This window comes from Eptatretus burgeri, chromosome 12 (assembly GCF_056783735.1).
Source record: "Eptatretus burgeri isolate ZD-2024b chromosome 12, Ebu_testis_v1, whole genome shotgun sequence".
NCBI classification, from domain to species: Eukaryota; Metazoa; Chordata; class Myxini; order Myxiniformes; family Myxinidae; genus Eptatretus; species Eptatretus burgeri.
The window spans coordinates 84,629,163-84,701,251 of record NC_140972.1 but is presented as its reverse complement, the minus strand read 5'-3'; the positions used below and the strand labels follow the sequence as shown (position 1 = coordinate 84,701,251).

General features: G+C 43.0%; 1 protein-coding gene and 1 long non-coding RNA gene across 3 annotated transcripts in view; one reads left to right on the top strand and one right to left on the bottom strand.

The window, feature by feature from the left end:
* LOC147016026 (small conductance calcium-activated potassium channel protein 2-like) overlaps positions 1–1,130 on the bottom strand; it is a 420,626-nt gene extending 419,496 nt beyond the window's left edge. For both annotated transcript variants that reach the window (XM_085848716.1, XM_085848717.1), the window contains exons 1-2: positions 471–1,130; positions 240–335 (exon numbers count right to left, since the gene is read on the bottom strand). In XM_085848716.1, the coding sequence (XP_085704842.1) occupies positions 240–335; positions 471–1,052 (678 nt within the window). In that variant the 5' untranslated portion in view covers positions 1,053–1,130. The remainder of the gene's footprint in view (positions 1–239; positions 336–470) is intronic.
* A 15,866-nt stretch (positions 1,131–16,996) lies between these two features.
* Positions 16,997–56,133, top strand: LOC147016025 (uncharacterized). The gene is made up of 3 exons (XR_015049978.1): positions 16,997–17,297; positions 50,505–50,603; positions 56,018–56,133. It is a non-coding gene; the product is annotated as an uncharacterized LOC147016025 (long non-coding RNA).
* The last annotated feature ends 15,956 nt before the right edge of the window (positions 56,134–72,089 follow it).

Below are 72,089 nucleotides of genomic sequence, written 5' to 3'. Positions count from 1 at the left end.
ATGTACCTCTCCTGCCATGTTGGCTCATATATCGAGAGTGCATCAGGGAATGCCAAGATACCTCCAGGATTGGACCACACATGGTGGTAGGGCGAGGGGATCGTTAGGTATCCGATACAGTTATAAGTAGTGTGCCATGTAGCACAGCCGAGTAAAGTATAACGGTGTTGTACAGTGTGGCAGAGTTTACAGTGCTGTGAAGCACAGTGTACACTACTGTGCAGTCAGTGGCATCGTACCTGGATTTCCCGTGTGTGGTACGCGATCACCAAGCCGATCAGGAGGATGGTGGAGAGGCTAATAAGGCATTTGAGCGCGAAAGAGTAGGGGGAATCCTGCAGGGCATAACATGGGAAGGGAAGGGGGGGGTTATATCCGTGACGGGGGGGGGTTATATCCGTGACGGAGGGGATAACCAGACGCACATGCTCCGAGGCAGGTGTTGTGGAGTCTCCGGGGCGTTTCCTCACCTTCCCGTAAATGGCCCACGACAGCTCGGTCTCGATGACCATGACCAGGATGCCGAACATGCCGAAGATGAGTGCGTAGTCACTGAGTCGCTTCCGCTTCTCGAAGAGTGCCCGCCGGTGTCCGAGCTTGTACCCGATGTTCTGGTGCTTCTTCTTGGGCAGCTTGTGCTCGACCTCAGGCGGTGCCGCCTCGGGCCGCGACACCACGATCTCGGGCACCGTTCCGTGCAGGGGCTGCAGGGGCTGCGCCTCGGCTTCTGCGTCCTGAAGGTTCCGCCGCGACGTGCTCAGGTGGGTCAGGGGCTTCATGACCCCGCCGTTGTAGCGGCAGCTGCTCATGGCGATTTCCGTGAACGGGTTGCTGTCGCGACGCGCTTGCTGCTGTTGCGACGGCTTCCCACCGGCGCATGGCGTGGCGGACACTTCACCCAGGTCCAGCTGGATGCTGTGCCGGGAGGTGCACGGCGACGGCACGGCGGGCTTGTGCAGAGCGCCGCAGCTGTCTCCGCGTGTCGAGTTCGCTTTGAGCTGCACTTCCTGCCCGGACTCACTGGAATCGTAGGAGAGGAGCGGTTCGTTCATGTCTCGCTCTCTCGAGCTTACCCAGCCCGAGCAGCACCGGCGTCGCACCACCTCCCGGAGCTCGGCGGGGGAGGCGGAGCCGAGTGTGCGAGAGTCCGTTAAAAGGCGTGGTTTATGCTTTGCGCTTCGCCGATTGGACGATCCGCGAAAGTTGGGCAGCGAACGGACTTGTGAGCCCGCCTTCGATACGAAGCGCCGTTTCTCATTGGCCGCTCTATCAAAACACGATGCATGACGCGCGGCGGGGGAAGCCGTTTGGAGCGGGGTCCCGCGTTCGCTCCTTGTATCATTTGGGGGTTTCTCCCTCAATCCCCCCCCCCGCCCCACCAACCCCACATATAATATGCAATCAAATTTCCCCCTTTCCCTTCGGATATCTTCCAGTTAAATCATGATCCTTTGCACTTAATCATTGTTATAAGGATATTTGCTGCAAGCAGGTAAAACATGTTTCTGTTGCAATGCGTTTCTCAAAAAGAAAGGATGCGCATGCCGTACACACACACACACACACACACACACACACACACACACACACACACACACACACAACGATCGTCTTGCAGATCCGCCTTTACCAGAATGCGCCATTGCAGCTGACGGTGAACACAATCCCGTGTGCTCCGAGCACTGTTTGCCTCCTCTGGTTTTCCCACGCATCGAGAGCCTGCCCGGGAATTGACCGCGAACTTGTTCACGAGCGTGCTCCTTGACCTTTTGTCGACCCAAAACTGGAGCACCGAACGTATTGGTTGTGCTGGTGACTTGTTCATCATTTAATATATGGTATTTCTGTGTGTATATACAATGGAATATTAATTTCATCACATTCGCATCTGAGCTGTCTTGCCTGGCCTGAGGATTTAAACCCTAACCCAGCGATATTTAAACTGTCGTTCACGTGCTTCACAGGTTGGGTGATTCATCTTGAATGTGTGCGCCGTCGTCCCTTGGATGGACCGTTCAAATGGGCGTCCCGTCTGCCGGCATCACTTGGTGGACGTTATAAAATATCCTTCGCGAAGAGGAGGCGAGCTATCACCGGCACCCTGAACAAATTACAAATTCCTGCCACAACCTCTAATAGTTGAGCGTCAGGCCTGGTGAGCCGGTTCGTGAAAGAGTTTGGCCAAAAACTCGCCCCCAACTCCACAAGAACGTGGCAATAATTGAGGCCGTTTATTAAAGAAGAAGAATATTAATTTTCAGATATTATAAGATTATTTAATAAATCCACAATTTACTGAATGCCTGCAAGGATGGTGCATACACCAGACAGTCAGTCGTACAGTGTGGTACAGATCACATCAAAGGTGCACCATGCTCATCAGAGCGGTACTATGGTAAACCACATGTATGGTATTGTGACACACCACATGTATGACAATGTGACACCACATGCATGATATTGTGATACACTACATGTATGATAATGTGACACACCGCATGTATGATAATGTGACACACCACAAGTATGACATTGTAACACACATGCATGATATTGTGACACACCACATGTATATTGTGACACATCACATGTATGATATTGTGGAACACGACATGTATATTGTGACACACCACATGTATGATATGACACCACATGTATATTGTGACACACCATATGAATGATTTTGTGACACACTACATGTATGATATTGTGACACACCACATGCATGATATTGTAACACATCACAAGTATGATATTGTGGAACACCACATGTATGATATTGTGACATCACAAGTATGATATTGTGGAACACCACATGTATGATATTGTGACACATCACAAGTATGATATTGTGGAACACCACATGTATGACATTGTGACACCACATGTATGATATTGTGACACACGGCATGTATGATAGTGTGACACAAGTATGATAATGACACCGCTTATATGATATGACACACTACATGTATGATATTGTGACACCACATGTATGATAGTGTGACACACCTGAATGATATTGTGACACATCACATGTGATATTGTGATACATGACATCTATGATATTGTGACATGTGTTATATTGTGACACACCACATGCATGATATTGTGACACATGCCATGTATGATATGACACCGCATGTATGATATTGTGGAACACCACATGTATGATATTGTAACACACTACATGCATGAGATTACACACCACATATATGATATTGTGACAACACATGCATGATATTTTAACACACCACATGTATGATATTGTGGAACACCACATGTATGATATTGTGACACATCACAAGTATGATATTGTGGAACACCACATGTATGACATTGTGACACCACATGTATGATATTGTGACACGGCATGTATGATAGTGTGACACACAAGTATGATAATGACACACCGCTTATATGATATGACACACTACATGTATGATATTGTGACACCGCATGTATGATAGTGTGACACACCTGAATGATATTGTGACACATCACATGTGATATTGTGATACATGACATCTATGATATTGTGACATGTGTTATATTGTGACACAAGACATATATTGTGGCACACCACATGCATGATATTGTGACACATGACATGTATCATATGACACCACATGTATGATATGACACTTTTATGATATGACACCACCTGTATGATATTGTGACACATGCCATGTATGATATGACACACCGCATGTATGATATTGTGGAACACCACATGTATGATATTGTAACACACCACATGCATGAGATTACACACCACATATATGATATTGTGACAACACATGCATGATATTTTAACACACCACATGTATGATATTGTAGCACACCACATGTATAATGTTATGACACATGACATGTATGATATGACACCACATGTATGATATTGTGGAATACATGTATGATATTGACACACATTTATGATATGACACCTCATGTATGATATTGTGACACACCACATGTATGATATTGTGACACATGACATGTATGATATTGTGATGCACTACATGTATGATATTGTAATAAACCACATGTATGATAATGTGACACACAGCATGTATGATATTGTGGCACACCACATGTATGATATTGTGACACACCACATGTATAATATTGTGACACATGACATGTATGATATTGTGATGCACTACATGTATGATATTGTAATAAACCACAGGTATGATAATGTGACACACAGCATGCATGATATTGTGAAACACCGCATGTATGATATTGTGACACTCCACGTGCATGATATGACACACCGCATGTATGATATTGTAACACTGCATGTATGATATTGTGACAGACCGCATGCATATGACACACCACATGCATGATATTGTGAAACACCGCATGTATGATATTGAGGCACACCCCCTGTATGATATTGTGACACACATATGATATTGTGACACACCACATGTATGATATGGTGGCACACCACAAGTATGATATCACACACCACATGTATATTGTGACAGCATGTATGATATCACACACCACATGTATATTGTGACACAGCATGTATGATATTGTGATACACTACATGTATGATAATGTGACACACCACATGTATGATATTGTGACAACACCACATGTATGATAATGACACACAGCATGTATTTATATTGTGGCCGACCGCATGTATGATATTGTGACACTCCACGTGCATGATATGACACCGCATGTATGATATTGTAACACCAAATGTATGATATTGTGAAACACTGCATGTATGATATTTTGGCACACCGCCTGTATGATATTGTGGCACACCGCCTGTATGATATTGTGGCACACCGCCTGTATGATATTGTAACACATCACAAGTATGATATTGTGGAACACCACATGTATGATATTGTGACACTCCACGTGCATGATATGACACACCGCATGTATGATATTGTAACACACCACATGTAAGATATTGTAACACACCACATGCATGATATTGTAGCACACCACATGCATGAGATTACACACCACATATATGATATTGTGACAACACATGCATGATATTTTAACACACCACATGTATGATATTGTAGCACACCACATGTATAATGTTATGACACATGACATGTATGATATGACACACCACATGTATGATATTGTGGAATACATGTATGATATTGACACACATTTATGATATGACACCTCATGTATGATATTGTGACACCACATGTATGATATTGTGACACATGACATGTATGATATTGTGATGCACTACATGTATGATATTGTAATAAACCACATGTATGATAATGTGACACACAGCATGTATGATATTGTGAAACACCGCATGTATGATATTGTGGCACACCACATGTATGATATTGTGACACACCACATGTATAATATTGTGACACATGACATGTATGATATTGTGATGCACTACATGTATGATATTGTAATAAACCACAGGTATGATAATGTGACACACCGCATGTATGATATTGTGACACTCCACGTGCATGATATGACACACCGCATGTATGATATTGTAACACTGCATGTATGATATTGACACACCGCATGCATATGACACACCACATGCATGATATTGTGAAACACCGCATGTATGATATTGAGGCACACCCCCTGTATGATATTGTGACACACATATGATATTGTGACACACCACATGTATGATATGGTGGCACACCACAAGTATGATATCACACACCACATGTATATTGTGACAGCATGTATGATATCACACACCACATGTATATTGTGACACAGCATGTATGATATTGTGATACACTACATGTATGATAATGTGACACCACATGTATGATATTGTGACAACACCACATGTATGATGACACACAGCATGTATTTATATTGTGGCCGACCGCATGTATGATATTGTGACACTCCACGTGCATGATATGACACCGCATGTATGATATTGTAACACCAAATGTATGATATTGTGAAACACTGCATGTATGATATTTTGGCACACCGCCTGTATGATATTGTGGCACACTGCCTGTATGATATTGTAACACACCACATGTATGATATTGTGGAACACCACATGTATGATATTGTGACACTCCAGGTGCATGATATGACACACCGCATGTATGATATTGTAACACACCACATGTAAGATATTGTAACACACCACATGCATGATATTGTAGCACACCACATGCATGAGATTACACACCACATATATGATATTGTGACAACACATGCATGATATTTTAACACACCACATGTATGATATTGTAGCACACCACATGTATAATGTTATGACACATGACATGTATGATATGACACACCACATGTATGATATTGTGGAATACATGTATGATATTGACACACATTTATGATATGACACCTCATGTATGATATTGTGACACCACATGTATGATATTGTGACACATGACATGTATGATATTGTGATGCACTACATGTATGATATTGTAATAAACCACAGGTATGATAATGTGACACACAGCATGTATGATATTGTGAAACACCACATGTATGATATTGTGACACACCACATGTATAATATTGTGACACATGACATGTATGATATTGTGATGCACTACATGTATGATATTGTAATAAACCACAGGTATGATAATGTGACACACAGCATGTATGATATTGTGAAACACCACATGTATGATATTGTGACACTCCACGTGCATGATATGACACACCGCATGTATGATATTGTAACACTGCATGTATGATATTGACACACCGCATGCATATGACACACCACATGCATGATATTGTGAAACACCGCATGTATGATATTGAGGCACACCCCCTGTATGATATTGTGACACACCCCCTGTATGATATTGTGACACACATATGATATTGTGACACACCACATGTATGATACGGTGGCACACCACAAGTATGATATCACACACCACATGTATATTGTGACAGCATGTATGATATCACACACCACATGTATATTGTGACACAGCATGTATGATATTGTGATACACTACATGTATGATAATGTGACACACCGCATGTATAATATTGTCGCACACTACATGTATGATATTGTGACAACACCACATGTATGATAATGACACACAGCATGTATTTATATTGTGGCCGACCGCATGTATGATATTGTGACACTCCACGTGCATGATATGACACCGCATGTATGATATTGTAACACCAAATGTATGATATTGTGAAACACTGCATGTATGATATTGTGAAACACTGCCTGTATGATATTGTGGCACACCGCCTGTATGATATTGTGACACACCACATGTATGATATTGTAACACATCACAAGTATGATATTGTGGAACACCACATGTATGATATTGTGACACTCCACGTGCATGATATGACACACCGCATGTATGATATTGTAACACACCACATGTAAGACATTGTAACACACCACATGCATGATATTGTAGCACACCACATGCATGAGATTACACACCACATATATGATATTGTGACAACACATGCATGATATTTTAACACACCACATGTATGATATTGTAGCACACCACATGTATAATGTTATGACACATGACATGTATGATATGACACACCACATGTATGATATTGTGGAATACATGTATGATATTGACACACATTTATGATATGACACCTCATGTATGATATTGTGACACACCACATGTATGATATTGTGACACATGACATGTATGATATTGTAATAAACCACATGTATGATAATGTGACACACAGCATGTATGATATTGTGAAACACCGCATGTATGATATTGTGGCACACCACATGTATGATATTGTGACACACCACATGTATAATATTGTGACACATGACATGTATGATATTGTGATGCACTACATGTATGATATTGTAATAAACCACAGGTATGATAATGTGACACAGCATGTATGATATTGTGAAACACCGCATGTATGATATGACACACCGCATGTATGATATTGTAACACTGCATGTATGATATTGTGACACACCGCATGCATATGACACACCACATGCATGATATTGTGAAACACCGCATGTATGATATTGAGGCACACCCCCTGTATGATATTGTGACACACATATGATATTGTGACACACCACATGTATGATATAGTGGCACACCACAAGTATGATATCACACACCACATGTATATTGTGACAGCATGTATGATATCACACACCACATGTATATTGTGACACAGCATGTATGATATTGTGATACACTACATGTATGATAATGTGACACACCGCATGTATAATATTGTCGTACACTACATGTATGATATTGTGACAACACCACATGTATGATAATGACACACAGCATGTATTTATATTGTGGCCGACCGCATGTATGATATTGTGACACTCCACGTGCATGATATGACACCGCATGTATGATATTGTAACAAAATGTATGATATTGTGAAACACTGCATGTATGATATTTTGGCACACCGCCTGTATGATATTGTGGCACACCGCCTGTATGATATTGTGACACACCACATGTATGATATTGTAACACATCACAAGTATGATATTGTGACACATCACAAGTATGATATTGTGGAACACCACATGTATGATATTGTGACACTCCACGTGCATGATATGACACCGCATGTATGATATTGTAACACCAAATGTATGATATTGTGAAACACTGCATGTATGATATTGTGAAACACTGCATGTATGATATTTTGGCACACCGCCTGTATGATATTGTGGCACACCGCCTGTATGATATTGTGACACACCACATGTATGATATTGTAACACATCACAAGTATGATATTGTGACACATCACAAGTATGATATTGTGGAACACCACATGTATGATATTGTGACACATCACAAGTATGATATTGTGGAACACCACATGTATGACATTGTGACACCACATGTATGATATTGTGACACTGCATGTATGATAATGTGACACACCGCATATATGATATTGTGACACACTACATGTATGATATTGTGACACCGCATGTATGATATTGTGACACACCTGAATGATATTGTGACATCACATGTGTGATATTGTGATACATGACATATATGATATTGTGACACACCGCATGTATGATATTGTGACATGTGTGATATTGTGACACATAACATATATATTGTGGCACACCACATGCATGATATTGTGACACATGACATGTATGATATGACGACACCGCATGTATGATATTATGACACCACCTCTATGATATTGTGACACATGCCATGTATGATATGACACACCGCATGTATGATATTGTGGAACACCACATGTATGATATTGTAACACACAACATGTAAGATATTGCAACACACCACATGTAAGATATTGTAACACACAGGTCAGGTATGGGAGCATGTGCCAGAACAGCACGTCGCTGTGTCCACTTTCCGCCGGTACTCCAGGGGCCTCCGTCTGGCCATCCCCCAGGCAGATGCCAGGCCCATCCCCATCTCCTTGAGATGATGGTCAACCTGCTGCAACCATGAGGCACGTGGTCGGCCCACTGGCCTCCTCCACTCATGAGACTCCCTCGCTGAGAGAATCTGGTGAGCAGGATCAGCGTCAGGAAAACGAGCCACATGTCCATACAGCTGCAACTGACGCTCACGGACTATGCAGGTAACAAATCTCATCCGAGTCTCTCTCAGCAACCGCTCGTTGGATACAAAATCCGACCAGCGATAGCCAAGGATTCTCCGAAGAGACCTGGTACCAAAGGAATTAAGTCTCCGTCTCAGATCCTTGGTCAGAGTCCAAGTCTCGCACCCATAGAGCAAGACTGGAAGTACCAAGGACCTGAAGACTCGGACTTTCGTCCTCCCGCACAGGTACCGGCAGCGCCACACCCCATGATCCAGTGAATCCATGACTCCCCAGGCCCGACCCAGACGTCTATTGACCTCTGACTCGCAGCCAGCAGAGACATGAATATCACTGCCAAGGTAAGTGAATCTCTCCACGACCTCAACATCCTCATCACAAACAGACACAGACAGGACAGCAGCATCCAAGATGTCACCGAAAGCCTGGATCTTAGTTTTGACCCAAGAAACCCGTAATCCCAGCGCCTCCGTATGACCTGTGTAACACACATGTAAGATATTGTAACACACCACATGTATGAGATTACACACCACATGTATGATATTGTGACAACACATGCATGATATTTAACACACCACATGTATGATATTGTAGCACACCACATGTATAATGTTATGACACATGACATGTATGATATGACACACCACATGTATGATATTGTGACACACCACATGTATGATATTGTGACACATGACATGTATAATATTGATATACTACATCTATGATATTGTAATAAACCACATGTATGATAATGTGACACAGCATGTATGATATTGTGAAACACCGCATGTATGATATTGTGGGACACCGCATGTATGATATTGTGACACTCCACGTGCATGATATGACACACCGCATGTATGATATTGTAACACACCAAATGTATGATATTGTGAAACACTGCATGTATGATATTGTGACGCACCACATGCATGATAATGTGACAACACAAGCATGATATTGTGAAACACCGCATGTATGATATTGTGGCACACCGCCTGTATGATATTGTGATACACATGTATGATATTGTGGTACACCGCCTGTATGATATTGTGACACACATGTATGATATTGTGACACACCGCATGCATGATATTGTGACACACCGCATGTATGATATTGTGACACACCACATGTATGATATTGTGAAACACCGCATGTATGATATTGTGGCACACCGCCTATATGATATTGTGGAACACCACATGCATGGTATTGTGACACACCACATGTATGATATTGTAACACATCACAAGTATGATATTGTGGAACACCACATGTATGATATTGTGACATCACAAGTATGATATTGTGGAACACCACATGTATGACATTTTGACACCACATGTATGATATTGTGACACTGCATGTATGATATTGTGACACATGGCATGTATGATAGTGTGACACACAAGTATGATAATATGACACACCGCATATATGATATTGTGACACACCACATGTATGATATTGTAACACATCACAAGTATGATATTGTGGAACACTACATGTATGATATTGTGACATCACAAGTATGATATTGTGACATCACATGTATGACATTGTGACACCACATGTATGATATTGTGACACTGCATGTATGATATTGTGACACATGGCATGTATGATATTGTGACACATGGCATGTATGATAGTGTGACACACAAGTATGATAATATGACACACCGCATATATGATATTGTGACACACTACATGTATGATATGACACCGCATGTGTGATATTGTGACACACCTGAATGATATGACACATCACAAGTGTGATATTTTGATACATGACATGTATGATATTGTGACACACCACATGTATGATATTGTGACACACGTGTTATATTGTCACACATGACTTATATTGTGGCACACCACATGCATGATATGACACCACCTGTATGATATTGTGAAACATGCCATGTATGATATGACACACCGCATGTATGATATTGTAACACACCACATGTAAGATATTGTAACACCACATGGAAGATATTGTAACACACCACATGCATGATATTGTAGCACACCACATGTATGATATTACACCACATGTATGATATTGTGACAACACATGCATGATATTTTAACACACCACATGTATGATATTGTGATACACTACATGTATGATATTGTGACTCCGCATGTATGATATTGTGACACCGCATGTATGATATTGTGACACCGTATATGTGATATTGTGACACACCACTTGTATGATATTGTGACACCACATGTATGATTGTGACACACCGCATATATGATATTCTGACACCACATGTATGATATTGTGACACCGCATGTGTGATATTGTGACACCGCATGTGTGATATTGTGACACACCGCATGTGTGATATTGTGACACACCGCATGTGTGATATTGTGACACACCACTTGTATAATATTGTGACACACCACATGTTTGATTTTTGACAAATCACATGTATGATATTGTGGTACACAGCATGTATGATATTGTGACACCACCTGTGTGATATTATTAAACACCATCTGTGTGATATTGTGACACCGCATATATGATATTGTGACACCGCATGTATGATATTGTGACACCCCGCATGTATGATATTGTGACACCCCGCATGTATGATATTGTGACACCCCGCATGTATGATATTGTGACACCCCGCATGTATGATATTGTGACACCGCATGTGTGATCTTGTGACACCACATGTGTGATCTTGTGACACCACATGTGCGATATTGTGACACACCGCATGTATGATATTGTGACACCCCATGTATGATATTGTGACACCACATGTGTGATCTTGTGACACCACATGTGTGATCTTGTGACACCACATGTGCGATATTGTGACACACCGCATGTATAATATTGTGACATCACATGTATGATATTGTGGCACACCACATGTGTGATATTGTGACACCGCATGTATGATATTGTTGCGGGCCGGGGGTCGGGTGAGAAGAGCACTAAGATGGTGAAGCTATCTCGGTTCCCACCAGACTCCCCGGAATTGTGGGCCATTGCACACAGATAATTCCGTGGCACGGCAGGTCACTTAACCAAACGTGGACACCAATAACTAAACCACGTGAGTTAGGGTCCTCCGTCTAGTAAATCCGGTTACCTAAAATAACCACGTTATTTAATTACCGGGCAACACGCCCTCGGTATGCCTTGTCCGAACTGGATCACTCTTACGGACCAGATCACTTTACCGGATCAGATGCAGCCGATCGACAGTGCCAAGGACGTACCGGCTACAAGGAAGGGATTGTTGAGAATAAAGTCCCGGCTAAGCTAGGATTCGGACCATGCAGAACCAATGAAGGAAAAGACAAAAACGAGCAGGGAACATTCCTAATAGTAATTTATTAACAATGGGTGAGGAAAGGTATGTGGTACGATCAAGAGATTTATTGGGGTGTGTTGTGCAGAGATAGGGGAGAGTGGTCAGATTAGGTATGGGAACATGTGCCAGAACAGCGTGTCACTGCGTCCACAGGCCTCAGTCTGGCCTTCCCCCAGGCAGATGCCAGGCCCATCCCCATCTCCTTGAGATGCTGGTCAACCTGCTGCAACCACGAGGCACGTGGTCGGCCCATTGGCCTCCTCCACTCACGAGAATCCCTCGCTGAGAGATTCTGGTGAGCAGGATCAGAGTCAGGAAAACGAGCCACATGTCCATATAGCCGCAACTGACGCTCACGGTCGATGCAGGTAACAAATCTCATCCGAGTCTCTCTCAGCAACCGCTCGTTGGACACAAAATCTGACCAGCGATAGCCAAGGATTCTCCGAAGAGACCTGGTACCAGAGGAATTAAGTCTCCATCTCAGATCCTTGGTCAGAGTCCAAGTCTCGCACCCATAGAGCAAGACTGGAAGCACCAAGGACCTGAAGACTCAGACTTTCGTCCTCCCGCACAGGTACCAGCAGCATCACACCCCATGATCCAGTAAATCCATGACTCCCCAGGCCCGACCCAGATGTCTATTGACCTCTGACTCACAGCCAGCAGAGACATGAATATCACTGCCAAGGTAAGTGAATCTCTCCACGACCTCAACATCCTCACCACAAACAGACACAGACAGGACAGCAGCATCCAATATGTCATTGAAAGCCTGGATCTTAGTTTTGACCCAAGAAACTCATAATCCCAGCGGCTCAGACTCCTCATTCAGCACCTCGAGGGCCCCCAAAAGGATATCTAAAGTCTCCAGAAAGATGACTGCATCATGTGTGAAATCAAGGTCCGAGATCTTGACATTCCCAAACGATGCACCACAGCTTTATCTCTCCGACATCCTTCCCAGAATCCAGTCCATACAAGTGCTGAAAAGTGTGGGGGCCAGTACACACCCCTGACAAACTCCAGTAACAACCGGAAATAATTCAGAGATGGTACCACCACACTTCACAGCACTCTCAGTACCAGAGTAGAGTTCAGACATCAGATCGAGCAGTTTTGTTGGCACCCCACGAAGACCAAGAATCCTCCAGAGGGCATCCCAATTCACTGAATCGAGTGCTTTATAGAGATCAACATAGGCTGCAAGCAGCCCCTGCCAAAACTCTGCTGCGTTCGGTGAGGACACGAAGAGCAAGGATACGGTCAATCGTTGATCTCTTTGGTGTAAATCCTGACTGCTCTGGACGCTGGTGCTCAAGCAGATGGTGGTGAACCCTATCAAGAATTATCCGAGCAAAGACCTTGCCTGGCACTGAGAGCAGCGTCACCCCTCCGAAGTTGTTGCAGTCTTGGCGATCACCCTTCCCTTTCCAGAGAGGGACAACAAGGCCCGTCTTCCAATCAGTTGGGATGATGCCTGTGTTCCAGGCAGAGCACAAAACTTTCCACCAGCCTTGAGAAGTTCAGCATGGATGCCACAGATCCCTGGAGCTTTACCCCGTTTCAACCGGTTCACCGCAGCCCGTGTTTCCACAAGCGAAGGTGGACCACAGTTGATTGGAGGGTCAGCAACAGGGATTGTAACACCCTTGACGTCCAACTCGACAGCTGGGGATCAGCCTGGTCCAACCACTCAAAGTAACCGGCACAGCGGGCCTTCACTTCAGACTCCTCTGTCAAGAGCCTACCACTCTCTGCTCTAACTGCAGTGCTCCGAGGGATGGGCTTGGATGCACGCAATGTGCCAATTCCCCTGTAAGCGGGACGAGAATCACCTGTCCACAGGTGATGCTCTACCCCTCACAGATTCCTCGAACATAGTCCTCCTTGCCACCCTTAGTGCACGTACAGTTTTACGCCTCAGCTCCCTGAACAGCTCAGCTCTGCCATTCAGCCTGGCCCTGCGACTCTGGTCAATGGTATCCAGTGTCCCTTGAGAGACAAAACTCTTCTTTGCCCTGCGGTGAGTTCCAAGACATCCACCGGCAACATCAAGGACGGTGATGTTGAAGGCACTCAACAACTCTTCAGGACCCCCCAAAGCACCCACACACCCCAAATGTCCACTCAGCCTGTCCGCAAACTCCTCAGCTACTCTCTCATCCTTGAGCTTGCCAACATCTAGCCAAGGCTGGGATGGTACCATTCTCCAGGATTTAAGGTACAGCTTAAGAGTTGCGACACAAGCCTGTGGTCAGTATTGAGGAACTGAGCACTCCGGTAGACCCTGCAGTTCTGGATCATCCTTCAGCGACCGTCAACGAGGACATGGTCAATCTCCTTTTCCACACCGCCAGTGTTGGAATACCAAGTCCAGCAATGAGCTTGTGGGTGCTGAAACCATGAACCAGCCACCCTAAGTCCATGACTTCTTGCAAAGTCAAATAACTTATTGCTATTCTGGTTCATAGTTCCTGACCCAATGCGACCAACACATGTCTCATAACCATCCCTATCAGTTCCAGTCGATGCATTGAAATCCCCCAAAACTAGAAGTGTATCTCGTCTGGGGCACTGATCAACCACAGACTCGAGCGTGGCGTAGAATGTGTCCTTCATGGTGAGGTCACTCGCCTCAGTCGGAGCATAAACAGAGACCAGGGAAGTGACACCTAAGGAGTGACGAATCCTTCGTCTCATAATGCGCTCGTTGACCGGTGTTACCTCAATTATCATTGGAGTCAGCTCATTGGACACAGCAACAGCAACTCCTTGGGAATGGTAACCATCAGAGCAACCATACCAATAGTAGGTGTAACCACCAACCATGATCTCGCCGCAATCCGGTCTCCGAACCTCAGAGAGTGCTGCACTACCGATGTCCAAACGCTTGAGCTCAGATGATAAGAGACAGGTGATCATCCTCTCTTAGGGATAGGACATTCCAGGCACCCACCCGAAGGGACCGCCTCAGGTTAACCCAAGGAGACCGCTGTCTTGTGGATGACACCTCAGCACCACTCCGACACATTCTCCCGCAATCTGACCCAGAGATGTTACCCCGTGGTTTCCCTCCTTTCATCAAAGATCGGGGGTCCCGAAGGCTTTGACCCAATCCGTCATCTGTTGAGCTGCCCTGCGAAGGGAAGCTGCACAGGAGGTACTCCCACGGAGTGGGTTTTCAGATTTTTTTGGTGTTTTGCGGAATGAAGGGTTTTACGATGGCCGGAATGCAAATCCTGCCACCAACCTCCTTATAAAAAGTACCCCAACTGCAGGAAGACGTCCGCAGACACAGTTGGGCACTAGATATGGATGGCCGTTGGCTCACAAGGAGCTCCTCCACCCTTCGACAGGTTTTGTTTTTAATCCTGCTGGGTGTCCATATCCAAACACCCTCCTCACGAGAAAACCTTGTGATGGAGACGGTTTAGTCGCCGACAACCCGACCATGGAACAGGTTAGTACAGGTTTACATGGTACCTGTAGCAGGTCACAGATCTTACCTGACCTGACATAAAGTGGTGTGTTGAGTGGTCTGGTGCAGCAATAAACAAGAAACTTATAAATGTGGACACAGAGCAGACCTAACCCAAAAATAACAACGATCTTCTGCAGGCTTGCTTACATATGATAGACAGGCACCAGGACACACAAACACACAGACACAGAAAACCCGATGAAGAGGGATTGAAGCAAGACAGGAGAGGAGTTGAGGCTACGGTCTCTCAGTACCTTTGTATAAATGATACGCAGTACCCGAACGTGCCACCAATATGTTTGGGGGGAGTTCCCCGCACCGCGGTACCCCCCCCCCCGACAGCTGGTGCATCGTCTCTCGCTTGGGGCAGCTCGCATCAAGAACGTGAGTGTGAAGGAGGGGCTTGAGTTGGGAGGGTGGAGTCAGCGTCGTGTGGGTGGAGAAGAGGAGGAGGAGCCCACTGATGACGACAGAAGGTGGAGTCGAGGTCCAGCTTGAGCAGAAGGCGAGGCAGGGCAGCAGAGAGAGAAAGAAGGATCCGCTCGGACCTTTATAGGCCCCGCTATGCAGGGCGGGGGGCCACCCCGAAGCTCGGTGACGTCACCCGAATCGGGCGCTCTGATTGGCCCCGACCCCCTGTGCGGCCCGGCTGCGATGGCCAGAAACTGCAACATTCCATTTCTGGCAAGATGACCCTACACCGCAAAGATGTTCAGCTCCGACCTCACGACATGATAAGAATCGCCCACACCGAACTCCGTGCCATGAATCACCTTGCAAGAACCCCCGGGCCGCGACCTGATGACACACCGCATGTATGATATTGTGGTACATCAGATGTATATTATGGCACACTACACGTATGATATTGTGACATATCGCATGTATGATATTGTTTTACACCACATGTATATTATGGCACACTACATGTATGATATTGTGACACACATGTATGATAGTGTGAAACATAACATGTATGATATTGTGACACCGCATGTATGATATTGTGACACACATGTATGATAGTGTGGAACACTACATGTATGATATTGTGACACACCACAAGTATGATATCGTGGAACACTATGTATGATATTGTGGTGACTGCATGTATGATATTGTGGCAGACCACATGTATGATATTGTGGCACATGACACATATGATATTGTGACACCACATGTATGATAGTGACACACCACATATATGATATTGTGACACGTCACATGTATGATATTGTGACACACCACATGTATGATATTGTGGCACACTACACGTATGATATTGACATATTGCATGTATGATATTGTGTTACACCACATGTATATGACACACGCATGTATGATATTGTGACACATGTATGATATTGTGACACATGTATGATATTGTGGCACACATCTATGATAGTGACACACATCTATGATATTGTGACACACCACATGTATGATATTGTGACACCGCAATGACCGCATGTATGAAATTGTGACACACATGTATGATATTGACACACCGCATGAATGATATTGTGACACACATGTATGATAGTATGGAACACTACATGTTTGATATTGTGACACCACAAGTATGATATCGTGGAACACTGTATGTATGATATTGTGACACACTGCATGCATAATATTGTGACACCACAAGTATGATATTGTGACACACCACATGTATGATATTGTTACGAATCTTCCGACCGCCCAGCGTGCGAACAGCCGCTTTGGCCAATGGCGGCCGTCTTGCCCACTGGACGGACAATTCAGTCACGACCTTCCGGAACAACGCCGGAAACCAGTCACGGGTGTGCTCCAAACGCACACCACGGCCTCGTCAACACTCTACCTGTGCGTGACAGGGTCAATCACCGAATTGTCGATATACCTAATTATTTGTGCAGGCAGCCTTCCGAGACCGTACCTCAGCGAGGTCTGCTTGGACACGAACCGCTTAAGCGGTTCGTTCCGTTCTGTGATAACCAAGCAGTGCATTATCGGGAGACCTCGCTGGACCTAATTAATTTATTTGCTATTACAAAGCCCGCTATTATTCCGAGAGCAAGATAGCAGTTCAATTGGGGAAAAAGGACATGACCAACGGGTTAACATTCACACAAGGACATTTATTTATAATGTACACGTGAACAGGGATGCAACGAATGGGGGAAGGGGACAAGACACGAGCAAGGTAAAAGCACTACAACCGTCTATGATTATTATTCACAAGCACTTACACAGTTCTACTTTCAGGACACAGCGCCACAACATTCACACAAATAAATTAAGAAAAGACCCCTTCAGAGACAAGGGGGTCAGACTGGACCCGTAGGTCTTTATTACGTGGGACTTGGCGGACCGAAGGAGTCCCACGAGACCGTTGCAGGTTACCTCCACCCTCGTGGTGCCTCGATGGGGCGACCCGCGACGCTCTTTCCCCACAGCAGCTAGCGTAGCCGCGGTTGCGCCCAGGCCTTGCCAGGCGGCCGGGTGTCGGGCCTCAGCCGGCGACGCGCTGAGAGGAACGAACGGGTTTGGATGCTCTTTCAAAGTTGATGCTCTTTGTAAGAACCCGTCCGTTCCTCCGCAACGCTCGGAGTGTCCCGAAGCCCGATCACCTCAGACCGTTTGGCGCTGGCTGGCGAGCTCTCTCCGGCTCTCACCACACGATCGTGCAGGTCTGCTCGGCACTGCAGGCCCAGCCACGCTCTCTGCCTCGCGTGTCCTCCACTCCCCTGGACTTCGCCCCGCCTGTGCTCCTCCGGCTCCAGACTTCTCCGACCGCCTCCAGACTACACCGATGACTACGACTTCGAATTGGCGCTCCGTTTGGCCTTTTATAGGGTTGGTGAGACGAGATCTGACCTCCGCTCTCTGACCTCTGACCTCCACAGGCCCCGCCCATCTTTCTCCTGTGATCCGATTTCCGAGGCGAAGCTTGAACAGAGCGGACGTGCGTGAAATCACCAAACTTGCGCTCTCTGACATCTGACATCCACAGGCCCCGCCCCTTTTTCTCCTGTGATCCGATTTCCGAGGCGAAGCTTTTACAGAGCGGACGTGCGTGAAATCACCATTGCTGGTGACAACGAAACCCCCGCGTCGGTTTGCAGCGACACTGTTCGCTGGGGACTTGCCGCGGCTGGTACACTACATGTCGCTTCAGGGATGAAGGTGAGGCGATGTTATTTGGGTGGGGGAGATGCGGTTTCGGAGATGGTGGGGAGATGGCGTTGTTATGAAGGCGGTGTGGAGAGGGTGGTTGGTGGTTGAGGTGATCGTGGTTGAGGTGATCATGGTTGTTGTGGTTGGTGGTTGAGGCGATCGTGGTTGGTGTTGTGGCGTGGAGAAGCTGGTTGGTCGTTGGTGTTGTGGTTGGTCCAAAATAACGAGAGTAAAGAAAAACGGCTAACTCAAAGATCACAGCCCGGGAGACACTAATAATTCCCATTAAACAACGGTGGGGAAATCTAAATGAACACGGGCTTATCGGCAAAACTTAACCAAGGACCTATATGGTGTTCTGCGAATTTCCACAGCCGGAACAGTATTGTGACACACCGCATGTATGATATTGTGGAACACTACATGTATGATATTGTGATACACTACATGTATGATATTGTGGAACACCACATGTATCATATTGTGACACACCACATGTACGATATTGTAACACACCGCATGTATGATTTTGTGGAACACTACATGTATGATTTTGTGACACACCACATGTATGATATTGTGGAACACCACATGTATGATATTGTGACACAACATGTAAGATATTGTGACACTACATGTAAGATATTGTGACACTCTACATGTATGATATTGTGACACCACATGTATGATATTGTGATACACTTACGATATTGTGACACACCGCATGCATGATATTGTGATGCACATGTATGATATTGTGATGCACATGTATGATATTGTGACACATGTACGATATTGTGACACAACACATGTATGATATTGTGATACACTACACGTTTGATATTGTGATACACTACACGTGTGATATTGTGATACGCTACACGTGTGATATTGTGATACACCACACGTATGATATTGTGATACACCACACGTATGATATTGTGACACACCACACGTATGATATTGTGAGACACCGCATGTATGATATTGTGTTGCACCGCCTGTATGATATTGTGTTGCACCGCATGTGTGATATTGTGGAACACCGCATGTGTGATATTGTGGAACACCGCATGTGTGATATTGTGATACTCCGCATGTGTGATATTGTGATACACCGCATGTGTGATATTGTGATACTCCGCATGTGCAATATTGTGATACACCGCATGAGTGATACTGTGGAACACTACGTGTATGATATTGTGATACACTACATGTATGATATTGTGGAACACTACATGTATGATATTGTGATACTCCGCATGTATGATATTGTGATACTTCGCATGTATGATATTGTGATACTCCGCATGTATGATATTGTGATACTCTGCATGTATGATATTGTGATACTCCACATGTGTGATATTGTGGAACACTACATGTATGATATTGTGATACTCCGCATGTATGATATTGTGACACCACATGTATATTGTGGAACACTACATGTATGATATTGATACACCACATGTATGATATTGTGATACACCACATGTATGATATTGTGATACACCACATTTATGATATTGTAATACACCAAATGTATGATATTGTGATACACCACATGTATGATATTGTGGAACACTACTTGTATGATATTGTGATACACCACATTTATGATATTGTAATACACCACATTTATGATATTGTAATACACCACATGTATGATATTGTGATACACCACATGTATGATATTGTGGAACACTACTTGTATGATATTGTGATACACGACATGTATGATATTTTGATACACTACATGTATGATATTGTGATACACCACATGTATGATATTGTGATACACCACATTTATGATATTGTAATACACCAAATGTATGATATTGTGATACACCACATGTATGATATTGTGGAACACTACTTGTATGATATTGTGATACACGACATGTATGATATTTTGATACACTACATGTATGATATTGTGGAACACTACATGTATGATATTGTGATACACCGCATGTGTGATGCGAAACAAGTGCACCAATGGGATCATCGCAACTGGTACTGTGTGGTCGAGAGCACATCCATGGTTCTGTGGTGCAGCCCCTCTCACATCGGTGCCGTGACGTGATCATAGGTGTTGGTAATTCCCATTTCAATGAATTTTTTCACGTAATTGTGGTAATTTTTAATTTGAATTTCGTGCTGATGTTCATCTCGTACACACCTCGTGCTTGTGCTGCTCCAATCTGAGCCGTACGCGCATGTCATTCACACGAGCCGAGCTGTTCATAGTGGAGCAGAGAAAGTCTCGCACAATGCTCTTTCCAATTAAAATTCCCTAAGAATTCCCAAGCAAGCCGTGAGTTTCACTCACAAATGTGTGAATGTTCTCATGACGGATCTTCTGCTGCGGGAGATTACAACACGTCATACCACCTGACGTTTTATTGATTAGTGGCCAACTTATCGTAACCTTCTTAACACCTCCGTATCCGCAACCGCTTCCCTGCATCCACTAAACACACCTACTCCTACCCAACACATCCTTTCCTCGCCCCACTTTCTAAAAGCTTAATATGCTGCTGTCACTAACTATCAACACATCCTTCCCTTACTCGATAGATTGCACAAATATTATAGCCACCGTTCATTACATCGCGAATTATATCCTATTGTAATAATAATAATGAGAAATAATTTGATATCAAGCTTATACTGTGGAGTCGAGGTGTGCATAAATAAAGTAATTGGAGGATCGGGATATTTATCCGACACACCAACTTACTACAAAAAGATCCCAACACAAGATGATACCACAATAGGCCTGTTGCAGCTGACCCACATCGATACCCCGCCCGTCAATCCCAACCAAATCACCCAATCCATGAGCACACTCACCTTCCATGCCTGTTGTTGTCGTAACGATTAAGATGGCTGGCTTCAAATCTTAGGGTCTTGTGTCCGAGCCCCTGTCCAGGTTGAAACACCAGGTGGGTGGACTCAGCCTGTCATCCTTCTGGGGTTGGCAAAATGGGCACCATCTTACTGGTAACACTGGTAACAGGGGCATTGCATAAACAGCACAGCTGCGCTTCCAGAAAAAGACGCAACCAACAGCCACAGGTTGTATATGAAGATATTGTGACAACAACAACTCACCTTCCATGGCAAGAACCCCACCCACACCAAACACCCTCTCACATTGTGATGCAATGTCTGGCCTACAAAGAGCCACTTCGCCAGTTTATAGTCGAGTTGGGAATGAAACCCAGACGAGACAGCTAAAACATAAGCTTCTACAGAATACAACCTCAGACTCCAACAGACACTCTTCGAGAAGAGGGGAGTGATTCAGTGACTATGCAATCATATTTTGCAAGGACACAGGATGAACAAGAGAGAAGAAGACACAACTGTATGGTGTGGGTGTGTGCTCTTCACTGGAGTGAAGCATGGGCAACGCAGGCTGGTCTTACAGGTTGGCAGAGATGCCAATGATGCTTTTCAGCAGGGTCACCCTTCAGATTGTGTCTGAACAGGGTAAACATCGTAACCACAGCACATTTAATACTGGATGATACTTCATTTTAGAGCTCTTGGGACCAGACAGTGCATGCCGAGGACTACAAACATCGATATTCACTCAATTTCGAGTTATGTGCATTTTTGTAATGCATACTGGTGGTGAATAAGCTCAGTCATTGGTTCACACAATTACCCTAAGTATATATAGTGTTACGGCTTTCCTTGGTCGCTTGGCCTTCTCCACGGCCTGGTCAATCAGGCCTGGCCGACGACGCTGCAGAGGAGCGAACGGGCCTTGCTCTCTTAGAGTTGATGCTCTTTTAGGACCCATTCACTCCTCAGCACCGCTCGAAGCTTTCAGGGACGTCTGCCCGGACCGCGACGCAGCTCGCTCGACCCCCGCTCTCCACGCTCAACTGGCCCACGGAACTGAACCACTTGACTTCTCCCGTTGTGTCTCGATCCCACCCAACTCGCCACTCGCTGTTGCGACTCCGCCCTTTTTATCAGGTGGGGGTGCCCACCCTTCGAACCTTCACCCGAGGCTGGCTCCGCCGACTTTCACCTCTGCCCTTTCACCCCTTTTGGAAACCCCATTTCTGATTGGCCAGTCCTTTCCAAGGCAGACCTCATCTTGATCCGAATATGCAAATCAGCCGCTTCACGGCTTGTTTGGACACAGACGGTAGAATGTGGCCTCCAATGCGGCGTGGCGTGCCTGTGTCAACGGCATTTTGCCGCTGTCGCTGAGGAGGGCGTGATGGTGTCGCGATGTTGATGGCGCTGTCGAGAAGATGGTGGTGTTGTGGAGATGTCAAAAATAAAAGACAAAAGAATAACGGCTACCTCAAAGATTCACTGCCTGGCACAGGAACAAGATCCGTTATAAATCGGTGGGGGAATCTAACCTGAAACACATACTTATCGAAATAACTGATCTCTGGGGAACCTGAATGGTATTCTGTGAATTTCCACAACCGTAGCACTACCCCTCCCCTTTTTACAGACTCGTCCAGAGTCGTCAAATGTTCGTGGGCCTTCATATGTAAGTTCTCCCCTAATACGTTTTACCTTCGGATCCCTGAGTGCGACATTTGGTGTATGGGTCCCAAAAATAAGTAACCTATGGGCTGTGCAACTACCTAAACAAATTCACTCATTCGGACACTTATCTAAATTGCCGGCACTACGACAAACATGCAGGGGGAGCAAAAATCATTTACAATTTTACTGTAACCTTATAAATTTACACTAAACCATGGCCCAGGACTGACGGACTCTGTGGGAAAAAGTACATAGCAATGCCAACGGTTTTTCAGGTGGGTGAGTGCTCAGCAGCTTGAAGGCAAGACGTCTTCGGGGCCGTGTTCAAAATGGCCCCCTTCTGGTACATTTCTTCAGCTGTTTGTTTTTTGTTTCTTCAGCTGCTGAAGGCAATTCACCCCAACCCGGTGGCTATGCGCCACCCCACAGGCCATTCTTGAAGCAGGGAGCCAGGCTGCCCAAATGCAGTCTCTGGCTCATGAAATGAATGCAGGAATGAACACCAGTGCAGGGAGGTAGCCAGCTGCCCAATGCAGTCCCAGGCTCCTCCCTGCGATGAACTGGATGGACATGGACGCAAGCAAACACAATGGTCGACGGGGCTGCCTGCAGGGCAGTCCCCGCAACTTGCGCGACGATCCTGGTGCACATGGTGATGGAATGGGCACAGGGGCAAATGCAAGAATACAAGGGTAGGAGGCATGGGGTTCTGGCAGAGGCAGGCAGACAAGGCATGGCGAAGCTGGAACAGGCCGCTGTAGCACAACTGGCCGGCAGGTGAAGCTGGCCGGCCTCGTCTCATTCTGGGAGGGAGTGTGGTCACTCTGAAGGCAGGTTCGGACCTACCCTACGGTCTCCCCCCCCCAACCTATCGCCTTTGCCTGTCTCTGTCCATACCCACACCCTTAGTTTGCAAAACCAATTTTAGCCCCATGTTATTTTTTTATTATTGTTTTTTTCTCTTTATTCACTTTTATAAATCGTCCCGAACTCCCTTTATTGTCTCTGTCTGGCTAACCTCTCGTCATCTTAGCCTACTCCCAATCCCTATGTTCCCTTCCTGGAGGGGAATAAGGGAGAGGCTAGCGTCCTGTCTTGAGACCCCACAAAGCCACAGAATAACCTCCCTCAGATTTCAGCGATCTTTTACCACGGTGAGTCCAGCGGCCTACCGAGAGTGAAGGGATGGCTGGTGCGAACATTTCCCTATCTACACTAACATATATTCCACTTTAAACTGCCCCGGGGCTTTCCAAAAACGCCTCTAACTTTAACTATTGATTCTACCAACCAAGATTCCCATCGCCTGTGTTGGTGTCCTCACAAATTTGGGCCTTGCCCTCAAATTTTCCTTCGTGCCCTTGCACGGTTTCGTGGCTGGGCAGTGCGGCTCACTTGGCAGGAACTATCCTCTGCCGAATCTCCAACCACTGCACCCCCAGGCCCTGAGACTGTCTCCGAGCCTACCAGCTCCCTATGACCTGGGGAGTGCCCTCCATGGCTACTCCCCCTCGACGGTCACTTGGCAGGCTGGTGCCACGGGCCCCTTTTCCCTGGGTGCCCGTGCCCACGACACTTCCCACACGGCCATTGGCTACGGGTCCCGCTTCATGCGGGCCCAACCGTGCCCACTACGCTATCCCGGCCCCTCTTTGGCCCTTGGCCTACCGCGGCCGACTAGTCCGGTGCCCGGGGTGTCCACTAAGCGATACTCACCGTTCGCAGCCACGCTCCCAGCCCGTCAACAGGACTCCGGCAACCCTCCAAACGGGTTTCGGGCCTACACTCGCACCAAGAGAAAAATGACCTCCATTTTGTAAATTTGGCTAACCCACTAGCTGACTTTTCTCTGACCCTGAGGTCCCTTGGGTGGGAATCACTCCTCCCCCACAATCACTCATCGCACCATGCATACCACATTCACCCCATTCACACAGGCCCTCACTCATTCATCATACACCTTCCATTTCATTTCATCGCTCACATCACTGAACACTGCCATTCCACTAACTAGCCGCCTTCGCAACCTCATGCTCCCTCGTCATCCCTTATACTCATGCACGTTCCATTTAACTCTATGTAGCTAAGCTAGGTCCCCACTACACATTCAAAGTCTGTCAGTGTCTCCAAAATCCATTTTCTAAATCTAACCTAACATTCCCACTAACTGACCTCGCCATGTTACTCACGTGCGCCATTTCACCCATGCACGCCATGTTACTCATCCTAGCAATTTCACTCTGGCACGCCATGTTACTCACGCTCACCATTTCACCCACGCACGCCATGTTACTCACTTGCGCCATTTCACCCACGCACGCCATGTTACTCACTTGCGCCATTTCACCCATGCACGCCATGTTACTCACTTGCGCCATTTCACCCATGCACGCCATGTTACTCACTTGCGCCATTTCACCCATGCACGCCATGTTACTCACGCTCGCCATTTCACCCATGCACGCCATGTTACTCACTTGCGCCATTTCACCCATGCACGCCATGTTACTCACGCTCACCATTTCACCCACGCACGCCATGTTACTCACTTGCGCCATTTCACCCACGCACGCCATGTTACTCACTTGCGCCATTTCACCCACGCACGCCATGTTACTCACGTGCACCATTTCACCCATGCACGCCATGTTACTCACGCTCGCCATTTCACCCATGCACGCCATGTTACTCACGTGTGCCATTTCACCCATGCACGCCATGTTACTCACGTGCGCCATTTCACCCAAGCTCGCCATGTTACTCACGTGCGCCATTTCACCCACGCACGCCATGTTACTCACGTGCGTCATTTCACCCACGGACGCCATGTTACTCACGCTCGCCATTTCACCCACGCACGCCATGTTACTCACGTGTGCCATTTCACCCACGCACGCCACGTTACTCACGTGCCCCATTTCACCACGCTCACCATGTTACTCACGTGCGCCATTTCACCCACGCTCGCCATGTTACTCACGTGCGCCATTTCACCCACACATGCCATGTTACCCACGTGCGCCATTTCAGCCACGCACGCCATGTTACTCACGTCAGTCATTTCAGCCACGCACGCCATGTTACTCACGTCAGTCATTTCAGCCACGCACGCCATGTTACTCACGTGCGCCATTTCACCCACGCACGCCATGTCACTCACGCTCGCCATTTCACCCACGCATGCCATGTTACTCACGTGCGCCATTTCAGCCACGCACGCCATGTTACTCACGTGCGCCATTTCAGCCACGCACGCCATGTTACTCACGTGCGTCGTTTCAGCCACGCACGCCATGTCACTCACGTGCGCCGTTTCACCCACGCACGCCATGTCACTCACGCTCACCATTTCACCCACGCGCGCCATTTCACACATGCACGCCATGTTACTCACATGCGCCATTTCACCCATGCACGCCATGTTACTCACGTGCACCATTTCATCCATGCACGCCATGTTACTCACGTGCACCATATCACCCATGCACGCCATGTTACTCACGTGCGCCATTTCACCCATGCACTCCATGTTACTCACGAGCGCCATTTCACCCACGCACGCCATGTTACTCACGCGCGCCATTTCACCCACGCACGCCATGTTACTCACGTGCGCCATTTCACCCACGCACGCCATGTTACTCACGTGCGCCATTTCACCCACGCACGCCATGTTACTCACGTGCGCCATTTCACCCACGCACGCCATGTTACTCACGTGCGCCATTTCACCCACGCACGCCATGTTACTCACGTGCGCCATTTCACCCACGCACGCCATGTTACTCACGTGCGCCATTTCACCCACGCACGCCATGTTACTCACGCTCGCCATGTTACTCACGTGCGCCATTTCACCCACGCACGCCATGTTACTCACGTGCGCCATTTCACCCACGCACGCCATGTTACTCACGCTCGCCATGTTACTCACGTGCGCCATTTCACCCACGCACGCCATGTTACTCACGTGCGCCATTTCACCCACGCACGCCATGTTACTCACGCTCGCCATGTTACTCACGTGCGCCATTTCACCCACGCACGCCATGTTACTCACGTGCGCCATTTCACCCACGCACGCCATGTTACTCACGCTCGCCATGTTACTCACGTGCGCCATTTCACCCACGCACGCCATGTTACTCACGTGCGCCATTTCACCCACGCACACCATGTTACTCACGCTCGCCATGTTACTCACGTGCACCATTTCACCCACGCACGCCATGTTACTCACGTGCGCCATGTAACTCACGTGCGCTATTTCACCCACGCACGCCATATTACTCACGTGCGCCATTTCACCCACGCACGCCATGTTACCCACGCACGCCATGTTACTCAAGTGCGCCATTTCACCCACGCTCGCCATGTTACTCATGTGCGCCATTTCACCCACGCACGCCATGTTACTCACGTGCGCCATTTCACCCACAGTCGCCATGTTACTCACGTGCGCCATTTCCCCCATGCACGCCATGTTACTCACGTGCCCCATTTCACCCACGCACGCCACGTTACTCACGTGCGCCATTTCACCCACGCACGCCACGTTACTCACGTGCGCCATTTCACCCACGCTCACCATGTTACTCACGTGCGCCATTTCACCCACGCTCACCATGTTACTCACGTGCGCCATTTCACCCACGCTCGCCATGTTACTCACGTGCGATTTGAAGAAAAAAGGACAGAGCATAGGAGTGTGGGTGAGGTTGGGGGGGGGGGCAGAGTAAGGATAGAGTTGAGAAAGGGGAATTGAAGCTTTGGGGGAAGGGATGGTTGAGGATTTAGGGTTGGGAGGGGGGGTTGAGGATTTGAAGAAGAAAGGGGGTTGGAGGGCAGAGAGTTGGAGTGGGGGTGGGGGCAGAGATGGAACAGAGTTGGGAAAGGATGGTGAGACCTAGGGGGTGTTGAGGAGTTGGTGTTGGGAGGAGAGGTTGAGGACTTTAAGCAAGAAGAAAATGGGAGCTGTGGACCTGGCGGGGGGTAGTTGAGGACTTGGAGTTGGGAGGGGGTATGTAGATTTGAAGTTGGGAGGGCAGACTTGGTATAGGGGGTTGTGGCCTTTTTTTGGTGGGGGGGGGAAGGATTGAGGGGGAGGGGGGGATGTGACAGAGTTGTGATGTGGGGTGTTGAGGACTTGGGGTTGTGAGGGGGTTTGAAGATGAGTACTTTGGCCTTGGAGGGGAGTTGAGGACTTGAAGACACAATGTACATTATGTATAATTTCTGCAGTTCCCTGCTATTATGCTGTCAAAAGACATTCCCAGCAAACTCACTAAATATTCCAATATATCTTGTTGCAATTTGGGGGAATCCCAGAGAGTTCCTCATATAGTTAGAGCTAGATATTTTGTAATACATTATTTAATTGAATGTCCGATGTTCATGTAGTTATATTTGCATTGCGTATGTATTAGATAGAGGTCCCCCCCCCACCCCACCCCTTTTCCCAATTGTTTCCAACTCCTGCAGCTCATCGTGTTGAATTGTTGTTTCCTGATCTATCTAATCCCTCCACCCACCCACCCCCCCCCCGGTCTGAACTCACCGTAATTCAGGCATCTTTTCTGGTCCAAAACCGGATCAGAAATGATACACGCCCACCAAAGTCCCACCACACATCCGGCAACAACATTACCAGTGTATAGCCATTCACTCTTGTGTCGAGACATCCAGCCATCAATCATGCCAACAGTGATGCCTGCCATGCAGGACTATGTAAACCATCTGTCTCGTCGAGACTTCGTTTCAAATAGGATATCTGTGTTTGACGATAAGCCTGATAAATTCAGGAGATGGTGTGCGGCCTTCCAGAACATTATCAGAGGAGTACCACTCGCATCCCTTGAGCAGCTTAAGTGTTCAACGCTGGTAATCCTTTCTTTCTGAAAACTTTCTGAAACTTTCTGAAAACTTATGCTGTGTTGGATGACCAGACAAATCGGTCTCTGGGCTGCAGCGAACTTTTGACTACTTCAACGTGACAAATAATCTTGTCTCTCAAAACCTGCTTTGGAACTATGGCAGCCATTTGTCGGCATATCAGGAAACTAGTCATCAAATCTTTTGAGGAAATCGTCAACCTGCTGCGCCTGGAGTGAACCGAGTGTAATGCTATTCCTTGTAATTCCTCCGAGATTCCAATACCAGAGGTCGCAAGGCTCCAATCACATGTAAGTCTTATCGCTGAAATGTTCCCCGAATCTGATCCAGAAGCGACCATCTTGCTGTTAATTAGACGAGATGCTCCTCAGCTGCTTAAGGTCAGAGAATCTCGGAATGGACCACCTAATGCTCTGTGGGCACAGTGTATGGACATTGAATGAGTGATAATTGGCGATGTAAGTCTGGATGGAGTCCACAGCCTTGAGTGAGTGGAGGGCTATCGTACCAAAATTCTCGACAATGGTAAACCATCAGTCTGCTGGCCATGCCCTAATCATGTCACCGTCAAGAACTTCATCCTGCCACATCGTCACGTACCTTCAGGTCAGCTCTTCGGGAGATCCTGCGACCACAGAGCCTACAACGACGGTGTCGGCATTGACGTCTATCAGCGAACAAGGAATGATGACGAGCCGGGTCACTCCGTAGAAGACAACCATTTTCATTTGCATGGAGGATGGTTTCATCAGGAATGACAATGACAATTTGGTGGCTCTGTTACCCTTCAGGGACGATGTAAAACTTCCAGCCAATCGACCCCTTGCAATCAACTGCTTAAAGTCCCTTTGCAAGCTCCTGAATCTCCACTCACATCATTTTGACGTGGCAATACACTCAAGGACCTTTGGTAAAAGCAAAGCAATCACGGCCCTTACAGTAAAGAAACCAAGATTCCTGGCTTCCAAAATGCACAGCAAAAAAAATGCATCATGCACAAACATATATTAGAAGGAAACAAAATCCACAGTTCTACCAGCAGACAAAACTTCCCCGTCACCTCCAATATGGACTGTAAATCTACTTGGCTCATATACGTAATCGAGTCTTTTTGGATAAACAAACTTCAAACAAAGCTCCTTCATGGAATAAATGTTCACGACGAACATGTGTTCCAACTCATTCATTATAAAGTACTGTTACGTCTGAGGGGGGGGGGGTATGAATTCAAAGGTAATTTGGATGTTTAATTAGGTATGCCATGCTGTTCGAGTTGTACCAGGATCTCGATGTAATAAGTAGCAATTCAGTGGTGATAAGTTGTCTAGTAAATGTCCATTTCTTTAAGGGGGAAATGATAATTGTCACGTAATTAGATAGGGAGATGGGTTAGGGTAAGTGTGTCTGCGTAAACCCCTTTTCGTATTCCCTGGAGGCTTGCCGTGACGTCACAGGACAGTGCTGCGGATGGCTCCGCCCCGTGATCATGATTGGCGGAAGGCGACGGCGGAGGGCCAATAAAACGGCTCGATTGGAAGTGATGAGGACGGGAGGATAAAAAGGTTCTGTTCGGGGAAAAGGGGTGGGAGGAAGAAGATCGATAAGAAAAAAGCCGTTTTGGTGGAGGCTGTTGTGCTCGGAGCGTGCTCGATTGTTGCGCTGGTTCGTTCCTGGTTTGATCGTGTCTCGTGGCCTTGCTGTGCGTCGTGCCTCACCTCGGTTGGCTCTGGGGTTCTGCTGGCTCGGAGTACGGGGTCGAACGGCGGGCAGACCTGCCTCCCTCTCCTGCTCACAACTTGGCGCCAGAACTGGCTCCCTGGCGGCTGTGAGGGGACTTGGGCCGACACCAGGAGGTCGACAGCACCACAGTGTCTCCTGCACCAGACGAGTGCAACGCCAGCTCGTCCGACGCCAATCCAGGGACTGTTGCGTCTACACCACGGGCCAGCCTGACCACCAGGACCAGCTACGTTGTGTGTGTGTGTGTGTGTGTGTGTGTGTGTGTGTGTGTGTGTGTGTGTGTGTGTGTGTGTGTGTGTGTGTGTGTGTGTGTGTGTGTGTGTGTGTGTGTGTGTGTGTGTGTGTGTGTGTGTGTGTACCTGGCGCCTTAGAGGGTTTGAGATTTGTATATCCATTGGAATTGTTTGTGTTTTCCCCACGCCCGAACTCACACCACCATCCTGTCGAATCACCCCGGATCCCTCCTCTTGCCGAGTCTTATTATTATTTCTGTTAGAGAAATAAACATTATTAACTCAGTGAAAAGCGACTCGTGCCACCTTCCTTGTCCCGTTTGCGGTAGAGCGATTAAAACCGCCATCTTTGGGTTATAAGAAAATAAACCGCCTCCATCATTTCGGCTCATTCTACGTTGGCGGGACTGTTCAAGTCCCGTGGACGTCACAGTACCTCTAACTCATTCACTACACTTTTTCTCACTAAGATCCTTTTCACCTTACAATCTCACATGTTGACAAATGCAGACAATGTGTGTATGTGTACGTGTATGTATATGAATATAAACAGCATATGAATATGCATGTGTATTGTGTATGTTTACATATGAATACAACTATGCGTTTTTATGCTCTCACTGTATACCCACTGTCGTTGAGGAAGGTGACAGCTGTTATGGCCGTTACCTTTTGGTATATATTTTATGTATCGATATCCATTATCTACGAGTACCATTATCTCACTCAAGAGTATGTAATTTCTTCTTATTCATCCACTCCAGTATGGCTTCATCTTTGTGCTACGGATCATTGTCCTGCTGTAATGTGAATCTCCTACCCAGTTTCAGATTCATGGCTGACGCAAGCAGGTTTTCATCAAGGATTCTCCTGCAGTTTTCACCGTCCACTGTATCTTCTGTCCTGACAAGCTTGCCAGTCCTTGCTGATGAAAAGCAATGCCATAACATGATGCTGCCGCCACCATGCTTGACAGTAGGGATGGTGTTGACTGGGTGATGTGCAGTGTTAGGCTTGTGCCAGATGTAATGCTTTGGATTTAGACCAATGAGGGCAATTTTTGTCTCATCTGACCACAAAACTTTTTTCCACATACTTACAGTATCATTATGATGCTTTTTCACAAACTCCATACAAGTTTTTAGATGTGTCTTTTTCAGTAATGGCTTCTTTATTGCCACCTGTCCATGGAGGCCAGCTTTTGAAGGGAACGGGATATTGTTGATTGATGAACACTGATCCTCATCTCGGACATAGAACCTTGCAGATCTTTCAAAGTCATTGTTGGGTTTACAGTGACATGCCGAACCAGTTTCCAGCCTGCCTGACTGCTGAGTTTCGTTGGGTGACCTCCATATAAGCTTTTATATGGACGAAAATCGAGCAAATGGGGAGAGTCTGGGTGGTATGATATGACTTCCATTTCTTAATAATGGATTTCGCCATACTCAAAGGGTCAATGAGAGGAGGAGGAGATTGGGACCATAGTCTTTGCAGAGCATTGGTGCTGCTTAAGCAGTCTCCCTGGCTATTGGGCACAATCCTGGATGGGTCGCCACTCCGACACAGTATACCAGCATGCTCGCACACATTTTGCCGACCTTGGAAGGATGACAGGCTGAGTTAAACCCCACCTGGTGTTAATTCAACAGCTGAGCGGGATTTGAACTCGGGACCCTTGGATCCAAAGCCCCCTGCCCGAACCATGAAGCCAACACCAGGTATTATAGGTTAATGAGTGACTCTAAAATCTTCTTATAACCCTCTCCTGAATGGTGCTTCTCCACCTCTTTATGTCTAACTTCTTTGGAAAGCTCCTTGGTCTTCATGTTTGCCTTCTTTGTTGACCAAGTGAGTTGCACCTTAAAACTCCTTTGATAAGTAGACGAGCTTAATTTTTTAAGTTAAACCATTGACTACATCCAGATGAAACCTATGACACTTGTTTTGTAACCTTTAAAACAAATAATTTACTCCTGAATTGATTTCGGGTTAATTAGGCAAAGAGTTTAAATACTTACGGGATCCAAATGAGAATCGTCTGATTTTCTCTGTAAATCTAACTTATTCACATTTTATCTGCATTCTTTTAGCTTCACTTTGGAGTAGTTTGTGAAGAGTCATGTATTAAGTTTGATTTGAAAGCATCATGAAATCAGCTCAGGTGACATCAAAATGTAAAAACTTTGTAGTGTGGTGAATAATTCCACAGGCCATTGTATATGTATGTATATACATATATATTATATACAAATATATATTTATATATATATAGATATATGTATATGTATATACATATATGTAGATATATAAATATAAGTAGATATATAAATATAAATAATTGTATACAAATAATATAATAATATAATAATATAATTATGTACAAATATATATATATATATATATATATATATGTATATATATATATATACATGTATATATGTATATATATATATATATATATATATATATATATATATATATATATATATATAAGCCTGGTGTTGGCGCAGTGGTTAGGGCAGTGGCTTGGGATCCAAAAGGTCCTGAGTTCAAGCCCCGTTGGTCCACTGAATTAATACACCAGGGGGTTGACTCAGCCTGTCATCCTTGCGAGGTCAGCGAAATGAGTACCAGTATACTGGGCCGGTGTATACCCTGGTTAAAATAGGTATGCCATATCCCTGTGTTGTAAGAGGCGACCAGGGTTGCGTCAGGAAGGGCATCCGGTGTAAAACATGTGCCAAATCACTATGCGGATCATACGGATGATCCGCTGTGGCGACCCCTATCGGGAGCAGCCGAAAGAAGAAGAATATATATATATATATATATATATATATATATTGTTACGGAAATGGCCCTTAGTATGCTACTAAATATAGGATTAGCCCAGATCCCCCATTAAATGCATGTTTAGCCAGGTTGTTCGGTAATTTGACGTTACATGTGTGTCGGGAGGTGTCACAGGCTGTTATTTGTTTGTGCAATGGTGGTGTACCGAGAGCTTCTTCTTCTTCTTCCTTCCCTTCTCCGGACGAGGCCCCGCCCAGTCGGCTGAGAGGGAGTGGCCTAAAACAGGAAGTGAAACTTGAGAAGTACAAAACTGTAGTCGGCTTTGAGGCAGTCAGTGCCAGAAAAGAGGAAGTGAAACTGGAGAAGTACAAAAACTGCAGTCGGTTTTGAGGCGTGCTGGGGCTTCGAGGCGAGCAGAAAAAGAAAAGACAGTGGTGATTCTACAGAGAGAAATTGAACCTGGGTGCGCCGGTCTGCCTTCTGTGGCCTGGAGAAGCGAGCCAGGACCGAAGGAAAGGCAGGGAAAGGACTGCATGAAGTCTGTCTGCCCTCGGCTGGATGAGAAATGACTGGTGGCAGTCGTGATCTGCTGTGAAGGGGACGGCTGTGTCTGTCTGCGATCTGCTTCATGAAGGAGGCCTGGACTTGTATGCTGGACCTTGTGAGAAACCAGCTGAAACCCATCATCGACCTGACAGTCTGGTGCAGTCGAACTCGCGGGGTCTGAACGTGTGGAGGCCGCGTGCGTGGGCGATGCGACAAAGGAGGACGAGCGCCATCTTGGGGCTCGAATCCGTGGACATCGGCTTGTTACGAGCCACACTTGTGCTTTTGACACTTTTTCCTCTCATCCATGAAACATCACCAAGTACTCTGTCTTGTCTGCATGCTGTCAATGTTTTGTCTGCATGTCATTTAAGGCTTACCTCGGTAGGGACCCCTTCGAAACCCGTAATCCGTATCTCCCTAGTTAAGAACGGGTTATAGATTAATTAAAACATTGTCATGAATATTTTGCTTGTGTTGTGTTCCCCGATGTTCCCCAATAAATCTGGCTGATTCGTATGAAGTTGCCGCTTTGAGTCAATTCGTGCCACGCTGAGAAACAATTCGCTCGATTGGTATATAAAACCAAAATGGTTACAGACTGGCAGAAAACGCTCTGTATCTGACAAAACCAGTCTGTAACCAGGGTCTCTTTCCCCAACTGGTAAGGTCCAGGTGTACGTTGATATCGCGATTGAAGACGCGTGACCCGAGGCCTGTGCCGAGCCAGCTGGCATTATAAACCCCAGAGACGGCGGTGGTGAGGGTGGCGCCGAATCTGTAACACTTGGCTATCAATCGGGTACAAATCCCGCCACTGCTGAATCCTGAACATTGGTGTCAGGAGTGGGATATTTGGACCTGTGGTGCATTTCGCACCCCAAACATTGGTTACGAGGGTACGGAGCAAAAAAAAAAAAAACGGTCCAAATTTGCTTTGATTATATTTTGAGCGGATCGGGTGTAAAACTTGGAAATTATAAAGAAAAATGGAGTCGCAAAATGGCGGCGCGGCTCCATCTCAGCGCGACACAAAGCGGGAGTGGGCTATTAATAGCGCAACGAACGGCACAACACGAGGCGGGAGCTCCCAACCACCGGTTCAAACCACGTGGTCATGGTATGCGCCATGGCAAGTGAGGCAGGACGACTGCGCGAACATTGGCAAGCTTCAGATGCGATTGGGGTATGCGTTGGAACAGGTGAGGCATTATGAGAATTATATAAAGGAGGTGCAGATTAAATTAGACGAGGCACAACGGCACGCAGACGACGTTCAGAAAAATTATATGTATGGGGGGTTACAACAATTACAACAATTGGCCGATGAACAGGAACGAATTCGGTGGCTGAAAGAGGACTTGGCCAACAGAGTCGACGAACTATGTGGAGAAAAGAATGAAGTAGTGTTGTTTACCCGTCAGTTGTAATATGAGAAGAGCGAACTGAACAAAAGAATAAAGAAAGAGCAAACTAGTAACTCCCAGGAGAGGGAGAACTTGGAAAAAGAATGGAAAAAAAAGCTAGAAAAGGAAAAATGTGAACATGATTTGGAATTGAAACAACTGAAGGAAGAGGTAAGATTGGGCAAGCAGATAAGAGAAAGCCTAGAACAGAAGATAAAAAGAGGAGAGAAATCTCTGGAGCAAAGGAAGGAAGAATTGTTGGAAAAGTCAAGACAGTTCAAGGAACTACAGGAAGAAATGAGGGAAGTAGAGTGGAGTACCCATGAGGTGGAACAAGAGAAGAGCGAACTGAACGAAAGAATAGAGGAAGAGCAAATTAGTAACTCCCGGGATAGGGAGAACTTGGAAGAAGAATGGAAAACAAAGCTGAAAAAGGAAAAACGGAAACGCGATTTGAAATTGCAACAACTGAAGAAAACGGTACGATCAGGCGATCAGATAAGAGGAAGCTTAGAACAGAAGATAAAAAGAGGAGAGAAATATCTAAAAAAAACCAAAAGGAATATGGTAAGAGAATGGACGACATGAGGAGGGAAGCATGCGAAAGAGGTGTGGAGATGAGAAAGGAATTAGGGGGAAAAGCTTCTGAGTTACGGAAACACCAAAACAAAGAGACGGAATTACAAAACGAGCTGAGGATGTTAAGAGAGGAAAGAAAGAGAACAGAGAATGAAACGTTAAGGAACTACACTGCAGATTGAACAGTTAGTACAGAAGCCAAAGCAAGATTAACGAATGAGATGCAAGAAAGAGTCGTGAAAGAACAACGAATGAAGCAGGAAAGAGAGATCAACCAATTGAAGGAAACGACGAGATTGGAAAAGGAAGAACAAGAGAGACAGTGGGAGAGGAAACAAAAAGGACAAAAACAACTAAAGGAGAAAGCAAGGTTGAAGTACGCAGAGATAGTGAAAGAACGACTAATGAAACAGGAAACGGAGATCAACCAATTTAAGAAACAACGAGATTGGAGAAGGAAGAACAAGAGAGACAGTGGGAGAGGAAACAAAAAGAAGGACAAGAACAACTAAAGGAGAAAGCAAGGTTGAAGTACGCGGAGATAGTGAAAGAACGACAAATGAAACAGGAAAAGGAAATCAACAAATTGAAGGAAACGATGAGATTGGAGAATGAAGAACATGAGAGACGGTGGGAAAGAGAACAAAAAAGAAAATAAAACGAATTTGAAATTGACCAACTAAAGGAGAGAGCAAGGTTGGAGTACACAGAGATGGAAAAACTCCGGAAAGATAACGAACAACTAAAAAGACTCAGAGAGGAAGAACGACTCAAATGGAAAGGAAAATGGAGCCAGGAAGTAGAACAGCACAATAATATGGGATGTGTGATATCACCACAGGGAGTAATGTTAGTGGTGCGGGACTTGATTGACATCACTCGTCGGATGACACCACGATTAGAGCAAACCCTGGTGAAGGAGACATTGAGGGAGCATACGGGGTTGATGACGAATGAAATACATTTTGAGCAGGTCCAGCATGTGGAGCTGACAGCCCCAGAGAAGTGTGGCGAATCGATTATGAGCAACCTGATGGAGAGAAGCGACCGGACAGAGGTGACTCTGGAACGAAGCAGGTACATGGGTACATGCATACATGGCGCGGACGAGGAGCTGAAGGTAGAAATTGAATTTTATGTTGATGAGGAGACTCTGTCCGAGGGGGTGCACATGTGCGTGACCCCTGAATGTGTGTGGAGTGCCTGTGAATGAATGCTGTGAGCCCACAGTCCAGACTACAGCACCGGTATGTGCTGACAAGGTCGAAATGTGTGTGGGTACTCACGTGGCAGTCGAGAATGTAGCCCTGGAGTGCGAGGCAGTTGGTCAGTACACAGGCAAGGTTGAAGGTGTGGAATGTCAACACATAACCTTGGAATGTGTGCAGCCTCCTGTGTGTGGGAGTCCTGAGCATGGAATGAGTGGGGACATGGGAAATAGGTTTGAGGTCCAAGGGGAAATAGAAATGCCACCAGGACAGAACTTGACACAGGGGACAAAAACCATAATGGACAGCTCCGCATGGGTTCTTGCAGAGTTGGAGTTGCTGCATCCAGGAGCAGGCTTTAGAAATTGGTTTTTAATTTCTCTATCAGCCTCACAGGAACTTTGGGGTGGAGCGCAGATGAGTCGCGGGTGGCACTGGTGTGTGTCACTTGGTCTTCAAACCTTTCTGGGCACACGAGGGGTTTGGCGAACTGAGTGGGGTTTATCTGTCTTCAGGGAGTTATGGAGAAGAGGGGGAGGCCATTCCACCGATTGGGGTTTACCTGACTTCCGCAAACCCTGGAGAAAAGGAGGGGGTGGACCACAACACCAATTGAGACGTGACCCCTTTGAGTCATGGCGGAAAGGTGGCGGGGTCATGTAATGGGTACTGAGGGAATCGTTCCCTCACTCCCCTTCCAATGTGCCAAAGAAGCAGGCCATATTGGAATGTAAGAAATTTTGATTGAAAATTGTACCGAAAGTGATTGCAAATAGAGAGATGACAGAAGGCATAAGAGTGGCACGAGTGGATTTGGGTGATTATTGGAAACAAGGACAAATGTGTCCAACAGCCGCGTCATAAAGGTTTTGTCTTCACCAGAACAAGAAGAAAAAGAACAACGCCGAGCTCTCTTAGAGCTAGCGTTCGCAATGTGACGCGGCTAAAAAGCGGTGGAGACATTAGAGGCTGAGCGTAAAACGCACCTGAAGCAAGTGAATGACAAAGAGTGGCTTGTTTGAGGGAAGACTGAAATGCCTGGTTGGGACCATGCAGAGGTTCCATGGGGCTGGTGAAGAGATTTTGATGTTTTGTTTAAATTGTTGGAAATAAACTATTGGGGCAGTATGTAGTAGGCCAGCGGACGACGGACGTAGAGACAAATTGATTGGGGTTTGTTGAAAAAGTGTACCAGTTAAATTTGATGACCAAGTGGTGTCCGAGGGACTGGTGTGTTTTTGTTTTCACATAAAAGTGAAAGGTGTTGGATGGTGTTGTGGGTTGGGTGTGTGCCACTGTGGAATGAATGACTAAAGTGTTTGGGTGAATGGTGTGATTGTGCGAATGAGGAGAGTGAGTGTGAACAACGTACCCTGTCAGTAGGAGTCTCTTAACCAAGTTAGTGTAGGTTAGGGGGACTTAGAGGATTTGACATGGATTCCGGCTGCTGTTCCATTGTGCAGGTGGACTGCGAGGGGTAGGTGCAGGCCAAGGTATGGTGGTACTGGCTGGGAGTGTGACATGGTATTGGAAGTTGGTGAGTCGGGAAATAGGGCAACAGGGTTTTGGGGGTTCCTGGCAGGTGAATGCTGTCAGAGGTGCCAGGAGGGTTCAGTGCCAGGAGAGCACAGTAGGTTTAGTGCCAGGAGAGCACGGTGTGGGTGCTATGAGAGCACAGTGTGGGTGCTAGGAGGGCACAGTATGGGGGCTAGAGAGAGCCACCCCTTAGTTAGGAGCACCAGAAGCATGCTCAGGTGAGCCCCGAGGTCGCTGGGTGTCCTCCACCCCCGATTGGAAGCAGGCAAAGAGGCCTAGTAGTCGTCACACTCCCCAGCCAGCGAGTTATGCCTCGCACCAACAAATGAAAAAGACAAATAAGGTCCTTGCCCAGGTTTAATAGAATGGAACAGTGTGCCGGGTCAGGAAAAATGGGTCATTAGGATTGTTCTAGCCATAGCAGGGTTTGTTGCATTGTTTAGAGCTAAAAGTGAATGGTTGGGTTCGATGGACTCTCCTCCGCACCATTCATGTGTGACACCTGGTACGAGTAGTGTTGATGGGACAATTTGTTAACAAGGGCCAGGCTAGGTCACCCTCTCCAAGTGCCAGAGAGGCCACCAGTATGTCATGAGCACACACCCACAAAGATAACGTTGAGTAAGAAACACACCATCCTGTCTGTAAAAGAAAAAAAAATAGAGAAAGAAAGAAGAAAAAAAGAGAACTTAACCAAAACAAGTCAGGCAAGGAAGGTTAAGGGTACACTCCATCTCACCTGGTTTAAGGTCATCACACCCATTTGCATCCTCAAGAACACCTCCAAACTGCATTTGTTTACCATCGATATCACCGTGCCACCATTTCTGTGTCACCTGCTGTCCAATGCAGGGCTTGTTGCCTGCTGCTGCTTGTGACTAGGCCATATGGGCCGAATAATTTTTGTGGGCCATTGAGGCCAAAGTTCTTTTGTGGGCCGTTGCGGCCGAAGATTCATGCCATTTTGTGGGCTCAGTGGGCCGAAGAACTCTTTGTGAGATTAGGCCACTAGGCCGACTGAACTCACCTGGTAAGAGGCCAATAAGGCCATGAAATGAGGAAACCCTCAGGGGTGAATGCACAATACTGCCGAGAGAGGGGCATGAAGGAGCGAACACGTGAAAGACCTTTGAACCTTTGAATGTTCTGCTCCTATGCAAATGTTGATGTTAAAAGTAAAATTTAATGCCCTCCCATTCAAATCCATAATTACAATGTTAAGTAGTGTGCATCGAGTGTGAATTTGTTTGTTAGATTGGTGACCCAACACACTAGGATAGTGACATGCCAATCTTACTGTGACACTTTTGTTTTTGGTGTTAAGTGCTTCCCATGTTGTGGGTTAGAGTAAATGGGAGATCTGTGCTGTACGTTAGACAGGGCCATTGCCGTGGGCTGCCCCAGATGGAGGCTCGGGAGAGCCTCGGGAGAGCCTTGGGAGAAAGGTGGGGGTAGTGTTACGGAAATGGCCCTTCGTATGCCACTAAATATAGGATTAGCCCAGATCCCCCATTAAATGCATGTTTAGCCAGGTTGTTGGGTAATTTGACATTACATGTGTGTCAGGAGGTGTCACAGGCTGTTATTTGTTTGTGCAGTGGTGGTGTACCGAGAGCTTCTTCTTCCTGGCCCTCTCCGGACAAGGCCCCGCCCAGTCGGCTGAGAGGGAGTGGCCTAAAAGAGGAAGTGAAACTGGAGAAGTACAAAACTGCAGTCGGCTTTGAGGCAAGCCAGCGCCAGAAAAGAGGAAGTGAAACTGGAGAAGTACAAAAACTGCAGTCGGTTTTGAGGCGTGCTGGGGCTTCGAGGTGAGCTGAAAAAGAAAAGACAGTGGTGATTCTGCAGAGAGAGAAACTGAACCTGGGCGTGCCGGGTGTGTCTTCTGTGGCCTGGAGAACCGAGCCAGGGCCGAAGGAAAGGCAGGGAAAGGACTGCATGAGGTCTGTCTGCCCTCGGCTGGAGGAAAAACGACTGGTCGGAGTCGTGATCTGCTGTGTAGGGGGCGGCTGTGTCTGTCTGCGATCTGCTTCGTGAAGGAGGCCTCGTGAACAGGCCAGGCCCTGACTTGTATGCTGGACCTTGTGAGAAACCAGCTGAAACCCATCATCAATCTGACGGTCCGGTGCAGTCGACCTCGCGCGGTCTGAACGCGTGGAGGCCGCGTGCGTGGGCAGTGCGACAAAGGAGGACAAGCGCCATCTTGCCACGCGGCATGCTCGAGCTTGGGGCTCGAATCCGTGGACATCGGCTTGTTACGAGCCACATTCGTGCTTTTGACACTTTTTCCTCTCGTCCATGAAACATTACCAAGTACTCTGTCTTGTCTGCATGCTGTCTATGTCTGGTCTGCATGTCGTTTAAGGCTTATCTTGGTGGGGACCCCTTCAAAACCCGTAATCCGTATCTCCCTAGTTAAGAACGGGTTAGAGATTAATTAAAACATTGTTGTGAATATTTTGATTGTGTTGTGTTCCCCGATGTTCCCCAATAAATCTGGCTAATTCATATGAAGTTGCCGCTTTGAGTCATTTCGTACAATTCGCTCGATTGGTTTCTAAAACCAAAATGGTTTCAGACTGGCAGAAAATGCTCGGTATCTGACAAAACCAGTCTGTAACCGGGGTCTATTTCCCCAACTGGTAATGTCCAGGGGTACGTTGGTATCGCAATTGAAGACGCGTGACCCGAGGCCTGTGCCGAGCCAGCCGGCATTATGAACCCCGGAGACGGCGGTGGTGAGGGTGGTGCCAAATCTGTGACATTTGTCTATCAAGAGTCGGGTGTAAATCCCGCCACCGCTGAATCCTCAATAATATATATATATATATATATATATATATATATATATATATATATATATATATATATATATATATATATATATATATATATATATATATATATATATATGTCACATGAATTCATTTTGATTTCTCCAAACCTTTAATTGATCAAACAATGACTCGACGTTTCGATCAGGAACACGAGGCAACCTGTGCATCTACTGACCTTTCTCAAGATCAAATAAAAACTCCAAATCCCCTGACAACAATGCAAAAAGGGAGCTAGGCATAGCCGGAACCACCAATCAATGCCGTTCTGGTACCAGACCCGTGACATTCAAATGTTTTCAAATTAGAAATTTAAAATCAACTGAACCATCAATCAAACCAAACTATAAAATGAATGAAACCGTCAAAACAAATCAAACCTAACGTTGTTACGTTGAATCAAACCAACCTCAAAACAATTCAACTAAATCGATGTAACCCAAAACAAACATGATACAACATGGCTGGCTGTAATGTGATCAGCCATCAGGTGATGGCTGTAATGTGAAACAATTAGACTAAACTGATACATGTATTACCTTCAAACATTCATTTAATGTAATGGCCTGACACACTGGGAATGAATGTGACTTTATTGCTGGAAAGCCAGTACTCATGAAATGCGATGGAACATACATACTGTACATACAATACCATTCGTGAAACAAACCCTTTATCACATTTACAGACATATTTTCAAACTCCTGTGACATTAAATAAAAAAACAATTTGATTTTTAAATTTCAAAGTTGAACCAATGCGGTGAAGATATTTAGCATGGAAGCCAAGACATCGAAGACGTTTAGATTCCAAGTCGAGTCTTTAAAAAGAGTCCATGTAAAAATAAAATTCATAGCTAAGAGAAATGGCCAACAAGCAAAATGTACTCCGTAATGTACTCTACATGACAGCCAGAGCGAGTCCTACATTGTGGTGAGGGTATTGCTGGAGTAGGTGTCGACCCGTTGGTCGACTCTGGTACTGCGTCAAGAAAAGCTGGTTTCAAGTGATCTACGGAGACCGTATCACGACCACCATTGATATCGACTATGAAGTTTTTAGCAGAGTATTGTGGCACTTTGTAAGGTCCGTCATAAGGTTGCTGCAATGGTTTCCAGACAGCATCACACCTCACAATTATGTGGGCGCACATATAAAATTACTGGGGAATAAAAACCAGGTGTGATGAAGGCATACATCTCAGTGTTGCTTGGCGGCCCTGCGTGGCTAAACAAAGTTGGCTGGCAAAGTTGGTGTTGCCGGACAAGGTGTCAACGGATGCTGAGAATAATTCTCCTGGGAGAGGAAGCGGTACCCATACACTAGTTCGATCAAAATGCCTATCTGGTGTTGAAAAGCTATCGAGTGGTGTGGCATCTTGGCGCATTAGCAATGAAGACATTGCTTGGCCCAACGGCGTGTGGCAGCGTTGATGCGTGGTCAGGTGTAGCACGTGGTGATGAGTTGCTTGACTACCTGGGTGCGTGAGTGGGTGAAAAGTGTCGAAGACTGTTCAATTGAATGGAGCAGGAATGAAAGGGAGTGACTGTTTGGTCGATGTATCACATACGAGGGTAGTGATTGTCCCTGTTGCAGACTGTAGACGGTGGCGCTGTCTCTTCTCGTGCGCTGCAGCAAGTTATTTTAAATCAACGGTCGGTGTGTTTTTAGAAGACAACACCAAAACCTCAATGCGTGAGAGAGTGTCGACCACTGAGTTCGTGATTCCTTTGATGTGCCGGATGTTGGTGGTGAATTATGAGACATAACTGAGTTGTTGAAGTGTGTGAGGAGAGTGAGAGTCCAAAATGGTGGATTTGAGTGAATGTCAAAGGTTTGTGGTCGGTCATCACAGTGAATTGTCTGGCCTTTTAAGAAGTGGTGGAAGTGCTTGATGGTGAGGTATGCAGTTTGTAATTCCTAATTGAAGGTCAAATGGGTGGATGGAGCGAAAGTTGAAGGTTTGTGGTCGGTCATCACAGAGAATTGGCTGGCCTTTTAGAAGTGGTGGAAGTGCTTGGTAGTGAGGTATGCAGTGAGTAATTCCGAAATGAAGGTGCTGTCCATGCACTCTCTTGGTTTCGGAGTTTTAGAGAAGGTCAGTGGATGCTCGTTGATATTGAAGAACTGGTGAAGGGCTACACCCACCGTGACCTCAGATCTGTCTATCATTCGGCTTGTTGGAGCCTCTCGCTTTGGATAAATCAGGAGTGAGGTGTTGACTAGTGCCTCTTTAATGGTGTGGATGGCTGACAACATTGGCGCTGACCATCAGAACACTTCAGGGTGCTTTCCAGTTGCAAGTAACTCATTCAGAAGCTGCATTGTTGTGACTGCGTTTGGAATAAATTGATGGTAAAAGTTGACAAGGCAAAAAATCTTTTGTAGATTGCGTTGATATGAAGCTAATGGGAAATCTCAAATAATCCCAAAGTGGATGGATGCCTGAGCTGTTAACACAGTGGCCAAGGAAATTCAACTCCGGAATGTCAAATATGCACTTGGTGCGATTGATGATGATGCCAAAGTCCTGCAAATGGGTGAAGAGGTGATGTCGGTGGAAGAAAAGACTTCTAAGACGTTTGGATTCCAAGTCAAGTCTTTATTAAACCACAACCATAAAACCTTTCAAACCCCTTGCCTGGAAACCTCTGATAAACCAAAGCTAAAGCATATTCCCATATTATAAAACCAAAGGCAAAATGATGCCACGACAGAGACACGTAAATCCCATCCACACACTATCTTATTTTAAAATGTCAGACATTTGCATATCCCAAACGTCAGTACTTACATGTAGGCCACTCGTAAGTCAATCCCCCCACTCCCATTAAGGCCCAGTCACACCTTGACGTTTTAGCCAGCAATGGCAACGTATTAAAATGTATGTAAAACGCTGGCTTACGTTGAACTTTTGATGTTTTTTTTAAAGATTCGGACGTATTCATAGCGACTTGGTCTTATGCATAACGTATTAGTAACGGACACAGAACGATTTGTTGTCTTATAGATAACTTATACCAACGAATGCTGAACCTGTTGTCGGCCTTCACAACCTATGCCCAACGATAGTCTAACTTAGGCAAAGCGCGCTGCACACATCGCCGACGATGACGTGGCGTAGGTTATTAAAAGGCTGCCGCACAACGATTCAAATCATAACCACCGCAGAAATGGAAGTGTCAACATCGCAGTCACACCTTGGCGATCTTGCCAGCGTATGCCGACCTCTGAAAAATGCGTCTAAAACGCTGGCGCACGTCAAATACGGTATGGGTAAGTTTGGTATGCGTGAATATAACGCTAAAGTACGCTATCATACGTCGTAGTAAGTGGAGTACGTCTTGTAATTTTAAACATGTTGAAAATTTTACGACGTACTTGCCGTATGACACACGCTCCGCATGCGATGGGAATAAGTTGTACGCACGTTACGCGATCGTTGACACACATCAACACACGTTACTTGAAAGGTACTCATAAGTCGAAACACATCAAGGTAATGGTTAGCATCAGTGTTCCAGACTCCCGGTTTTTTTTTTCTTCGGTATGACGGTGTTCAGTGTACAGTACGGTTATGATTTAAATCATTGAGTGGCAGCCTATTAATTATATTATATTATAACCGCACTAGAAATTGAAGTGTCAAAATCACCATCATACCGAAGGAAGGAAGAAAAAAAACAAAAAAAAACAGGGAGTCTGGAACACTGACACTAACCATTACCTTGATGTGTTTCGACTTATGAGCACCTTACAAGTAACGTGTGTCGACGTGTGTCAACGATCACGTAAGTGAGTACAACACGTTACTTATAGGTTAGAAATAAGTTTCGGGTACGCTAAACATTACCTCGACGTGTTTCGACTTATGAGTAATTTACAAGTAACGTGTGTCAACTATCGCGTGACGTGCCTACAACTTATGCCAGCATTATGCGGAAAGTGTGAGTCATACGCTGGCATAAGTCTTAAAATTTCAAACATGGAAAATTTGAGGACAACCGCAAAGTACAACGTTTAAAGCCAGCGTACAACGACGTATGGCAGTGTTTTTCAGCGTGCTCTCAATGTTATCAAAACTGACCCATAACGTATTCGACGCGTACCAGCGTTTTACACAAATTTTTCAAAAATCGGCATAAGCTGGCTAAAACGTCAAGGTGTGACTGGGCCTTTACTAAAACATGAAGCCAGGCTAGCTACAATTTACAATTTGTAATAACTACAACATGGTACAATACTTACTCTCGCTCCGTGTACACAAAGTTCACTGACCATGCACATGCTTACATCCTGCGTAGACTCCACAAACAAACTGTTGTAGTAATCAACAATAAACCTTTTCGATCGGCTTTATTCTCACAAAACCCATACACATATCTACAACAACATAAATATACATAGGGTAAGAATAACAAAATACAATAACTTGTACACATAATACTGAAGGCAAATACCACATACGCATCACATAATAACGAAGTTAAACTCCATACTCTAATACCAATTACATTCCTCAGAGTACATTATTCCTAATATAGTATATAACATACCATTACTGTTCCAGCATGACTTTCCACGGAGTACGTGGTATACGTGTCATCACCAGCCATTGACCTTCATATACAGTGCTGCCACATCCGCCCAATTACCGTTGCCGCCAATTACAGTATGGCACTTTATTATCACAACACAAACTGATTGCATGCCTCCAGTCCTTTGTACATTTGAGTTACTCGACTTGGTATAAGGACTCGTTTGAATACAACAGAAAGTTTCCAATGTTGGGGTGGGTGACACCTGCCCACTTCTCAGTATCACCAGACCACTCGTTTTTGTCTAGCTTTTAAACTGCATTGCTGATTAGATTCATCTTGTCCTAGTATCTCTCTCTCTCTCTCTCTCTCTCTCTCTCTCTCTCTCTCTCTCTCTCTCTCTCTCTCTCTCTGTCTCTCTCTCTCTCTCTCTCTCTCTCTGTTTCTTTTTCTCTTTTTCTCTTTTTCTCTTTTTCTCTCTCTTTTTCTCTCTCTTTTTCTCTCTCTTTTTCTCTCTCTTTTTCTCTCTCTTTTTCTCTCTCTTTTTCTCTCTCTTTTTCTCTCTCTTTTTCTCTCTCTTTTTCTCTCTCTTTTTCTCTCTCTTTTTCTCTCTCTTTTTCTCTCTCTCTTTCTCTCTCTTTTTCTCTCTCTTTTTCTCTCTCTTTTTCTCTCTCTTTTTCTCTCTCTTTTTCTCTCTCTTTTTCTCTCTCTTTTTCTCTCTCTTTTTCTCTCTCTTTTTCTCTCTCTTTGTTGTCTGCCTGAGGGAGTGTTGCTGAAGAGGTCTCATGAAAATGATTACATTAGTTAGTTTGCCATTGCCTCCCAAAAGTCGTCCTGGCAGGAAGTTGGACAATGTGCTGGTGATACCACAGAACATAACGTAAGAAAGTTCAAAAGGGCAGGTTGGATGTGGGTGATGGAAGTTCACGGAAATATTTATGCAATATTTATATATAATACCTGCTCATAAATTAGATCCATGATCATCGAGCAGAACATTTATTGCTATGTTTGTGTTATAATTCCGAGTGCGTGCTCACATTCCGACTGCACACACTGTACGCACGTGCTCACATTCCCATTGCACATACTTTACGCACGTGCTCACATTCCTCCCTTGTCTCCTATATTATGTGGTCTGATGAGATGAAAATTGAGCTCTTTGGTCTGAATGTAAAGCGCTGTGTCTGGTGGAAACTGAGTGCTGCTCATCACCTATCTAACACCATCCTTTACCGTGAAGCATGGTGGTTGCAGCATTATGCTATTGGAATGCTTTTTAGCTGCAGGAACTGAGAAATTTGTAAGAATAGAGGAAACGAATGGAGCCAAATGCAGGCAAATTTTTGAGGAGAACCTGCCTCAGAGTGCAAAATACCTTCGACTGCGGCAAAGATTTACGTTCCATCAGGATAATGACCCTAAGCATACAGCCAAAGCAACACTAGAATGGCTTCAGAACAAGAACTTGAAAGTCCTTGACTGGCCCAGTCAAAGCTCAGACTTGAATCCCATTGAGAATCAGTGGAAAGACTTGAAGAATGTTGTTCACAAGGGCTCCCTGTCCAATTTGACAGAGCTTGAGCAAATCTGCAAGGAAAATGGGAGTAAATCCCCAAATCCATATGTGCAAAGCTGACACAGACATACCAAGAAGACTTGAAGCTGTAATCGCTGTCAAAGGCGCTTCTACAAAGTATTCATTCAGGGGGTGAATATTTTTTGACGCAAGAGATTTCAGCTTTTCATTAGTAATTAAATTAATTTGGAAAAATTCTAAAAACATGTTTTCACTTTGTCATGATTGGGATATTTATTGTAGATCGGTAACAATTTTTTTATATATTTAATTCATTTTAAATTCAGCCTGTAACAATAAAAGGTGACAAAAGTCGAGGAGTGTGAATACTTTCTGAAGGCACTATTTCTCACTCTCTCATTCTCTCACTCCCTCACTCTCTCACTCTCTCACTCTCTCACTCTCTCATCTCCTTTGAAAGCCCCACAATTACACTTTGTGATAAATTAATCTCCTAGGTATTAACCGAACATCAAATTTATCCTGGAATCCACACATTATGCAAATAGCTAAGTTTGCCTCCAAGAAACTAGGAATCTTGTTCAGATGTCGAAGATTCTTCTCCCCTGAGCAGTTGCTGCAACTACATAAAGGATTGATTCATCCTTGTGTGGAGTACTGCTCTCACATCTGTGGAGGTTCCAGCTCCACATACTTGCTGGACAGAGTTGAATCCAAAGTAATCCAACTTGTGAACTCTCCAGATCTGACCTCAAAACTTGACCTGCTCAAATTATGCCACAAAGTTTGCTCTCTTTCTCTTTTCTATTGATATTACTTTGGTTTCTGTTCCCGAGAACTTGCTGCTTGTGTATCTCTGCCATTAGTAAGACCACAAAATACTCGATAAGCCACTACATCTCCTGATCATTTTGTGGCCATTGGCAACTCAAGGATTGGCTATGATGTTTGTTTTTCCCCCTTCACTGCCAAACTCTGGAACTCTTTACCTTCTCATGTTTTTTTTTTTCCAAACGGTTATGACCTACACTTTTTCAAAAAGAAATTTATTTATTTATTTATTTATTTTTACTTCTTAAAAACCTCTTAGACTTTTCTCTCTTTCTTCACTTTTCTGTCGATGCAGTTCTTTTATTCAAGGTCTGGTCTCTGAGGACTATATAGTCGGTGACTGAAGCCTTCAACATTAAGAAAAACATATATAAAATAAACCTTTAAGCATTGCAAGTTTCTCCATTTTCAATTTCGGTGAAATATTTTATCACTTAGGTTTGCTTTCTAATATTTGATGTCTCCAAACTAGTTCATTGTCTGGGTTATTTAGGGTATGAACAAAATTTCATGCTTTAATATCCACGCTGAGACTAGGAATTTACATGTACAGAAAACTGTTAGCCACAATAGCATACAAAAGGCTAGTATTATTGTTATTATTATTATTATTATTATTATCCAAAAGTGATTTGTCTCTTTCTTTTGCAGCAAATTCCAAATGTCTCCCCAACAGGTCGCTACACAACACTCATGCCTTTGCTAGGCATCCTTGCTGCAGCTGCTCTGAAGGAAATCATCGAGGATTATGTTAGTATATTTTCCAAAATTTCTAACTGCATGTGAATGTTTTTCCAAAAGTTTACTTGTGATTGTTGAGCAAACCTTTTTCATAAATCTTCATTTTATGTCCAATAATTATCTTCCAAGAGGATTGTTATAAGAAAAATGCACCAATGATGTGAAAGTCCAGGAAAATGTGTTTTGAAATTTCTTTCGAATGAGCAATTATTGTTTTTGTCTTTTTTTTATTTGGAATGATAATAATAATATTAATAATAACTAGCCAAAACCCCATCACAGACGGATTCCGTTCCATGAGCCCAATGTGACAACCAGTGGCGGCTCTTATAAGAGCCGGATCCCAGTCGATGTACTCCATGGCCTTACCAAATGAGGCCTACAAAACGTCCTTGTACACGACATTTTTGGTGTACACTACTCCTTGTGAAGAAGTCCACTGATTTGTACACGTGTCTACTTTGACGTACAAACACCGTGTCAAAACTTCTCAGGCCACAGTACCGAGAAAAACATGATGCGACCGCGAGGAGGAGCACAAAATAGGTCCTTCAGCATTAATATATCGATAATAATGATAGTAATCTTCATTATGTCCATTTTCAGTTCACTGCTTGATGAAGGAATTAACGTTGATTACACAAGATCACTTGGTTCCTCACTCTTTTTGTACCAGTGAAGTTCTTTCCACTATCTATCCATTTCCTCTGTCTCTTTTACCATCCATTGATCTCCAGGTTATTATTTCACTCATCCATCTGTTATCCATTTCATTTTTTTGGTCTTTATAATGTCGTTTTATTTATCAAAAGCTTTCGAACAAAAAATTGTTTTTGTCATTTCTTTTTCCTGGTTTTTTTTTATTAAACTGAAACATTTGGTCCAAATAAATACATTTTCCACTTCAATTATGTCACTGTCTACCCTTTTGTCGGTGTCTACCCTTATCGACGAGCGAAGACACCTTGCCACCACAGGCACTCTCGTCCCGTTCCCTCACAGTCCATGTCCCACTTAACACTGCCGATGAAAAGATTGATCTCAGAATGAGCCCCAAAATGTCACAAACACCAATTTTTATTTTTATTTATTTTTTTTGTATACCTTGTTGAGGCTTGTATGAGAGCTAACACACAACTCACAGCAAGGAGGCATGAGACAAGAGGGGCGGGAGTGGAAGGGACAAGACAGTGGGGAACAGACACATTAGGTGAACTGTGGAAGGGAGAGGGATGGGGATGGGACAGGGAACATGGCGAAGAGAAGATGGACATTACAGGGACTTTCAGGAAGGAAAGCAGGGGAATTGAAGGAAGTGGGCTTGGGTGGATTATCGGGGCTAGAAAAGATCGAGGATTTGGATGGGGGAAGATAAGAGGTGGTGGTGAACAGCTGTTTTGAAAGCCTGGAGGGAAGAATGGGAAAGAATAGAGTGAGGAAGTTTATTCCAAAGGCGGGAAAAAAGAGGAATGAAAGAGTGAAGATGAGCAGTGATTCGTGATTTTGGTAGTTTTACCAGAAGGGGGTTGTTGGCGGACCTTGAGCGCCCTGAGGAAATGTGGTGGGGACAAATCGCAGAGAGAGCAGGGGGGGGCAATGCTGGAGAGGAGTCGGTAGAAGACAAAAAGACCACCGACCAACCTGCGGTGATTGAGTGAGAGGCCCAAAGACTCAGCTTCATTGTGGGAGATGCCGATGATCTTAAATGCCCTGGTTTCGACAGCGTGAAGCCGAGAAAGGTGGGAGGCAGGAGCACCAGCCCAGAGGGGAGAGCAGTACTCCATCAGGCTATGGACAAAAGCTTTGTAAGTGGTCAGGAGCTCAAGAGGGCCAAGGAAGGACTTAGCACGACGGAGGATTCCCAGTCGGCGACTGGCTTTTGAGGCGAGGTTGGAAATGTGACTTTCCCAGGAAAGGTCATGGCAGATAGTGAGACCCAGAAGCTTGAAAGAAAAGACTTCTTCCAGAGGATTGTTGAGAAAGTGGATGGGGGGGTTTTCTAAACAGTCCTTTCGAAGAGACATAGTGAGAGTGTGAGATTTGTCTGGATTGAAAGACATGTTCCACGTGTTGGACCAGTTTGTGATTTTATCCAGATCTGCAGTGAGCGAAGAAGCTGCTGCTTGCCGGTCCTAGGGATGACAGATGGTACGGCAGAGGGTGGAGTCGTCGGCAAAGAGAAATAGAGGATTTTCCAGAGAGTCTGAGAGATCATTGATGAAAACCAGAAAAAGAACAAGGCCCAGAACGCTACCTTGAGGAACTCCAGCCTGCACAGGAAGAGGGGATGAAAGAACTCCATTTAGGGCCACACGTTGACTGCGACAGGAGAGGAGGTCTGCGAGCCATGAGTGTAGATGGCCTTGAATACCATGGGATTGAATACCTTGAATACCTTTAATCTATAGATGTCCAACCAGCAGGCTGGTGTTGTCCAAACGTATATGTATTTAACAGACAAGTGAAGAATCGATCCTTACAGATGGGATAATCCCACCAGAATTGGCGTGTTTTAGTACGATTTGGTGGCGCTATGCCATGTTTGCATTGAGAGCATAAGCATGTTCACCCCACCTTGAACTCCTGGGACTAAATTGTTTTTTTTTTTAACCAACCTACAACCTGAGTACAACAACCAATTTTCAACTCGTTCTGTCCAGCAGTTCAGGAGTGCATAGAAGTTGAATAAACAAACAAACCCACAAGCAGACACTTCAATTATAGCAAGAAGTATGATGATAAAGCACTCCGGCACGATGGTGTCAACAGCAAAGCAACTGATGACTGGCTTTTCTTCCTATTAATGAAGATATTGTATTCAATGGAAAGATGAAAGCAGATATGAATGAGCTTTGTTGCTTTGCTCCTGATGGTTCATGATTGCACTTGAAGTAAGGTGAACATCATGGAAATTCTACAAAAGCCCCATAGCAGTCATTTGAGCAGTGATCAAAGGTAACTTTTGTTCATTGTTTTGCTGCCAACACCAGTCTTGTCACAACTTCTATGTCTAATTGAGTTTCCTTGTCATATTTTCATGATGGAGAAAACCAAACAAGAAAATGACAAATAATCAGTTTAACTCGCGGGTGGGAGGGGGAGGTGTTGCGCCCATGACCCAACTCTGGAGACCACCAACACGTATGCAAAATTAGGTGGAGATTAAGTGAAATCCCACTGTAGGGGAGCAGGGGGGATTTGATTCTCTTTCAACCCATGACCCGACCCTAGGTACTCCCAAGTGCAAAATTTGTTGATCGGGGCAGCCCTGTTTTTTCTTTTTCTTTTTCTTTTTCTATTATTTTCAGATGTACAGGTAGTGGACAAAAAATGGAAACACCTGGGTAAATGAGGGACACCAAGCAATGGCTTCCACAACAGATTTGTCCCCTGGGGGAATTAGCAAATGACATTCTATCTTGCTTTGGGTCATGTATAAACATTCTGGACAGGCTGGCTTTGTTGCCTATAATTATGGCTGCAAGAGGAGACCCCCCAGTGCCTCCATCCACAGAGCTTTGCCGTGCACCCCCTCGCGAACAGCCTTGAACGCCAGTCGACGTCTGGAGGGCACCGAGATCGTCCGTCGCGGGTTTAGACCCTGGTGTTGTTGGTGATCGACCCGTGACTCACTTGTTGGCGGCGCTGCTCACCCACACGCGCACCACACACTCGCTTGCTCAAACACTGGGAAGGGCGAATTGTCTCGTCGGCGCTGGTCAGACACCCGCTTCTTGGTCGCTTCTCTCCCCCTTTGCTTTTTCCTCTCTCCTTTCGCTTTTCCTCTCGCCTCACGCTTTTCTCTTCAGAACGCTTTTTTCCGCTCCTTTCTCTCCTCGCTTTTTCTCCTCGAACTTTTTCTCTCCAGATTTTTTCTCCTCAGACTTTTTCTCTCTTCACACTTTTTTCTCTTCAGAACGTACCTCTCGCTCGTTTTTATATCCCCGGGCTCTCTCCACGGGGTGGTGTCCGCCCCAAGCTCACCCCGCCCCACTGGGGCACGAATAAACCATGACGACCCGTGCGCTCTCAAAAAAGGCAGGTGTCGGAGCTCATGAAAGATTGCCGCTGAGGAAAAATGAGGGCGGGCTTCAGAGCTTGTGAAAGAATGTTGCTGAGGAAAAATGAGGGCGGGCTTCAGAGCTTGTGAAATAAATGTGTGTGAATGTGTCTGTCGTAAAGAAAAAAGATTCTATAAAAGAGGGGATCTATCCTTTACCCTTCTCAATGCATCATATTTAAGATCCCATTAGACATGGGGATGGGGCTCATCTGAACATGCATTTAAGGAAATAACTGTCTGAGGACCTGGATGTGTGGATGCATTCATCAGACCGGATTCTACAATCCGTAACTATATATATATATATATATATATATATATATATATATATATATATATATATATATATATATATATATATATATATATATATATATATATATATATCTATTTATATATATATATATATATATATATATTTATATATATATATATATATATATATATATTTATATATATATATATATATATATATATATATTTATATATATATATATATATATATTTTATATATATATTTATATATATATATATATATATATATATATATATATATATATATTTATATATATATATATATATATATATATATATATACATATATATCACTGTGTTGCTTGTGACACTTTTCCTGCATTACTCATACTGCAAAAACCATGTCAGCTGTTCCACAGTTTGTTCCAAAGCCACATTGGCTCTCTGGTGTGAATTTTATCTGCAAGCCAAGATGGCCAATTGATGATAACAGTGGCGAGAATTTTCTCGGCTGTGACGAACGGTGTGATTCCTCGGTGGTTGTTGCAGTCCAATCGGTCACCTTTCCTTTTGTACAATTGGATGACCGTGGCATCTTTAAATTATGTGGGACTGACTCGTCGGACCAGATTCGGGTGAACAGTTTATGTAGTCGCAAAAACAGATGGGGGCTGCCATGCTTCTTCACTTCTTGTGGAATGCTGTCTGCACCAGATGCCTTACCCTTACTTATTGTTTCATAACTTTGCAAATTTCATCTAGCGCTGGTAGTACCACAAGGCATGACATCTCACGTATTGGGTGGATGTCTTCCATTGTTGTGTCGTCGATGTTAGATGGCTGGTTCCAGACCTTGCTGAAGTGTTCTGGCACCTTCGTAGGATCAAAATTGGCTCAATGATAAGAAAACTCCTGTCAGCAGTTCATACCAGCGTAATCACAATGAAACTGGGACCGTACATGGCTAAACAATTATATAATGCAACAATTAGTCGATTTGGCTGGCAGGATAGCTTGGAGGTATGCATATTCACCTTTGATCTGTATAACCTGAGTTCTAATGTTGAACCAGCTAGAAAATGTCACCCTGATGTGTCTTACACAGGGTGATACATCAACATGTGCGTCATCCCTGGATTTACGTTCAGCTGGAGGACCAGTCTGTCAGCACCGGTTGTTGGGGGACGTTAAAGATCCCACGGTGTCTTTTGCGAAGAGGAGGTGAGTTATTGCTGGAACCTTCAATAAATTACAAAATCATGCCGACCAGCCAGTTGCAGAAAGACTTGGAGGGGAATCGTTTCCCCTGGTCAACCCCACAAGTTGGGAATACTTGGGATTGTTAAAGAACGATTCCAGTCCTATATTGTTACAATAATGACAGGGGTTAATGACGGATGAATTATTAATTATTTCTTTCATAATGAATGTGAGGGTAAGTGTTGTGTAATCTGAATTAGAAACGATCATAATTAGGTGTATAAGAAGCCCCTTAGTTGTAGATTAATGGGGTTTCTGAGACATTCATGCAGATGAATGGGAAAACTTTATGAATTGAACCCCAAAAATCCCTAAACAGGAGACTGATTCCTCCCCCCCCCCCAAACAATTGTATAGGGAGAACTGTCTGACTCGAGACCCATCAGGACAAAAAGAGGAGAATGATTTTCTGCCATACAAGCTCATGTTAAATTGAGACCATCTCAGGGCCCAAAAAACCCCATATAAATTAATAGGGGAAGCTTTCTGACTCAAGGCCCATCAGGTCAAAAGAGGAGAATGATTTTCTCTTCCCGCTCTGACTCTTAGTCCATGGGGTCAAAAGAAGAGATCACTCTCTGCCCCATTACTTACTCCACACAAAGAGTGATCCAACGAATATTTGTTCATGTTCTATTTGAGGTTAATAAATTAATTTTCCTATTACATTCATCATCATTGAGTATGTTCACAAATATTATTTTGGAACTTAGTTCTTGGTCTAAATATCTTTGTTGAGCAGAGATAAAATGATAAACTTCTCTTAATGCTCTTGTTTTACCACCTCCTGAGCACATGTCATTTTGAGATTGCAGTTAATTGTTTTTCCATTGTTTAATTGATAACCATCAAAGTTTTCAGTCCATTCAAGGATAGTTTTTTTTTCTTTACATCCTCTAACTTATTTGTATTTAAATTTATCCGCTTATTTGTTTTATCTACTTTTACCCCGGATATTTCTTCAAAAAGACTTATTTGATATTTCTCACATTCTTTATGTTTTCCATTTAAGTACCAAGGTTGATTGCATCTCCACTCTTTGGTTTGGTTATTGCTTGGTTCTATCATTTATAAATTAGTAAAAAAAAACGGTAGTAGTCCCTCAGCACTTATACTTATAACCATTAGGGAGACTATTAATTCCATTCTCTAAAATATATATTTTATCATCAAAAGCTCCTAATGCTTTCTTATTTATTTCTTCTGTATATAATTGATGTTTATAACTTCTTATTTTATTCATTTTTCTATACTCTTCCTTCTTTGAGATTTAATCAGTTGTAATAATGTTTAAAGTTTATTGTTTCATTTCTTTTTTTTTTTTCTTTATTCCCTTTAACTTCTTTTTCACCTTTCAATATTATTGTCAACATATGTAAAAGCATAAGCCTTTGATCTCAATCATATAAATTCACTCATAACCTTCCCACCCAATTCATCTTTAAACTTACCAATAACCTTTTCGTTATTTGATGAAAACAACACATCACCAGATTTATAATTACTTGTATCATATATATCAATATTATCAAGAATATCCTCATATACATCTCCAGTTTTTATATCTAATATAAAACTATCTGTGTCCGTATATAACAATGACACATTATCCTTATACTTTAATTTTAAATTATTATCGTAATAGTCATACATAAACCACTTTGACAAATCAAGAATTGATGTTCCTATATAAATAGGTTTATCCATTTCAATACTCTCTTTTTTCAAGTGAATAGCACAAAAGTTCTCTGAAAACACCTCCACCCGTTCAAAACTTGGTTTGTTAATTAACTTTGAAGCCTGTTTCCAAGATGTCGCAAGTCTTGTGCTTTCTCGATTCCTAACATTTACCATAGTCTTTCCAAATACAGCATTATTCATTAATTTATAAAAGTTCTTCTCAAAATCTGTTTCTGCATTTTTTTCTACTTTTTGTATTAAAATCAATATAGACCTTTAACCATGGACTTTGTTTAAATTTCAAAATCCTATGAATTTTCCTCACTCTCAACCCAGCAGATTAATATTGTCTCAAGTTCCATTGATGTAAAACATAACTTTATTTATCATTTAATGTAGTAAGTAGTTTTTCTGAAGATTTACCCTTTATATTAAATGACTGTTGGTCATCACTTAACCATTCTTTTCTTGAACTTTCTTTATCAGAGGCATAGGGTAGGTCTTTATGTTTATTATGAAGTTCTTCAGGGTATTTTAAATCAACCTCAAAATAATATCCAACTTCAGCCTCATCCAATTCTTTTTGAGAGGAGATAACAATATCAAGTAAAACTTTTTCATAATGTTTTTCTTTAACCCATTTAAGTTTCCCATAAGGTAAAGATTGAGACATGGCCCACCCATACAAATTGTGAGCATCATAATACATCAGGTAAGAGTTGTCCTCATTCTTATTATAATCAGGAAGATATTTGTTATTTGCTTTAGCATATCTCTTGGAACATACTTGTGATATTCCTCCTCTTTTAGCCTTCTCTATCATTAAAACCATATCTATATCACTGATTAATTCCAAATTTTGTTTTGTCATTTTTAACATAGCACTCTAAGCCAAACCCGGGGCCATGTAATAGTGAGTGGAGTCTAATCCATAAGAATTTTTATTATGACAGACTGTTCTAAAAGTTTTAAACACATCACTTCATAACAGTACATCAGTTTTAAGATATAAATCATGATATTCCCCAAAATTCTTTATATTAAACTTCTCCCAAACCTTTTTAGCTTGTGTATAATCTTCATCAGAAATATGAGTATTATTCAACTTACCATAGAAACTCTCCCTTGAAGGAAGTTGTGTTTCTTTCAACCTTTCAAATGAATCCATATAGTCATACGGATATATTCCCTTTTGTGATAGGAGATCAATCTCTTCTTGATTTGAGAAATATGATTTAAGACTCAGGAAGCTTTTAATATTTGATGCTAACTCAGATAATGAATCTCCCATAAACTTTTATGTGTCAAGAAATCTGATATGGGTTATGGGGGATGTATAAATTGTTTTTGTGAACGAGATGTATTTTTTATCTGTGTTTGGAATGGCGAAAATATTCCCGGATGTCTTTGAAAGTTCATTCATAAATAGATGTGTGTCATAGTGAGCGTTGTTGTGAAGAAAGACAGGAATAAAATTTGGAGGCTTGTAATTAAGATTACAACGGGAATGAGCTGGACCTCTATATTTACCAGTAAGATGATAATGATCTCTAACTTTAAACTCCTTAATTTCCTCATCACAAATATGACAGGTACTGTTCTCTCTAAATTCCTTTTTCTCTTCCTTAGTTAATGACATTGGTTTATAGGTTTTCACCATTATTTCTCTTCGTCTTATACAATCTTTTTCCAATCGTCTTACAAACTCCTCTGAGGCAACTTCTCCTCTATGAAGTTCTAACTTGTATTCATCACCAACAGATGATTTGATATAATAACAGAAACCACAAGGAGTATGTTTTTGATATATATATATATATATATATATATATATATATATATATATATATATATATATATATATATATATATATATATTTGTGTATGATTTATTTGAATTTGGGGAAACAGTATCTATCTTTTCAAGGATACTTTCAAAATCAGCATATATCACAAACAGATGTTTTATAGATTTGTTAAAATATTTGAATGATCTGTTTGAACCTGCTTTTGGTAAATTGATTACGGTTGATTTATGATTACTACAATATTTTGAATGTTGATTTAATCGTTCTTTTGTGTGAAAGGAGTTGAGACATCTCTTCCAAGGATACGTTTTACATTTTCTCTTATATATTTGTGATTTGGTTAATCTTGAGAAATTTTTGATGAAAGCATAATGTGATTTTTACTCTGAAGTAAAGTAGAGACTGTCATTGTGTGTTTCATCATTTTTATAGTTGTTCGAAATTTATAATATCTGAACTTTGTTTGTATCCGTTAATCCATATACATTAACAGATGGATTATTAATTTTCTTAAATTTAGGAATATCTCTCAATGACATTGGAAACTTTAAATCTTTCTCATTAAATGTATTCTCATATTTCTTATAATGTTCAACCCTTTCAGGTTTTCATTGTAGAGGATGTAAGTGAGCAAGAACAGACCATGGAAAACATTTATTATCTTTGTTTTGAATATTAACAACCGCTTTCTTAAGTTTTATCTCTTTTGGTAAATCAGTATAAGAAGAAGCTTAAATAGGATCTGATTTTAAGATGTGCTAATATCTAAAAAGATTATTTTTGTGATAGTAAATCCACTACCTACTACAGTGTTATCAACATCTTGTTCCTGTCTCTGGAGATCATCGTAAACATCACATCTTACAAAATCTTGAAATGATGAGATAACGTGTGGGTTTGTCCTCATATAGAGAGTACTTTCATCATCTTGTCTTACCATTTTCAATTTTACTCCCAGATAAAACTTTAAAGTTTTCATTTCACCTAATGAGTTTTTAATTATAGTTTCAATACTTTGTTTTACCATATCAACAGCTTCCATGATTGAAGATGGTCCAGGGTCTTGAAAACGAAACAATCTTATTTTTATATGCCCTTTAAATTTCCCCATCAGTGTTTTCAATGGAGAATTTAGCTTCCCTTTCTTCATTGTTCTTGTGTTTGCATGATTGAAGGTGTTCATTATAATTTTTTTTAAGAATATCATTATCACATCTATCACAACGTTTTGTTTTTTTGGTCAAGTGGAGATATTTGTTTGAAAAGATTGAATGTGTGTTTATTGGTTTGAAGGTGTTTTTTATAATATTTATATTCGTGAGTACAAACATCGCAGTATGTTGTATTCACCATATTTATATAATAAAACTTTGCTTGAACTAAAATTTTCTTGATGAAAATTTTGTTTAATTTATAGGTGAATCTGTGCTTAAAACCATTTTATCCTCCAACTTTTTTCACTTTAGAAATACAATGTTTCAAGACACAAAGGACAAGTTTCAATCAATGTCTTCATTTGTTAAAGATACTGAGAAATATGTCAAGGATGTAAAATTGAACAAAGATAAATATAACAACTATTGGATAAAAACAATTATGATGAATAATATGAGTTCTCAATTTCCTTCAGTGGAAGGGCTTTTACTGTATCTGGAAGAACATCAATAAAAATATCTCGAACAAAAGTTTCTCCCCTCCTTCTGGTAATATATTCAAAACTAGAAAAAGCAATGAAACAAGAAAAAGTATCAAAAAATAAAACCCGTATGGATGAAGATTTAGAAAGAAAAGATAAGACCATCTGTAATATGCAAGGAGAAATTTGTATATTTTTCAACAACCCTAAAGATGTAAATCCTGATGAAATAAAGGATGTTAATATATCAGGTGAAATTACATTTCATTCAATAGTAGTTAAGGATCATTTTAAAATTACCTTTACTATTAAAAATGTAGTAGTTGAATCTGTTTATGAAAAAAGTATATAGATATAGATGGTAATGTTTTTTTCTACTAATTAAATGAGTCATTATTCAACTGGAGATTTTGAAGATTATGAGAGTGATTCTGATACTGAGAGTTTGCGTTCAAACGATAGTTATGATACCGAGAGTTTGTGTTCAAACGATAGTTATGAAAGTAGTTTTTTAGATGATTTTGAAAGTATCGAAGATGATACCGAAGGTGAATTTCAATTTAAGTGAAGTTTTACTTTATGAATATGTGAGATTTTGAGCCTCTTGAATTCCATGATTCTCCATATGACAAATTTGAGAATTGTCCTGCGTGTGAAAGACTGGGATTAAACACAGACTCTAAAGCCTATAAACAATGCATATTCTGTGATTATCATCAAATTAATGATGGTAAAAATTTTTTTAAAGGAATATAATTCTTTTAGATTTACACCAAAAATGAATTACTTTAAAAGATTGATTAGAGAAATGAATGCAAAGTATGAGGGCGATAACACACCTTTCCTTACAATCGAAGAAACTGTGAACGTATTAGAGAAATGTTCAAAGGATTGTTGTTGTATTTTATTCACGATTGTCATTTTCAGGGAAATATCAACACAAGATGTTGTATAAATAAAATAATGGATTATCTTGAAATTAAACCTGAACTTAGGATAAAATATAGAGTTTATAAAAAAGCCAATAATAAATTAAATAACCTGTTTTCCAAATATATAAATGAATGATTTTTTACCCATTTGGGAAAATAAGATAAAATTTAACAATCATAATAATCTTCCAAATTCATTAAGATGTCTCATAGTTGGTTCAAGCGGATTTGGAAAAACCTGCTTACTTTTGAAGATGCTCCTGACCCCCAACTTTTTAGATTATGATAATTTAATAATTTTTACAAAGTCGAGTTTTCAACCTGAGTATCAATTACTCTCACAAGGTTTTAATGCTGGTCTTCAAAAAGAAGATATAATCGATTTATTTAAACTTCAAAACAATCTAAATGCTTATAACATTGAAGATATAATACAACTATTTTGTGATACACAGAGATATAAAAAGAAATCAAAACCGATAACTTGTATTCTTTGTGATAATACGGATGATATACCTTCTCCCCAAGATTTGGATAAATCAAAAAAGAACCTCGTTATCTTTGATGATTGTGTTAATGAGAGAAACCAAACGGGAATGGACAGCGACTCCACAAGAAGGAGACATTCTTCTTGTAATTGTATTTATCTTAGTCAATCGTACTTTCATTCCTCGTCGTTCCATCAGAAACAATGCTAATACTTTTATTTTATTCAAGTTAAATTCAATAGATATAAACAACTTTTGGAGAGATAATTGTTCTACATTATGTAGTAAAAAGGAATTTGGGGATTACATGAAGCACACGACTGAAAAATATAAATATATTGTTATGAAACAAGATGAGATATTAAGTGATATATGTTTTGTTTTATAAACAATTACAAATATAAATGACAACTATTATTATAAATCTTGTGGGGAAATGTGGTTCTGGAAAAAAAAACTTTCATAAATCAAGGTTCTTGTATCGTACAAATGAGAATATTGTAAATTTACTTTAAAACTCCTTGTGATACGCATTGTATCAACAACAACTAGAGCAATAAGACCTGGAGAAGTAGAAGGTAAAGATTATTACTATATTTCAGTGGAGGAACATATGCGATTGAGGAATGAAGGTCAAATATTTGAGGAGGTTTCTCTTGGTACAACAAAATATTCACATTGTAAGAGTGAGTTAAAGAAACTAAAATCTGGTGGTCTTGGGATATTAGAAACTAATCCAGAAGGAATGATGCAAATTATAAAACATCTGAGTGTGGTAAAGATTTTATCATTCGGTTTTGATGTTGATGAAGAAACTCAACGCAGATGTATGAAAAGCAGAGATACAAGTATTAGTGAAAAAGAAATTACAACTCGTGTTAATGTTAATAAAGAATTTGATGAAATATTTAAAGAAAAGGATTTATTTGAACACATCTACTTGGATGATGAAGAAAAGGAAAATTTCCCTGTTGATCTTCACAATTCATTAAATCATGTTTTCTTATAAACAAATGGATGTGAAAGAAAGAGCAAGAAGATTTAGGGAACATCAAGAGTTGGTTTCAAAAGTTGTAAAACAACAGGAAGACATAAAGAAGAAACGCAGACAGAAACTGACGGGTGAAAAAGCATTTGAAAGAAAACAAGATGAAATTTTTAAACCACTTTTAAAAACCTCCCAAGAAAAAAATTATAGATGTTTCCACAGTTCCCACAATAGAATATACTCCTAAAAATCTTCAAATGTTAAAAGATTTCAGTCAAATGATGGAGGAAGAATTAGAGCATATAGGAGAATTAGAATATGATGATGAAGGATTATTTCAACAACTGGAAGAGACTAATCAACCCCCTGATTATATTGTGAATGCTCTTCAAAACAATGAATATTCAGCGGAAACAAAAACCAAAGCAGGACTCATTCCAACAGAACAACCAGCAATATTTCATCTTGTTCAAGAAAAGGTATTGATATTTAATGATGAATTAAGGTTCTTGAGTTCTGCTCAACCTCCTGTTAAACTAACTCTGAGATTAATGTTTGTTCTCACAAAAGATGGAAGACAAGCTTCAACTGTGAGGGATGAATCAAAGTATTTTGATAAACCATTGGATAAGAAAAATAATTATGATAGAGTATATATTAATCTGCTGGACTCTGTTAATTATAGGGTTAGTCTTTCTGGTAAAAAAAAAGAAGAATGACAAGGAGAAACACATTATTCAGGCTTTAAGTATCCTTGGTTCACGTGTTACTTTTCTTCCAAATGACCCATCACAATTAGTTAATAGACTGTTATTGTTGTAAGGTAGTAAGAAGGCTGGAAATAACAATTGTTTTAATGAAGCATCAGCCATTTTAGACCAGTTGATGAACATGAAAATAATTAATAAATGTCAATATAAAGACATTTTATCTCATATTAAATATGAGGAGAAGCACAATCCTTAGTTTTAATTTCACAAGAAGCGACCACACATCTTCATTCCCATACCCACTCAACTTGACCCAACAAAAGAATATGAGGCATCTTTATTGTCCATGGAAACTTATAATACCTTATTTAATATAAATGAGAAAAATGACGTTTAGTTATAATCCGGGAAGTGGACACAAAACGAGAACAGTCTCACCCAGAGCATATGAGATTTCTCAAATATCTTCCGAAATTGTTCGTCTTATGAAAGAACAGGGTGATGAACCAAAAAATATTGTTAGAGATATTCAAAAACATACTTCAAAATCAACGATTAAACTTGAAAATAACTACAATGTTGATGTCACAATTGATCATTCATTTAGAGAGTTATTGGGTTTCTCCTCAAAAAAGATTGAAACTAATGGGACGTTTTACAGTGATAATGTCATTCAAATATCCTCAGGAATAAATTCGGTATTAATTTACTGTGATTTGATTGATAGTGCTTATAATGATGGAATAAGAACAAATACAATATTTTCATTCAGCGCATACTCAACTGCAATTGGTTATAAATTCAATATGGAACCCAAAAATCTGGTTTATCTCCCTGTGTCAGGAAAAACCATATACAGAGTAAATTTTAGGATAACCAACCAAGATAACCGTATGATTTCTTTCAATGGAGAAGTTATATCCATCAGAATTCACCTACGTAAAGTTTTCCAAGAAATAAATACGATGGTTATTGTGAGGAAACATGAGTTGAGAAAATATAAAATAATTACAGGTGATGGGATGTTCCTTTCCCCATACTACAAGGGTGAAGGTCTGTATCTTGGGAGAGGATACTATAAACCTAAGAGACAAAGGGGTGTCGGACCTCAATTTATAGTCTAGAAGCCAAAATCTGTAGCTAGCCTAGAAAATAGGTTCGCTGCTGATTTCATGTTAGAATGGTGCAACTGGTGTTTTTGAAGAGTCTAGGCATGACCAAGTCTAGTTCCACTTGTTGCCAAGTCTGCATCTGAATATTATGGCCGCCATGACAGTAATCAAAATGGCCGCCATCAGATTTAGTCTTTTTCTTACTGCAAATTGTACTAGCCAGAAATTTGTCATGATTGTGAAATACTATGTAATCTGACACGAGGAACACTATTTTGTGCTTTATTTTTGTACTGGATCACAACTTTTCACATAATTGACAACTTAAAGACGAAATTGAAAATGCACATACGAGCAACAAATCTGAAAAAGAAAATGTTTAGCACTATTGATGGAGTCAGTCAAAGGTTATTTCAACAGCTGTCAGATTCTTTCTAACACAAAATTATGTTGCTTTGCAGAAGAGAAAAGTGTTGTGAGAACACCCAAGTACAATTTTCAGAGCTATTGATCGGCTTGTACACTGAACAGGTTCCTACAAAGAGCTTTGCATCCACATGCTTTCGTGCAAGGCAGTCCATTCCGTGTACATTTGCACCGTCGAGTTGAGCATGACCCACGGCATTTGCATGTCGTCAGTTCTACACAGTCAGCAGTAATAGGCTGTGCAGTCATGAGTCGCGGCTGAAATGTCTCGTAGCCATGTTTGACGACCTGTTCCCACCCACAGTTCTCAGGTGCAGGTAGATGTGGTTCAGATTCCAAGGCTCTTCTCCACACAAAAGTCTGGTAGTGCACTCGCTTGATGTGTAGAATCAGAGCATCGCGAGTTGGAGGCAGATTCTCAATAGTTTTGGTCAGACTGAGAAACAGATCACATCTTACTCGCTGAATTGAGTTATCTTGGCCATGAGGGTCATAAAGCCTGCAGACAAATGACTCAGCATCTGCAATCACACTCTCATCAGGAATTTCCTCTTTGCCTAGGTTATTCAACAGGTGGGAGTTGTTTTGAAAGACAGCCCATGCAGAGCGCTTCGCAATTCCAGCAAACTGGCGTGTGCTCTCTGAACCTGTCACTGCATGAAATGCCAGAAGTGACTCCCTCTGCAAATCTGGGATATTGATGGAGTCAATGGGAATGTAGTGTTGCTTTTTGGGTGTCCCTGCATTCATCCAGAGAAAGGGACTGAGATGCGGCTGATAGGCAACAAGGAGAATGAGGACATCAGTGTCCTGAAGCCACATGAATAATGTCTTGGCAGATGCTCAGAACTTTGTTCTTGGTATCTGTCTCATCCGCTTCTTCATTGTCCATCTTGTCAGTGCTGTCACCACCACAAAGAAGCTTTACAAGCATGTACAGGGTTTCAGGTACAATTCGCTCTGCATTTTCTGTGTTCAGTCCACCGATAATGCTATGCCCTGGAGAGTGTTTTACGTCACTGTAAATCTTTATGCCCACTCTGAAGATCCAGCTAAGGATTTCGTTCTCATGATGAGGCAGACTGCACTGGGCCAATTCATCTTCTTCAGAACTTTCACCTTCTTCAGATAAATCATTCACGGCAGTTCTCATGGCAAACTTTGTCACAGTTGAGGACGCAACTATGATGGGTTTTGTGACATCCAATGGCTGCACGAATGTCACCTTGTCACTACCAAAGTGAACCTCCACTTTCTGCTTGAAATTGTAGCTTTTGTAGGCTCCAGCCTCAATTCCAAAATCATTCAATAACAGCATGCTGTAGTGTTCCCAGATGTTTTTCAGGGTAAACACATGTCCCTTCTGCAGCTCTTTCTCAAGCTGGTTCATCACATTTCTGAAACAGATGCTTTCAGGAGACTGGTTTTTCTCTCCACTCTCCTTTTTATACTTTCTGAGAAAAGAAACACAACACTTGAGGTGATATTTACCTTCAGCTGCCATCAAGTCTGAAACACCTGCAAACCTGTGACGCATGGTGGGGTCAAATTGGGCCAAACTAAGCATCCTGGATGATGTGTGATCAAATTCAACATTTGTCAGGACACCAGCTTTTCCAGGAATGTCAGTCTGGCAGAAAGCGCATTTTGACCAATCCATAGTGCTGTGCGCGGATCTTAGTGACTTTGGGACATGGTATTTCTCTGAGGAACCTGATGTTGTGGGTATCTCTTCTGCGTAAGTCACAGATTGTGGCTGAATCCTTGACTTCAGTCTGTCTATTTTTTGTGCGTGAGTAAAGTCACTATAGCAGAATTTGTGCCATTGAATCTTTTCGACGTGCTCCGGTACAGAATATTTTCTGATTCTTGAGAATGAGTCAACATATTTAGCGTCATTATATTTCTCTCTTTCTTTGCAACATTCAGCTACAGTTTTCACAACAACGATTGTAGTCTTTCGAAGTGGCATTGACTTGCTAGTTTTTGAACTGTCCTGGCAAATAAAGCATTTATTCCAGTCTACATGCTCTTCTTCTTCTCGATCCCTTGAACCCCCTGTGAGAAATCTTGCGGCTTTCATTTTTCAGTTAGTCCTGGGTAACAGAAAAACACACAGTTATGTAGTTTAGGTTCATTTTATAGCAAAGTTGTAAAATTCATTGATTGTGGTTTGTATAATCAGACAATCTAATTCGAGCCTGAACATTTCTTTAAAAATAATATAGTGAAAAACAAGTCATATTATTTTTAGAAAATGGATGGAGCAATGTTTTCTTCTATACTCCCATCAGCTCAGGCATGCTCAAAAACATGGAAATCGACCCTAATTTTGTAATTTCATGTCAATTTGTGGCTGAAATATGACGAAAAGTGTATTGAATGGCGACCATTTTGTAAACTGTCATGGCGGCCATACTATCCATATCCAGAGTTGGCAACAAGTTGATTCACGTTTCTGTGTGTCTGGGCAGTCAATTTACACCTGTTGCACTATTCTAACACGGAATCAGCAGGGTCGTACACGATTCTGCATTGGGCCTCCTGACTATTAGAGGAGATGGGATAATTGATACTCTATTGGGTATCGGTTCAACTATTCTTAAACATAAAGACCAAATTGGTTCAACTGCTTCTGCTGTGGGAAATGCAGCAGGTGCTATAAAGAGTATAAAAGATGTCCAAAAGGAATCTCATAAATTACAAGCAATAAAAGAAATTAAGAAAGGCAAAACTCAGTTGTCCCCCCAAGAACGACAGAAAATAATTCAAATACTTGGGTCAGGGTTTCAAAAGTTTTAACATCTTTTTTCCTAAATAAATACAAGTATGGAAGCAATTGATAGTATCTATGATTTGGATGATACTATTATGATCTCAAACTCCATGAAAAAAGAAGATTACTTCAAGGTAAATGCAATAACTGGAACAGACTGGAATGCAAGTGCTACAAAAAGTTTTGAAATAAATAATCAACAAACTTATTTAAATCTATCCAAAAGTTTCTTGTTGTGTAAATTTAAATTCACTAAGGCTGAGAATAATACAAATGTTACACTTGTAAATGATTTTTTGTGGAAAATATTTGATAGTGTTTGCTTATACATTGGAACACAAGAAGTTGAAGCGGTTGATTATATCTCTGCTGCATCTGAAATGATGAAATTTACACTATATTCATTCAGTGATAGAATGGGAAAGGGAGCTGTCAAAGGTTTTATTCCTGATATGTCAACGGGAACAAACACAGACCCTGGATATACTCAAAGGAAAGGAATGTATTGTTGTGGTTGACGAAATTCACAAACCACCATTCAGGTCCCTTAGGTGAGATATCTCGGTAAGTATATGTGTAGTTAGGCCCAAACCCGTTGTCTAGAGGGAATAAATGTCATTCAGTCGGGCTGCGACTCTTCAGGATAGCCGTTTTTCTTTTACTATCTTTATTTTGGACCAGCCGCCATTACTACCACCACCAACCACGTCCCACAACACCGCTTCACAACAACCACCAACCACAACGCCGCTTCGCAACAACAACCACCAACCACAACGCCGCTTCACAACAACCACCAACCACAACGCCGCTTCACAACAACAACCACCAACCACAACGCCGCTTCACCACAACCGCCACGACCTTAACCGTCACAACTCGCCACCATCGCATCCACACCATCTCGCGCCACTCGTGGGCACCGATGCTGGACTCGTGCGGGGCGCGCACCGAGCAGCGTGTTCAAAAACATCACGGACTTTCCGAAGAAAAACGGATCAAAAACGACTCACGCCCACTTTTGTTCCGTCCAATCAGTGAGCGAGGGGCGATTTGGCCCCGCCTCCAGGGCGTTGGAGGGCGGTCGCTATATGCAAATTCATGGATCAAAAAGCATTCACGCCCACTTTTCCTCGGGCCAATGGGGAGCCAGCAAGAGAGGTGAAGGGTCGGAGGCAGAGGGTCAAGGGTGAAAGAGCGAAGCCACGGGGCTTACAAAAACGGCTGCGTTCGTCAGTCAAGGGCAGTTCAGTTGGAAGTTGAGAGGAGTGTGCGGAGTTCAAGAGAGTCGTCGGTGGAGCTGGAAAGAAGTGGTACTAGTCAGAGTGAAGAGGACGGAGCTGTGGAGAGGTGACGGCGGCGAAGGCGGACGAGGGGGCGCTCGCGTCGGTGCCGAGAGCTGCACAGGGAGAGGCCAGCAACGCGACCGAGGTGGAGGAGGAGACGCTCGCCGCGGGACCCGAGACAGGGTGATATCCTCCTTCCCCCGAGCATCAGCAACCCCCTCCTGTTTCCCCCCACGCTGAGATAGTGCGACAAAGGGGGCCCCTTTCCCACCCCCTACCAGACACTGTCCGTGAGGCCCGCGGAGTTGAGGCGCCGCCGCCGCTCTGCGTCACATCATCAGACGGGTAGGCCCGACACGGTCTCGGCCCCAGGCCCGCCTCATCCTGGAGGGTGGTTCTCTTTTCTTTTGCTTTGGGAATGTGTTGTCGGCGCCGTCTGTGAAGTAAAATTGTATAAGTGTTGCCGTGTGCCCGGTAGTCGGTTAGATCTGCATTGTTGCATTTGCTTTTTGTGTAATATTGCATTGTCTTCTTCTTTTACATGTGCTTTTGGTGGAATTGTATATGTGTGCTTTCCGTTCATCGTGAAATAAATGTGCTTATTGTTGAACTGTTTTCCCGCTTCGCTTCGTCTTTTCCTCTATTGAATCTCCATCTTGCTTCACGTAAAGGGTTGGTCGTGGGCTAAAACGCCCGATAATTAATCGAACCGTCGAGGCCAACGAATAACACCGCTCGGTTATCCCGATAGTACGGAACGGATCGCTTAAAGTGGCCCGTGTCCGAAGTCGACCTGCGGCGAGGTGCGATCGCCCGGTCTACCCTCCGTGTGGGTACTTAGGTAGGTCGAATTTGGCGAGCAACCCTATCCCACGCGGAGGCCGATTGGCACGATCGTGGTGAGACCGAAAGGTCCACCCATGACTGGTTCCCGGCGTTAGTCCGAGAGGGTCACGACTGGATTGTCCGTCCGGTGGGCGACGTGCCGCGATTCGAGTTACGTGGCCGTCCGCACGCCGGCGGGCGCGAATCCGCAACAGTATAATGATGATGCAAAAGCAGTTAATAGTTTTATTGTGGCAGTTCCTCTTAAAGGTATATTTGGATTTTGTGATCATGATAAAGTTCTGTATGGTCTTAAAATTAGATTTCAACTGCAAAGGAATGATAATGAAAATAGATTACTTTTTGGTGTTGCTCGTGCTTTTGTTGCCCAGAATAAATTTGGTATTGATGAAATGAGTTGGTATATTAGTGAATATACCCCTAATCTTAAAACAGAAGAGATGTTGAATAGAAGACTTAACTCAAAGAAACCACTCAATGTATCATACCTTAAAAGAAGATGTCAACACGTTAAACTGAACCAAACCACTTACACATGGAATTTGGGTGTTCTGGAAGGAAAGCCACGATATCTGTGGCTCATTTAAAAAAAAAAACTAGATGGTGATATTGCTACAGATAAGAATAATGCATTGAGTGATAATGCTAAGGTGAAACAACTTAGTGTTTCTTTCGATGGAACATTTTATCCACGAGATAGATTGGAAATTAATTGGGAAAAAGATGATTTTGCTGAAGCATACAAGTCTTACCAAAAGGTGTGTGAAAGTAATGGAAATAAAGAACCTATTTTGGATATGACGGCATTTAAAAGTTTGTATACAATCTATGCATTTGACCTGAGTGCTCAAAAGGAAACTATAAAGTCTAATCGAGTGGATACTTCCCAATACATTGAAAGAGGAGAGAGTGAAGAAGTTGATACATATTGTTTGCTTTTGGAAGAAACAGAATTACAGATTAATACAGATAATGGTGTTATGATTACTCCCACGTAATTTTTTGTTAAATAAATGAGTGGCAAAGTACCAACTGGGGGTATATGTTAATGAAATAATTCTTCATAAACTATCATCTTGTGTTCAAAATCAAAAGCCTTGTATGATTAACGTGAATACAATTCAGAGAAAAGGAGCAGTAAGAATTGATGTTTTGCTCACAAGAGAATGGGTTAAAATCTTGAATGATACTAGCTCACTTAAAATTAAAATGACAAAACCGATGTTGAA